Genomic DNA, 72,089 nt, shown 5'->3' on the forward strand with positions numbered 1-72,089 from the left:
TCCGGGTGATGTAATATTGGCTTCGAACGACTCTTGAGTGACAGTTGCTATACCAACGCTTGCATTACGTCAGCGGACACTTTTTTGGACGTGACAGACTTGCGCTGCATTAAATACCTCAATAACGCAATTTACCCCAGAGCATCTCCCATTATACTTCTCTACCTGAGACCAGCTTGCCTGTATTTGACCTGCCATAAACCAAGCAAAACAACCATGTGCTTGATGTTTGACTGTGTTAGGAAAGTTGACTCGCTAGTTAGTTATAGTATCCAAGTAATCAAATTTCAGGTTCGCGCTAGCATCTTGTTAGCGATTAGCAATTCCTTTGTTGTGTTTCTCTAAGAAAGTCCTTAATGTGTTGTGATATTTAGACATATCTGACGGCACCCACAATTACATTTTCACAAAACAGGGAATTATTTGCAGCAACTTTAACTGTAGAGCACAACAAAGTAATTGCTAATCGCTAACGAGATGCTAGCGGCGAAACCTGTTGAAATTTGCTACAGGATACCTGCAAGGCAGGTGTAGCTAAAACTACAGCTTAGTCTCTTAATATTGTGCCTAAAAGGACACTATGTAACCCGGACACTTTTTGGCTATCAGTCAGATAGTCTCAAGAGTTGTTCAAAAGCCATCAGCTGCTTTTTAGTCGCTTAATATTGGCTGCCAGTCTCCTGTAAGTAAGCACATAGGGTTAGCCACTAGCATCTCGTTAGCGATTAGCAATTCCCCCGTTGTGCAACAATCTTAAGCGACTAAAAAGTAGCTGATGTCTTTCGAACGACTTGAGACTCACTGACTCCTAGTCAAAAGGCGTCTGGGTTACGTATTGTCCATTTAGGCACAATATTAAGCGATTAAAAAGTAGCTGATGGCTTTCGAACGACTCTTGAGGCTCACTGACTGATAGCCAAAAGGGGTCCAGGTTACGTAATGCTATTGTTGGTATAGCAACTGTCACTCAAGAGTCGTTCGAAAGCCATTGTGACATCACCCGGACCCCTTTTTCCATGACAGAGCCTCTTCAAGCAGGGCCCTATTCCTCGTACGTCGATCAAATGTTCTATTAGCCAGTTTAAATTAACGCGATGATTGAAGACAGGCTATCTCTGTTCCTCCAAGGCTGATCCACGCTAAAACAATGTCGTTAATTTGAACCAGACTTCAGTTATCAGGGTAATTGCGCGTGCCTGTCCTACTTCAAAGGGGTAAGCGTCGATCACCAAAACCATGATTTTGTAACGGTACAATGGCTACTAAACTTAAAGAAAAGAGCTTTCTTTTTCTCTGCTGGCGAGCAGGAGAGTATAATGAACCATTACGAAGAATACAAGACCATAATCATGGCAAAATCAAGACTTTGATGCAAGGTGCAAGACTTTTGAGTCTTGGAAAACATTGGGCCTCATTCTCGAACGCAGTTAAGAAGAATTTAAGAAGGAATTTCTTCTGAATTGGATTTAGGAAAACATTTGGCATTCATGAAAGTTCTCTCATCTGGGATTTGTTCTGAACTTCAGAAGACTTTCCGAACTCGAAATAGCAGTCGTAACCCCGTGGGCCATCTTGTGTTTTTTTTAAGGAATCGCATTTAAGAAAACTCTCCGTGTTAGAAGTGTTAATGAATTTGTGAGAAATCGTTGGTGATTGCGTTCACATCAACTCTAGACATCCTCAGATCAAATTAATTATAATAATAATTACAAGAATATTTGTACCAATCTGGAATTTTCATTTGTAGTTCCACGTTGGTGGAACGAACTGCTTAGCACTACCAGAGCAGGGGCGTCCCTCTCTACCTTTAAGAAGCTTTTGAAGACCCAACTCTTCAGAGAGCACCTCCCTTCCTAACTGGCACTTCGACTAGTGCTTAACTTGCACTTACAGCAGTTACATTCCTGCACTTCGTTTTTATTTTCTATTTCTTATGTAAAGTAGTATTTATTGTTACACTAGGTCTCTATTGCTTGACGGTGCTCGCTTTCCGCTTTGAAATGACTCGTTTATGAGTTGCTTTCGTGTAGATTCGGTCGATTCCGACTGCACTACGGTTGCGTGCCCTTACAAGGAGCTGGCGGGGCGTGTATGTATGCAAATTCAGGAGCACGAGAACGCGCTTTCAATTTTAGAAAACTCTTCCGGTGGAGCACAGCTCAGAACACTTCTGCTGCGTAGGAACACATTTTCAAGCGTTCATGAATTTGTCGGATGTCTTTTTCTTACGTTGTTTTTCCGAAGCCCGTAAGAAACATTTCAGAAGAAACTTCAGAAAATGTTCGAGAATGAGGCCCATTGATATTGAGATGATCAGTCAACAGTAATGAAAGAAACAACTTTGGAGAGTGCTGCAGCATCAGATATGCTGAACAAAATTAAGGAAAGGTGGACACGAAGAGGTCAGACCTTAGCACAAGGTCAAAAACCAGCCGACTATGGGTAAACTATCAGAAGATGCTGCAGACAGCCTGGGCTCTGATCAAAGCAGATCGTACAGGATCTTGGAAGATGCACTTGCGCACAATGTTGGACTGTCTGCCAATATTTGCCGCCGCTGGCCACTACAACTACCTAAAATCAGCATATTTCTACCTCCAAGAAATGTGCCAACTCGACACCAGACACCCTGATGTACATGACAAGTTTTCCAGGGGTTTCCATGTGATCCGCCGCAGCAACCAGTACTGGGCAGGCCTTAGCTCTGACCTTGTCATCGAGCAGACATTGATGCGATCCTTGAAAAGCAGTGGAGGCTTGACCCATGGAAGTGGAATGACTGAAGAAATGCAAGCATTGTGGACCATGTCTACACCCATCACATCTGAATACAACAACGCCATGCAGGAATTCAATGACCTCACCTACACGACAAGCGAGCAGCACCGAAAATCCTCAGAAGCAAGGATGAAAAGAGATAATTCTGATCTAGAAAATATCAAGGAAAAGCTTAGCACTTGCACACCATTCTCTCCAGACCCATCTCTGAGAAAAAATGTAACTGGTGTTGTTGCCAAAGAGGTGAATGTGCATGAGTTTGAGACTGTTGGCAATGAGATCATTGAAAAGATGATTGGAAAACCTGTTTTTGGAATATCCTTCAAATGGAAAGACCGGGCAAAAACCCTTGCAGATGACTCCACCTTCAAAGTTGCCCAAGACCGAACCATTGATCCTGCTTTGCTGTTCCAACGGTTCCTGATCATGTCGAAAACTGGGCAGTTTTCACTGGAAGATGTAATGAGCTATGAGCTCTGCTCATTTCCTGCAGCCCTGTTCGAAGGCAAGGAAATCTTCCTTAAAGCCAACAAGCCCCAACTAGCGCAGACAGTCATTGAGTTCTCAAGCAAGAAATCTAACAAAACGGTCCTGGATTCCATCCCACCAACTGAGCATTATGTCCTTGATGGTGGTTCCCTGGTTCACCGCTTGGCATGGAAAAAGGGTGACAGTTACGGTGCCATTGCACAGTCATATGCAGACTTGCAGATATCCATATGCCTTTATGGTAAAGCAACAGTCGTTTTTGATGGTTATAGAGAAGGTCCATCCATCAAAGACAATACGCATCAGAGACGTGGTGAAAACACTCACCCCATTGTTAACTTCAATGCAGAGACTGAGTTTGTGGGAAGAAAGGATGATTTTCTTTCCAGATCTTGCAACAAACAAGGACTTTGTTTGTTGATCTCAGGATCAATCTTATGACCAAGGAGCTGGAGAAGAAGGGCTGCTCTGTTATCAGTGCATCAGGTGACGCAGACGTGGACATTGTCAAAGCTGCAGTCAAGGCCAAATATGCAATTACTTAAGGGGAATTTTACTTATTTTTCGCATATATATGCTTGTAACCAATTACTTTAATATATAATTGTACTTGTACTCACTTATCTATCATGCAAATATGCTAATTCGAATATTACATGGCCAAAACATGTATCAGGCACCAGTATTCCTGGTCTAGGAGGTAAACAAAGGAGTAATGGTCATTTTAAGGACCTGACGGCCGCCATTTTGAAAATGGTAAACTTTTAGTATGTTTTAAGTACATCTGATACTACTGTAAACCACTGAGAAACCTTTTGTTAGAATCTTTTTGGGGTCAAGTCATATTTGCAGCTGACTATTAACTCTTTCAGAATAAGTAGACAAAAACAAGCCCAAAGAGTATCTTAATTGATAAGAATGAATATACTTATGAGGATATATGTACTGCATGCGCTTATGTATCATTTACTATATATGTGTATATACATGTATGTGTAGATGACCATATAGAAGTAGGAGTTTGAATCTGTGTATGGGCGGATTAGTATGTATTTATGTATGTATTGTAGAGTTTTCGCTTAGTTGTGTCCACCTACAAAGATTACCGTGTGCTTTTCAAGTGCTTTCACGGTCAACCCTCGCGGTTATAGGCCACGCGACTTTTCAATACGGAACCCATGTCACAGTATTGTCTTATAGTCAAGTTACGAGAAGAGACCCCCTGGGGAAACCTGGGGCCGGTATTTCAAAATGATCCCACAGGATTAATCCTCCTAGATTGTATTAAATCCTGATCAGATCCTAAAAACTGCTATTTCAAAGCAAATCTGATACTGAAGATTCAGATTCAGATTCGGGAATCCAATCCTGCCTTTGATCCGGATAAAAAAACTGCTGTTTGAGTATTTCAAAACTTTAGTGGGAAATCTGGATCAGTTTGATCCTAAAAATCAGGATTACCCTGATCCCACCTCAGAGGTGGATTTGAGGGAGATTACATGTAAAGGTTTGAACAGCCTAAGTTTAACTGCTCCCAAAGTTCTTCGTTTGATCAGACCCTCCAGGAAGTTGCGATCGCACCAATTCACGCGAATTCAACGATTCCTCACGAATTCAGCGCGACGTTGCAATTGTAACACATCACCGCAACTTTCCCGCAAATTTGACAAATCATTGTCATCTCCCACAACTTTCTCCCTTCCGCGGCTACACCAAGGGCGGAAATTCTGCCCTGCACTAGCAGAGTTCTGAGAATGGCTACACCAGACGTGGATCCCATGTCCTCCGAGAATTCAGAAATAGATCTGGCTTCAATTTTTATAATTTTCTGCGAACGGTCATATCGCTATATTACTAATAATTAACACTAACACAGTTCATGGAAATAATATTTAGGTCACTTAAACATGTTTATCACAGTATGAAACAGTCAAAACACGTAGTCATTGTTTTTGAGGGTGTGAGGGAAAGCATAACACAAGGTTTACTATGAGCATACGTAGCTAGCATATGTTTCTAGATAACTGTCTAACAGTTGTTGCCTTCTCACGAGACGAATATTTTAATGATGTCAAAGTAAAAGTCCAATACTATACTTCTGTTTGTTTCTATAACAACAATACAAGCATACATTTGCTGGCCTAAATAAGCAGAGGGCAGAACAGCCTATTTTGCTACATTTTTGTAGTCCTGATAATCTTTTGTTTGGCATGTTGATAAAGTTATTTAGGGGGGCATTTATCAATGGTTTTGTTCTTTAATGAATGTTTGTTTATTAATTACTTTTTGTTCAACCAATAACTCAATTATAATTACAAAGAGGGAAATTCACAACTTTTTTTATCGCAACTTTCACTTGCTCCCGCAATTTCATCGCAACAAACACCTAAAAAACATCGCAACTTTTTGGAAAAGCTCCCGCGAAATCAGGAATTTTAGGCCGCAACTATCACAAAAAAGGCCCGCGAAATCCTGGGGGGACTGTTTGATACAGTAGCTACGCTTCACTGCTGTTTGATCAATGTTTATTTTCTTTGCACATTCCTTTCTTTTTCAGCAAACACTGTGAAAAACTGAAGTAAAAAAACATACAACGTATTCGTCGCCAAAACAACATAATCATCCGGCAGCACATGAGCCATTTTACCAATTAAGCACGTGATCAACATGCACGCTGCTCACGGCAATGCTCTAACCAGCGTCAGAAGTGCAACACAGAATTTACAATAGGCTATTACTTAGTGACATTACAAACTCAAAATAACACAAAATTATGAAATAATTTTTTTTTTGCGACAGCTACACTAAGTGTTAAACATAACTCTTTTCAAGTCTAATCTTTTAACTGTTTTTCCAGCAACTGAATTCTTAACTTAACTTCTTCTTGTTTAAGCAGTGTCAGTTTAATTTGTTCATTTGTGAGAATTATTTGTTGCTGAGCCCGTTCCGTTTCCACCTTTAATAAATTATTGTAGGCATCCCCTTTTCTCAGCTTGCCTTTTGCGCTTACATGGTGGTGGTGCTGGTGGATTCCCCATCTCTTCCAAGACAGGGCTCCGATTTGTGCAGGGCTCTTCAAATGCAAGCTCCACAGGGGTGAGGGTGATAATTTCAGCCGACACGTTCAATGGTTCAGTGGGGTCAATCGATTCCCCTGTACCAGCTGGCAGTATACCAAACAAGGCTTGAGAACTCTCACCTCCAATGATGTCCAAAACAGTTTCTGTGAATTCCCCACGTTTTATGGCCTTGTTTCCGTTTTTTTTTTTTTTTTTTTGTGCCTCTGAATGGTCCTTGGTAGCCTTCTGCTTTAGGTTTTTCCACCTAAGCCGAACTTGTTCCACATTCCGCCGTTGGCCACTACCAGTGGCTTTAACTTGCTTTGTTATGTCAGCCCATATTTTATTTTAAAATTTGGATGACAGAGAACTCTGTCCAGGGCCACTAAACGCTCCAACAAGGGCCTGATAATTTGCACGAACATGCTGTTGTCTCTGCTGTGATAAAATTGCTTCCTTTGTTCTTCTCCATGTTGTCTGAGAAAGCCCTATCACTGAGCTGCCATTCACTCAGTTGCGTTGGAATGCGTTGATCCAACGGATGGCAGAGGAGGAGTCTGGCGCTTGGGGTTGTGTTGATAACGGCAACGTTATAGTGAGATTGACAGGTCAACAAACCAATCACGCCGCTAGCAAGCTGTTTACCTTGTGAGTAGTAGCATGCTAACATTAAATAGGTGGCTCAGACACCTCGCAAATTTCATCAGAAGTATTTTTCAGTTACAATAACGGGAGTTTTTACATTGTACAGTGTCTATTTCTCAGTAACTTAAAAAAAATCTAAGCAAAAAAAAAGTCAAACAAACAACTTTTAGGTACAAATAGACCCAAACTTTTTACAGTCCCGTACCTCTTCAGACATCCAATCTCCAGCTACGTACCCCGCCCACACACACACACACACACTCTCTCTCTATATATATATTCTTTCATGTTTGTTAGCCCCCCCTCAAACACACACGCACCACAGGTTAATGAGAAGGGTGTGCTTGAGAGGATGCACATAACCCTGCAATGTCTGGCTGAATTTGAGAAAGTCTTAAATCGTTTTCCACAGTCTGTGGCTGTATTTTGTTTTCATGCTCGTCGGAGCTGAGAACCCACTCACATAAGTACGTTGTGGCAAAGGGCATCAAAGTCTTTTCACTGAGGTGCGTACCCCCTACGTCCCTTTGCGCAGTGTAGTCCAAGGCAGTGTTTCTCAACCGGGGTGCCGTAGAAACGTGGCTGACACTAGGCTAATACAATGAAATTGAAATAAATGAATGCATATGTAACAAAGGTAAATCTAGACTAGGTATCTCTGGGGATCTGGTACCTCAGTGGCCAATAAACACAGGCGGAAGGGGCAAGTACAATAATAAGGGAATTTTTTAACAAACTAATAGTAAAATAGTATAAAAATAGGAAACACTGCTTGCAATACCAACAGCAAAGAAAACTGACTCCAAGCCCAAAAACAATGGTGAAAGGAAAATAATCTAATCAAAGTAAATGAAAACCATCAATAAGATCACGACAAAAAATGTGAACTAAATGAGCCAGTCTTTACACAGATAACACACAACAATTTCCTGAGCTGGGCTACAACACAGCAACCGTGTACAGCAAGGTGGGCTGGAGAGGTGTATGCAATAGTAGGCTACACAGCGTATTATTTAAAGATAGAGCGAGCAGACAGAAAGAAAGAAAACACAAAAGGAAAGAATAAATGTACCCAGGTGGGAAGTGCGAGGGTCGGGGCTATGCGTCACCTGTCGCCTAGTCAAAATACAGCGACCCGGATCATACAGTAGCCTAGGCTATCCTTACTGTTATTAGATACCAAATCTCACCCATCCATGTGCAATGGCGTTGCCGGCTTGCTCTCCCGACTCTCGCAATTCCCAGACAAAAGGGGCCGCCCCGTCACCCGAGTTTCCCTTCCTTTTTAAACCCCACGTAATTGATAAACCTCCCACTCGTTCATCACATTGTTCGATTCCAAAACGCAGTTTGCAGGAAACTCAAAGATAGATGCCGCGAGGCCATATCAAGTTAAAAGTCCCTTAACGCAAGTACATGTAAATAAACACACATCTTATTATCCCCAAATAACACAAAAGCCCCACTCGGTACCCCTTACACATAATTTTGGAATCTTTCTTCTAGCTTTATCACGCAGTTGAGTAAATGGAGGCCACACAGAAAATAGACGTCTACAAATACTTGTATTTACAGCGCGCGATATCGGTTGTCATAGCGATAGAGTTGTGATATCGTTGTGTCACTGTTTATTAGCAACATGGACAGATTTTTGAAAAGAAAAGCTTCTGATACATCTGAATCTGAACCTCCAGCAAGACTAAGAAACGACAGTATGATGAGAATTACCTCATGTTCGGGTTCATCTTCACTGGCGAGCCGTCATGCCCCCTGTGCCTGTTATGTGGTATGAAGTTGTCCAACCAGGCAATGGTACCCAGCAAGTTGAAAAGACATCTGACAACCAATCACCCATCACATGCCAACCAAAGTAAGGAATATTTTGTTCACAGCCGACAGGAGCAGGTGATGTTCAAGTGTGCAAAAGTCTAAAAAAATGCGCTGGAGGCTAGCTACCTGGTAGTGGAAATAGTACCTAAGGCTAAAAAGCCTCACACTGTTGCCGAATCAGTCATAGTGCCAGCCTGTACGGCTATTGTTAACAAAATGTTAGGCCCACAAGCAGCTAAAGAGATTGCAAAGGTACCACTTTCATTTTTCACGTGACCTGCATAGGCTCAGATGAGGAAACAGAAATTATTTGTTTACCTCGTTCACTTTCGCGTGACTAGGTTTAGTAAGACGTGAATGATATTCGTTCACAAGTAATAATTACAGGTTTCGTTATTTTCACTTTACATTTACACTTACAGTTACAGTTTAGTGCAGTGTAATTGTTTGCCGTCATAATTAAATGCCAGTGTGATAATAAATGACAATTTAAAACCATACAAACTGTCATTTAATAGAGGAGGTTTTCTTAAAAAAATATGATCTGCCACACAAATGTGCAATTCAAGTAAAATGGACTTATATTATATGGAAAATTCTGTGTAAGACACACTTCATTTAAGACCACATTTACACATAGCCGGGTATTTACAGAAACGAATATTTCTGCCCCTCCGTTTTCAAAAAAGTTTCTGTTTACATGAACCCGCATAAATACGCCCTTCTATGGAGGGATGCAGTAACTCCGAAAGAGACAGTAGTGATGAGCGCGACATTCGGAAGTTCTCATGCCATTCGTCCGGGAGGACGACTTCGAGAAAGAAGTTTTCCCACCAGACAGCAGTTTGCCCTGGTCGGATCCAAAACCGTCGACGGCGACATTGGCAGGCAATGTAGCCTATGTCTTGGGAGTGAAAGCAGTAGAAAGACTGCTGACCTCCGTGCAGTTCTTCGCCTCTGCTCCTCCATAAAAAAGCAGTTGTGTTTGTAAATACAAACAGGCGTTTGCATTAACGTATAAATGAGCACTACCTTAACAGCATCCATGATCAGTAAGCAAACTAACTGTAAACATAGGACGCTCACATGATGTGATGCATTTTTAGTCGCATACTGTGACGTTTGAGAACCTAAAACTCCGTTTGACCTAGTTCACACGCAAACACAAAAACGGAGTTTTCAGAAATCTCCACTTTGGCCGGAGTTTTTAGAAATGATCGTTTTCAGTGATAAAACCTCCGTTTTCGTGTAAATGAAAGGCCAAAACGCATGAAAATATATGCGTTTTCCCATCGTGTAAACGGGGTATAAGTCTGTGAACTTTGAGTGACATTGTCCATAGGATGGGGGCATGCATTAAGTTCACAGTTCACACCAATTGAAAAAGATCAGGTTACACATGTAGGGCCTACTGCACTTCATGTTGGTGCCAAATAAGGGTGGAGCCGGTGTTGAAGTATAGCTGTCAGTCATGGCTGTCTCCTTCCCCACCCTCCCCCACAGTTTTTCACTAGGTGACTTGCATTCAGAAGAGACCCCAGGCAAATTGGATTAGGTCAAGAGAATGAGCACTAGAAAAAGGAGTGATGTTTGGTCTCATTTTGAAAACGTATCATCTTCGAAAAGCAAAATGCCAAATTTGCAAAAAGCTTTTATCCATTCAGGGAGGAAGCACCTCAAATGTGAAAAGGCACCTTACATGTGCACATCCAACTGTGCTCTTAGCAGAAGGCACCTTAAATGTGCACATCCAACTGTGCTCTTAGCACAAGTTAGAGGAGACGGTGAGGATGATACTGCGGCAGCAGGAGCTGTTTCCACCAGCAGCACCTCTTCAACTGGGCCTGAAACTGCTACGTTGACCATGTCCACAGCATCCACTATTCCAGCAGCACTTACCACCACCCAAGCAGCAGTTAGGCCACGGAGGCCACAACAACAAACCACAATGGGCAGTTTTGTTACATGGCCAATGGATCCGTTAAGACAGATGAGGCTCTGGTCAAAATGATTGCTTCTGATTTCCAGACCTTTTCTGTGGTTGAGGACAAAGGCTTCAGGGAATATCCAAAGCTTCTGGACCCATCATACAGTCTACCAGGTAAAAAAAACGCTTTTATCAAAAGTTCTACCTATGATGTATGAAAAATTAAGAACTGGGTTCATGGACAAAATCGAGTCTGCCACGGCCATATGTCTCACAACAGACTGCTGGACCCCAATAACTACCACAAGTTACATGTCTGTGACTTGTCATTTTATGGAGGATTTTTAAATGACCTCAAATCTCCTGGACTGTTTTGTCATGACAGAAAGACACACTGCTGACAATCTTGCAAAGGAGCTGACCAGGGTTAGTGAAGAATGGGGTGTAAAGGACAAAATTGTAGCCTGTGTCACAGACAATGCTGCCAACATTGTGTCAGCTGTGAGATACCTTCACTGGGACCACATACCCTGTTTTGCCCATGTTCTGAACCTTATTGTCAGAGCTGCCCTGAAGAGGGTCCAAAGCATAGTGCAAAAGGTCAAAGCCATTGTTGAGTTCTTTCACAGGAGCACAGTGCCTTCAGAGAAGCTCAAGGCTACACAGCAACAGATGGGACAGGAGCAATTACGCCTAAAGCAGGATGTGGCCACAAGGTGGAATTCAACATTCTACATGTTGAAAAGAATTATAGAGGTCAAAGATCCTGACATCTCCACCCTGGCACTTGTGAATGCGTCTCTGCCAACCTTGTCCCTAGAGCAGTGGTTCTCAAAGTGGGGGGCTCGATGTCACAGACGGAGGAAGAAAAAAAAACGACCGCCGACCTGTCACTAGTTAGTGAAAGCTCCCTCAGTGGCGAAATGCAAGGGGCTGGACTGACCCAAACAAATCAAATACTGTTTTGCTCCTGATCCACCAATCAAAACGGTCTTATCATTTGAACGTATCCATTATTTGTGTGCAAGTCGTTCACAACCACACATACAAGAACACAAAGTTGAAATTAAAACTTTATTAACTTCACACACACTGTATCAGCAAACAAACACAACATGGACAAGTTTCTGATTCGTAAAAGTCAGAAAGAGAAGCCTGTGGACTTCTTTAAACATAAACGTGATGGCCTCCAGCAACAACGAACCACCATCTCCAAGCAGTGTCTGGAGGCATCTTATGTAGTTGCTCATAGAATTGCTAAGCTTGGCAAACCCCATACAATTGCCGAAACACTGATTTTGCCGGCCGCGCAAGACGTGTAGAATAATGATAGGAGCTAAACTCAGCGCAATACCTATGTCAAATGACAATGTATCACGCCGAATATCAGAAATCAGTTTGGGTCCTATTTCAAAGAGGACTACCGTTCATTCGCCTGAGTTTCGGGATCCATTTCTCTGCTCAGCAGACGAGCTGTCAATAGACATGAAAGAGCAGCTGAAGAGTGACAGTAGATTTAAGCATCTCCCCTCTTTCGTCATTCTGGGTAGCAATGATCAGCTTTGCGACATAGCCTTGTCTGTATGGGCCTAACAATAACAATATGCTATCTATCTATGTATGGTGGTGTAGTTAAGGGCGGTGGCGGCGGACCCCTGCCCTAGAGGAATGGGAAATTGTTAAAGAAACAGTGGATGTTTGTTGTCAAACCCTTTGAGGAGGTCACAACTGAAGTGAGCGCTGAGAGGTATGTAGATTTAGTGATTAACACCTATTTTAAATCAAGATTGCAAACTCAATTTCTCCTTAATGATGGATTGTTTTGTAACTTTTTTTTCACAAACAGGTATGTATTGGCTTTTTAATAATACATTGTATTAATTATATTTAAATCATTGTTCATTTCTTTAGGTTTGTGACTGCCTCCAAAGTCATTTTTAATGGCAAGAGGCCTTCAGAGGATTGTTGCCCGCAATCAAAGGAATCCCTCCATCCATGAACCTGTTAAAGATCTCGTGGACAGCCTGATGACAGAAATGTTGAAGAGGTTCAGTAAAGTGGAGTACATTGAGAAGCTTCCTGAACAGCAAAGCAGCAGACGAGGCAGTGAAGAGAATGACATCAGCTGCAGCACATGTTAACTCCCTCCATAGGGAGGAAGAGGAGGATCCACATTCTGCTACAGCTGCCAGTACAGGGGCCATGTTTTGGGAGGACTGATGAGAGGGTTGCAAGCTTGAGGCCTTCTACTACCACACCAACTGTCTCTACTGATGCCATGATGGAGATGTGGGCTTACCTTGCAGAGCCACTTTTACCCCGCACATCAGACCCTCTGGCATGGTGGAGGAAGTGTTCCCCTGTTTACAAAAGCCTCATGAAGACAAGACTGTGCATTGTGGCCACATCTGTGCCTTCTGAGAGAATTTTTTCTAAAACGGGGCAGATCATTTCAGATCGAAGAAACAGGCTCGGCCCAGCCAAGGTCCGGGAGCTTGTTTTCTTAAATGCAAACCTGCCTTAGAGCAGGCCCTAAACTGCAGTTTTGTTGCAGAATGTTCCTTTGGTTTTTAGTGTGATTTAATTACTGTTATTGCTATCTGTGGCTGAATAGTGTGATTTAACTTAATTGTTTATTTAACCTTATTCATGTCTATCCTTTTGAGATATATTATATATATATATATATATATATATTGTTAAAGTTCTGCTTGACAAACTTTTTTAACTTACAAAAACCATACGGTTGTATACTGTTTTAAGTTTTCTATAATGTAAAGTGTGTTATTATTATTATTTGCCCTGCAAAACAGTTAATATGATTCAACACACTTAACCCCTTCACCTCTCAGCCCTATTGGCTGGAGACTATTTTGTTTTAAGAACCTTAACCCATCACCAGTCTCCCGACTGGACCAGTCCATAAGCGTCCACCTGTGTATATATAATTCCAAAGATTAAAAACAATCTATACACATAGTTTTCACGTATTTTCTAGACATAATTCCAAAGTGTGTAGTACGATATCCAGCGCTTGCATTACTGCATTCCATAATTCCCACAAATGTCTTATTGTTATGCTAAACTCTAAATAGAAAATGCTACATAAAACAAAACTTCCACATATAACATATACTCGAGGCATCTTATGCTGTTACAATTGATTGAGCTTGCCAAAGCAAAGAAGCCCTTGTTCGATGGCGAAAGTGTGAAGAAAACTTTGAAACGGTCTCCTTGTCCCGTCGCACGGTGACTCGCAGAATTGCTGAAATACACGATCATGTCGAGGGGAAGCTAAAACAATTAATCCATGACTGCAAGTACTTCTCCTTGGCATTGGATGAGAGTACCGATGTTATGGATGTTAGCCAGCTGCTGATTTTTATAAGAACTATTGACAGTTCATATGAAGTGCACGAGGAGTTGTTGAAATTGGTGTCTTTGCTTGATACCGCTAAGGGCACGGACATTTTCAACGCTGTTAATAGTGTTGCAAGTTCGTATGGTCGGCTGTAGTTACGGATGGCGCACCCGCGAAGCAGGGGAGACACACCGGTTTCGCAGGGCTACTCCAACAGAGCGGAGTAAACTGCCCTATACTGCACTGTATCATACATCAGGTGAGTAATTTAATTTTGGGATATTGTTTGACATTGCAGGACAAAAATAGGCTAATTTTAACCGTGAAATGTAATCTTCATGTATCCCTACAGGAGGCCCTCTGTGCCAAGGCACAGAACTTTAGCCACGTTATGGATTTGGTGACGTAAGTAACAAATATCATCCGAGGAGGGAACAGGTCCCTCAGTCACAGGAGATTTATAGCCTTTTTGGATGAAGTGGACGCCACGAATGAGGATTTACAAATGCACACCGAAATCAGATGGATGAGTCGAGGGAAGTGTGGAGCGTTCTTTTTGCGACGTGCTCCGAAATTCCAGTGTTTTTGGAAGACAGTGTTCGTGGTGATACAAGTGCCTACTGCAGGAAACTCAGACACCGAGTTTCTTTGCGACATGGCCTTCCTTACAGACATTACCTCACATCTCAATTGGCACACTTTCCCGCTTGTGAGGAGATCCGAAAATTTTTCCCCGAGTGCGAGAAATCACTTCACAAATATAAGGCCGACATCGAAAAATTGCAGGAGCAGTTTAAGCATAGTTTTCAAGACTTTCACGTGATGCAGCCACGGATAGCGCTCTTCGCAGATCCCCTCACTGTTGCTGTCAACGAGCAACCCTCAGAATTGCAGCTTGAACTCGGCGAGCTGCAGTCAGACCCGTTTTTTCAAGCAAGGCACAATGAGAGGGGAATTTCATTTTGGAGACTGCTACCAGAGTCCCGTTTTCCACTCCTCAGAGATTTTGCTCTCTCAATGATTAGTATGTTTGGGAGCACATACATTTGTGAGAGCAGTTTTTCAACAATGAAGCACATCAAGTCAAAAGAGAGAAACAGGCTCACAGATGACACACTTTTTCATCTAATGCGGATTGGATGCACAAAGATTGACATTGATATTCAGTCTATTGTGCGCCAGCAGGCAAGGCCACAAGTGTCTCATTAAGGTCTTATTTAAAATGGTAGCGCTCTCATATCTGATTAGTGGAAGTGCGCGGTTCTATGCAGCCCCCTGGTAGCGATGAAGAAAAATTGTGGCCCTCTCCATCATTAAGGTTGCCCATCCCTGCTCTAGAAGCTGCCTAGACCAGGTTGACGTTGAAGATTGGGACTCTTTAACCAGCAGGATAGGGTGTGCAATTGTTTTCCAAACCTAATAAATAATCGTGTTAAATAATTGTAATTTAAATGTTGATTAAAATAATCATGATTATCATTTCTTTTCCATAATCAAGCAGCCCTACAACAGACCCGCTGCACGCAAGAGGGCCTCAGCACCTGCAGTGTCATTGGAGGATAGGCTGCTGGCTATGGTCCAGTTTCATCTTGTGCCACAGGAAGAGGATGAAATGTTCCATTTTGCCCTCAGTCTGGTGGCCTTGCTCAACAAATTAAGTGGCTGGGGTAAGTTAATGGCAAAGATTGCCCTGTTAGAAGGTCTCCAGGGTGTCGATGACCTGGACCAAGGGCACCGGCAGGCGCAGATGCAGGGCCCTGGTCTAATGAGGCCATGGGACCAAACATCCCAGCCATCCCACCAGAGCCAACCATTGTATGCACCACCCTTGCATGCATAGGTACAGATGAGTGTGTGTGTGAAGTAGTAGAATGCAAGAAGAAATGGAAATATTTCAGAGACAAACCAATAAAGGAAAGGAGATAACCAAAGAAAGTGGAGCGAAGGGTTGCATAAAGAGTAGGTGGAAGTACATGGGAATCCTCTCTTTCATGGAACCTCGTGTGCCTTCCAGCCCTGTATGCAATGAGCTAAGTCACCTGATTACAAGTTTTTACACACTATATGTCAAACAGGAGCTGTTCCTTGAAACCATGGGGACGAGAAGAGGAGATACTGGGACCCCCGACCCTGAACCAGCACACCCCTCAAGCAGTCCAAGAGGTCACCGCAGGGACTGAAGTGCAGGCAATCCCCGCCCACGCACCCAAGAGACCCCATCCCCATACATGAAAGGCCTCAACCGCCACTGCTGCAGCGAACAAAAGGATGGCCACTGTCCCACCCCAGTTAACTGAATACCAGCAGTGCATCCTTGGTGCCTTAAACAGGCCTAACAATGAGGATGAACAGTTCCGTATGAGCCTCTTGCCAGCATTCCAGAGGCTGGACAATATTTTCAAAGTCCACATGGGCTTTCAGAAACTCCTGCATGAAGCAGAATCTGGTGACTGATAAGCCTTGTGTCAGCGTTCCAAAAACTAGCTGGATAGATCTGTCATCTTCAGGTCTAACAAGCGAGCACGTTGGATGAATTGGAGGAGGCACTGAACTGCTGTGACTCATGGCGGTTTCATGTTGAGGGTCTTCCAAGCCCAGTCACCATGGACACAAAACATGCATTTGTTAGGAATGCAACACTTTACCATGTGATCTTGCAACGGCAAAGCTGCCTAAATCAGTTAATCGATGGTCTGTCCTACTATGAAGTAAGTTTCAAAAGTAAAGTAATTGATTACTGGTGTACAGCATGGTTGATGTTTGTGCCAGCCAGTTCTACAACAGAAATATATACTATCAGCATGGTTCCTTTTTTACAGTTTCCTTCTCCTGCATCAATATTTTTTGCATACCATCATCTCCTGAGTATTATCCGCAGTTTAATAATTGAGTTGGTAAAATGCCTGTAGCCCTGCGATTTAATACTCTGGTGCGACCTATACACGGGAAGGCATTTTTTTTGCCTGGTACGTGCACAGCAACACTGCCAGCTAAAGCGTGACTGTCGAGTCAAACTGTGTTTTAAACTTCACTTGGGGATTTGAAGAAAAAATACACGGGGGGAAAAACTGACAAAAAAGTGGTGATGACAATGTCACTTTAAATCGGGAGCGAGCAAACTAACCAGCTGAAAACCATTAAATTAAGTTCCAATCAACGCAACAGAGCAACGTCGTACACGCGAAGCAGACATGGGGATAACAGGTGCCTAATCAAGTTAAGCAGGTACGAGAGAGTTGTTAGAAACGGCACAGCGAACGCTTGGAAAAACTCTGTATGGAGTGTTGTACAAACCTGGAACATTACGAAGTCTGGAGAGGCAGCCAGTAAGAGAAGGAACTTTCCAATCGTTTTCAAATCGTACCTCAATCAAAGTCTGCTGCTACTCCTGCGTCGTTGTTTGGGCTAAAAATAGTTCGTTTCTGCAGCGACCGTCTGCTACTGATTCCGTTTGTGAGTGGGCATGCTATTGTTGTTTGTAAATGCCAAATTACTTTTGTTTATACTGAGCATTGTGAGTGTTTCACGAATTTGCATTTCGAGCTGGTTACATTTAAGCTGCTAAACTTTTAACTACATTCCAAAGTATTTTTTTCTACGATCATTTATAATTTAACTAATCATTGAATTCAGCATTTTGCACATGTTGGTGTACTGTTGTGTGTTTGCTGAATACTTATGTGTGTTCTATGTCTCTGTTTAGCCATGAGGTAAAAAACCTTTAAAGACAATGGCAAATGGTGCTAAACTGAAAATAAAAATAAAAGTGGAAAAGTAGCTACTGCCTGGGTCATTCAGCAATTTGAGTGGAATCCAGTTACCCAAAACCTCCATGTAGATGATTATGTCCCTTTTTCAAGTTGGGGAATAGTACAACAAACAAAACAACTCCAATGACTTGACAGTGACTGAGTCTCTCGTCATGCTACTGAGCATGGACCTTTTTGTGGGGTGTAAAACTTACAAGGTCTCAAACTATCCTAGCTAGAGGGGTGTAAAACGTCTCATAAACTATCCTAGCTATCTACAGGTTAGGGAACCATTTTAACAGTCGGTAGTTGCTAGAGTGTGTAATATGGGTTCAGGTAGAAATCCTATGGGTGCTTTTAAAACTTTATATTAGCACAAGTTCATATTTTCTTCGTATTAACATGAGTTCATATTACACACGCTAGCAGCTACCAACTGTTAAGATGGTTCCCCACGATAGATGGCTAGGATAGTTAAAAAATCTACGATGGACAGGAACCCTTTGGGTGTCTGCATCTTTATATTAGCACAAGTTCATATTCTCTTCGTATTAACATATCGTAACTTTTTAACTATCCTCGCTATCTTTATCTTGAGGAACCATGGGCAGATTACGTTTTTCGCCATAGCTTAAGTCATCTGTAAAACCTGCCTGCTAACATCTTAGTAACTGCCTGGTCTCTTAGATAACGTCAACCCTCAGGCTAAATTCACCCAGATTTAATTTGATATTGATAATTTGTTGTTGTTTGACTGGTTTGATTTATTAACAGATTACCACATAGGTGAGTGATATTTAGCAAACTTAGCAGTTAGCCGGACATAGAAATGGAAATGGTGAAGACAAGCAGTGGCTACTGTGGCAGCGAAGATGAGCAGGAGCTGATGAGAAGGCAGTTGAACTGGGCCGAGCAAGTCGACCTCGCTTAACACCTGGAGTGGTAGATTGAAGAAAGACAGGATATGGTGGATGGGTTGTTCTAGTAGGCTACAAAAACCGAATATAGCTTTAGTTCAGATCTACCACTGGTAGCGGGATTGAAGAAAACAAGAGAAGTTCAGTTTTATTCTTCATGTGGTTCTCCAGACTAGAGTATTGGAGAGTGTGAATGTTGTCTCTAAAATACTCAAACACAGACATACAGAAGGCACTGAAATTACTGGAGAACACCATACAGATCTTGTCTGAGTACCAGGGTGCTTTGGGCCAGGCAAAGACAACAACGCAGACGAATGGGGAGCTCAGAACACCTTCGAAAATGTTAGAGTAAGAAGAATGAAACGTCATTTTGACGAGCTTTGTGAAGATGAGCGCTTAACATTTTCAATGCCAATCTGGACATAATAATCAACCAGTTCTCCCAGAAATTCACTAGTGAGAGCAACCTTTCACATGTTTGAGGCCCTACACCCTATGACCCCTCAACTCGCAGGCGATGATGAGCTATATGACAAGGCAAAGGGTCTGTCTGACCACTACAACATTGAACATAGCAATAACATTTCCCGCACAACTCCCATCATTCAGGGTCTGTTTTAGAGAAGAGATTGCTCAGTCTCCCAACTTGGCATCTGGAGTCATACGGAGCAAGAGTTTAAGGAGTTTGTTTGTAGTTTGAATGCGCACCATTCATCGATCTCTGTCAAATACATCTTAAAAGCAGAGAAGATTGAGTTCCTTGATACGGAAGTCTTTATTATGAGGGGGGATGGGGAAGGGAGGTTAGGAACCAGAGACGACTTTAAATCTACTGACAAACATGCACTCCCGTACAGGTCCAGTTACCATCCAAACCAATTTATTAGGTATCATAGGATCTGCACATTACAGGAGGATGTGGACTCGGCAACAAAAACCTTGTTTGGAGCCCTCAGACCAAGAGGATTCGGTAGAACGTTCCTCAGATCGATCAAGGCTTAGGTAAAACATAGCTTTAGGCTGGGAGGGGGAACAAAAATGAGGAAAACATAATTCCATTTGTTTCTACCTTCTCCCCGACCTCTCTTACCCTGAACTCGTAGTTAAGACTAACTTTAAGGAACTTCAGGAAATGGTGGGGCCCATGGCCAATTTCAAAATAATAGCAGCTTTTAAACTAAATAAAAATCTGAAGGATTACTTAGTTAATGCATCTCTAGGTAACGAGAACAAAGACAAGTTAAATCAACTTTACAAAAAGGTTACATTTATTAGGAATATACATACAGGGTGCCCCTGTCTGGCAATCGTTGGGGTTGACATCATCCAACCTGGTATATTCAATAGAATGTAAGATTTGTGGCAAACTGTATATTGGTGAAACCAAGAACAGTTTGCTACAGAGATTAAAACAACACATGTCTTACTAATAAAACTATTCAATTTGCCACATTATACACTCACCTTAGAGAACATGGCGGAGACCACTTCTCTATTTGGGGCTCGGAAAAGCAGTCGTAAATAGGCCAGATTGGAGTGCGCCCATGTTCTTAAGGGCTGAATTTGTGAAAAATCGTTGGTGATTGTAGAATTACTGTGAACGCAGACATCCTCGGATTTAAATAATTATAATAATAAATACGAGAATATTTGGATCATTAACAATTACGTTTCACTTCATGATTTTACGAGTCATGGGGCCTCATTTATAAAACGTACTTACGCACAGATTTGATCATAGAGTGTTCGTGCGATCAAATCCACGTCTAAGTACAGATTTATAAAAACCGCCTTAGACGTAGAAAAGGACGTATCTCTACGTCTGGTTCTAGTTCGTGTAAGTACATTTCCTTGTGGCAATACTGGAGTACTGCAGGAATTCGGAACTCTCCGAGCGCCGACACGCAGTTTCACCACCGTCACCATTAGGGCTAATGGTGAAAGGCCAAATTAATGTTTCGCTCAATAAAATAAATTAAACAATTAGAATAATTCACACATGAATGAAATTCATGTCTAATAGGTATTCATTTTATTTCCACACGTGTAAAACATTCAGCTCAATTTATAGCCTATAAAAAGCCTGATAGTTATTTGTTTTCAGAAGGAGATTTGGCTGCATTGGCGTTATTAGAAGACATTGCCAACCGGGCAATAAGGAGAGAGCGGGTGTTTCGAGATTGCGCCGACTTTTTGGCAGAGGAAGACGAATGGTTGATTAGCAGGTACCGCTTGCCAAGAATGCCTCTGTAGACGAGGGCCCATTTGGGCACAAAGCTCTAACAGAGACGCACCAGCTGCAACCAGGCCATACCTGTACAGGTTCAGGTTTTGTCTGTTGTTGGGTTCTTGGCTACAGGCACCTTCCAAAGAGAGATTGGGGACCGGTCCGGTATATCTTCAGCAGAATTTTGCCCGATGTTCTTCGCGGTCTGATCCGTCTATGTCCGCAATATATAATATCATTCCCATACAGTGCCCAGGAACAGGGAGATGTAAAAGAGGGTTTCCAGACGTGATAGGTGCGATAGACTGCACTCATGTTGCCATACGGGCTCCACATTTGAACCAGTACATTTATGTTAACAGGAAAAACATCCACACAATAAATGTACAGGTCATTTGTGATGCCAATATGGTCATCCTGAACGCTGTTGCTCGCTGGCCAGGGTCGACACACGACTCCTTCATCGTGCGTAATTGCAGCGTTGGGAACCGACTGGAGGATGACGGCTGGCTTCTAGGTAAATTAGGTTCTTGCTTTTTAGAGCGTACATAAGGTAGCCTAACCTAATCATTTCTACGCCAACAGGTGACCGAGGTTATCCTCTGAAGCCATGGCTTCTCACCCCGATTGCGCTCACTGAGACCGACGAGGAAGCCCACTTTAACACAGCCCATGCCCGTGAGCGGTCGGTAGTAGAGCGCAGCATAGGCATGCTGAAGGGAAGGTGGAGATGTTTGGATGCATCGGGAGGGAGGCTACTCTATGACCCCAAAAAGATGTGCCAGGTGATCCTAGCCTGCTGTGTTTTACACAACATCTGTGTAAGCCGTGGCATAGAGCTACCAGAAGAGGAAATGCGCATGGACCCTGACGACCACCCTCCCATCCCCGCTGGCGTGAACATGCACATCACTGCGCTGAGAAGAAGGCGGGACCTGATTCACCGATTATACCAAGAATAAATGCACAGTTAGTTAGTTTGCTCAAAGAGCCTGCAATAGCAGAGTTTGGTTAATTTCATCCAGAGCTTGCCGCACTTTACGAAGTTCCCCAACAACCTCACTTACAGACTCATTCAAGTCCCGTTGTGTTTGTAGGACGGCCTCAGATAAGACCCTGGCATGATGGACCGAAGAGGAAGCTGGTGATGGCCGGCGAGGCCCTGATGCTGCTGCCGCAGATGCGGCTTCGGCTGCTGCAGGTGCGGCTGCTGGTGCCTGTCTTATCCCATGTCCAGCTCTTCTCCTTATGGGTTGTTCCTCTGCACCAATAAATGTTTAGAATTACAACAGTGTTTGAAGTTTCATTATTCAATAAGCAAAAACTTAATTTCACATACCTTCTGAACCTGCAGACAAAAGGTCCGTGTCGCCCTCCACGTACACACCTTGCACCGCTTCCTCTCCAATAATGGCGCAAATTTTCTTGTCCACTGGACTGAGAGTGGATGTGACTCCACCACCCCCGGTCTCCCTCAACATTTCCATATGCCTTGCAAGGCGCTTTTTTGAATGCAATTTCAAATCTGCCCATTTTTTTTAACCTCAGGCAGGGTCCTCTGATTCCCCCCAACCTCGTTAACAGCTTCGGTTACACCTTGCCAGGCTACATATTTAGATTTGGGCAGTATGCTGCCAGACAGGCTTCCAAAAAGTGTATCCACCTCCCTCAGTAATACAGCGGTTTCGGCCTCGGTATAGGTTTTTTTTTCGTGTATCTTTTCTACTTGCCATCATCACAGGGTTTGTGCCTTGAGAATGCGCTCAATTTGTATGCTAATTTATATACACTTAATTATTAACACTTACGACCTTTTCAGAAAACGTCTGAGATCAAATGTAGGATGGTTTCTACGCAACATTTTAGAAATGAGGCCCATGATTCTACGAGGCATTGTGAAATACATAATAGCACCACACGAACACTGCACATGGCAGTTGAAGAAGCTTGTGGTTCGGTCTTTGGTCCAAGGTTTTTTGTTTTGCAGAGATTCAGGAACTCGGGAAAGTGTTATAGGTTATTAGCAAGAAATAGGTTTTATTGCAAACAGAACAATAAACTTGCATACCACGGTATGCGAGAGAAATCTTTCAAAATAGTCGCAGAGACTCACGTCTCTTATACAATACAATTAACATGTAAACAATGCAATTAGATATGGGAGGGGAAAGGTGTGTCTGGTATGTATCAGTTTTGAGAGGATGACTGCTAATTAACCTAGTTAGGCGCTGACCCTAATTTAATCACATTGAATAAATGAAAATATGTCTGTCCCACACATGGCTCAGCAATCAACTAGCTGGCTGCATACAAAAGGTCAGGAGGCAAGCTTAATTGCTCTGGCTGGTTTCAAACAAATGGCAGGAACCAGACCTAATGGGTCTGGCTTTAAGACACCCAGGGATTAAGAGACAGGTTTGATGTCACCGTAAGCTAGGATTTCGGGTCGCACGTGGTTGCTTCACACATTTCCTCAATGTTTCTTGAGGACAGCAACCCTTGGCTCTGCAAAGCATTGGCCATGAATTGCAAGTTCTCATGTTTTTTGCAGAGACATGTGTTACGGTCAGAGGAAGAGGGGGTTACCACCCAAAAGGGTCTGAGACGGCAAAAGGAGGTGTATGACATGTGGCCAATGTGCTCTGAGAGAAACCTCCTATGCAAGTTCTTCATTGTATCGGTAGGCAACCTCTTCTGCATCTTTTTCTTCAGCCGTGTGACTGTTTGTTTGCGGCCAGTTGTCATTCGACTAACATCATCTCGAAGAAAAAACGATGTGACGTTCTTCCTGATCTCATTTCGACTGACACACATCCTCCCACGGTAGGTAAGATCCACAGAATACTTTGCTCTCTTCTTAGAGTAGCCAAAAGCAGGCTGGGCATGCTTTTGGAGCTTGTACTTCTTCAGAATGTTTCCACTGACCACTTTTGCTATCAACTACTTCGTTTGTTTTAGCATTTTCATATTTTCTTTTAATGTCATCAATTAGGGATGTATGGAAAAGAAGAGCTTTTGATGGGTGAATTCACTTTTTGATGTCCCAACAAAGAATTGACTTTTGCAAGTGGTGACATTTTTGCATTTAATGACCACATGGTCGACCTTCAGTTAGCAACATGATTCAGTCAGCAAGGTGATTGTGTACTGTTTTACAAATATATTTAGAATGTCTGAAAGGTTTTTATATTAATTGATATTTCACTATGACAGAGTGGACATGTTAAGCTTGACAACATCCGACTACACACATAATACACTGCTCAAAAAAAATTAAAGGAACACTTTTATCAGGGTATGGCATGAATTCAATTGCACTTTTTTGATAATTATCTGGTCAGTTAAGTAGCAGAGTGGGTTGTTAATAAGTTTCAGCTGCATTGGTGTTGATGGAATTAACAACAGGTGCACTAGAGGGGCAACAATGAGATGACCCCCAAAACAGGACTGGTTTTGCATGTGGAGGCCATTTCAAGTTTCTCCCTCTTGATCGCTTTGACTGGTTTTCCATTAGTGTTGGCTTTAGCTAGAGTCATTATCTCCACTGGGAGCATGAGGTGATTTCTTAACCCTACAAAAGTTGCACAGATTGTCCAACTACTCCAGGATGGCACATCCACGCGTGCCGTTGCAAGGAGATTTGATGTGTCTCCCAGCACAATCTCCAGAACATGGAAGAGATTCCAGGAGACAGGCAGTTACTCTAGGAGAGCTGGACAGGGCCGTAGAAGGTCCACAACCCATCAGCAGGACCGATATCTGCTGCTTTGTGCAAGGAGGAACAGGTTGAGCACTGCCCGAGCCCTACAGAATGACCTACAGCAGGCCACTGGTGTGAATGTCTCTGCCCAAACAGTCAGAAACAGACTTCATGAGGGTGGCCTCAGGGCACGACATCCTCAGTGTGCTCACTGCCCAGCACCGTGGAGCTCGATTGGCATTTGCTTTAGAACACCAGAATTGGCATGTCCGCCACTGGTGCCCTGTGCTTTTCACAGATGAAAGCAGGTTCACCCTGAGCACGTGTGATAGACGTGAAAGGGTCTGGAGAAGCCAAGGAGAACGCTATGCTGCCTGCAACATTGTTCAGCATGACCGGTTTGCTGGTGGGTCAGTGATGGTCTGGGGAGGCATATCCATGGAGGGACGCACAGACCTCTACAGGCTAGAGAACGGCAGTCTGACTGCCATTAGGTATCGGGATGAAATCTTTGGACCCATGGTCAGACCCTACGCTGGTGCCTGGGTTCTTCCTGATGCACGACAATGCCCGGCCCCATGTGGCAAGGGTATGCAGGCAGTACCTGGAGGATGAAGAAATGTATATGTGGCAGAGTGGGCTACGCCTCCACAGTCCATCCCCCCAGGTGTAATAAGAAACACTGATTACTGGGCGGGCTTGTATTTTGATATATAGCCCAGCTCAGGTCACGGGGAGACACGTCCTCCTAACCTTGTTTTGCTTCCGGGTGCCCATCAGTTTGTATGGTGGCGTGGGATTGCAAATTGCACTACTTGGACTAATGCTGTTACCGAAGGTAAGCAACTTTGGCGTTAAGCCACTTCGTCCATTGCGGCACCTTCTTATTGTTTCTAAAAAGGCTCGTTCACTTTTCTGTTTAGCACGAGTGGTTCATTGTCGCGACAAAGCCGGTGTAGCGGTTGCTCTGACGCCGGGTGCTCGGTGGGAATCAGCTGGAGGTAGGCTGGTTCAGTTACTACTACCGCTCTGTATTTTAATATGCAGGTTTAGTTACCAGCACCGCTCTGTATTTTAATATGCAGGTTTAGTTACCAGCACGCTCTGTATTTTTAAATGCGCATTAGTTAGGAATAACAATGCTATCCTCCTCTCTATCATAGCTCCGTCCACGACTCGCTGCCCCTGAGTGTGCAGTCATTGCAGCTCGGCACGTTGAGCTGAGGGTCATCAACTACCCCCCCCCCCCGTGAAGGGCTGCTGTTCTGTTTTACTGTCAAATGCATGTTTATAATTGACCGGCATGCTCATGTTTGGTGTGTATCTCTCTGTGATTTCCTGCATGCATGGGGCTAGGCTGGGTATGCTACCTTCCATCTCCGCTTGCTCTGCCTGATATCGTTTTGTTGGTTTCTTTTGATTTGATGCATGGGGCTGTGCAGTGGGCTGCTGCTTTTCCCTCTCTGCTTGGCCTGCATGTTTTGTTGTTTTGTGCTGCTGCTATGTTAACTATGGTGGTGGTAATTCTGAGTGATTGTTAACTAGCCTAACCGTGTCTTTGCTGAAGTGTGTGCGTGTGCCTCTGTGTGTGGGTGTGTGCATGTAGCTAAGGTAACCCAGGGTACTGTGACAAAGCCCGCTACTCCCCGCTGACCGTCGGAGGTCCACCCCGTCCTAAGTCCCTCCGCCAAAGCTAAGTAGCCTCAGTAGGATAGCCACACTATTAAATCCTCTCCTTGCATCTTTACTGTCAAGTGTTTTGCTAACCCCAGTGCCTCTATCTCTCTCCCTGGACAGGTGCAGTGGGTTTCACTTGAGCGACAGGCTGACCCCCAGGTGGTGGAGCCCCCCCCCCCTCACTTTTCCTTGCTGTGTGCATAACGGTTGCCCTATTTTGGAGTGCAGTGCTTACTGATTTTATGCACGTGTGGTGTGTGTCTTCTGGGCCTCTCCTGTCCCCCCTCTTGGAAAGTCCTGCTCGCTGCGGTAAGCCACTGCCCTGCTCCACCTTTGAATCCTGACCACTGGCCCATCTCCGTAAGGCTTTGGCCATCTCACCTGCTCATATTCGGGTCATAGCCCACTGGCTAACATTGTACGTGTCTACTGTGTATGTGTGTATACTGGAAATAACTCTGTTTGGTTGTTGTGTGAGAGGCAACAGCCTGTACTAGAATTGCCCTGTACTCCTTTTACTACTGTTTGTATACTTGTTAATAAACTGTATTTATGGAACCCATGTCTCTGGCCTAAGAGTGGTACGAACTTGTGTTTGCCTTGTTAGAACTAAAGGAACACTGAGTCTATATCTGTCCTAGGGTGACTACCTAGGTGGCGTAGTCGACAATTAAAACTATCCTAGCAAATTACCTCGCCACTGTCACATATACAATTTAATGGCCCTCACGATCACCTGACCTAAACTCCTCAGACTTTACAGGAGCTCACTGATGCCCTTAGACAGATCTGGGAGGACATCCCACAAGACACCATCCGTTGTCTCATTAGGAGCATGCCGTGACGTTGTCAAGCATGCATACAAGCCCTGTTGTCTGTAATGGAGGCCTTAAAAACAGCTAGAGCAGCAGCTCAATCCTCGGCTCTCGTCCTGCTTGACTTATCAGCTGCGTTTGATACAGTCAACCACCGCATCCTTCTGTCCATACTGTCAAGTATGGGCATTTCTGGCAATGCGCACTCCTGGTTTGAATCCTACCTCACTGGGCGCTCGTTCAACGTGTCATGGCAAGGTCAGCTGTCTGTACCTCACCGCCTCACCACTGGGGTGCCCCAAGGCTCGGTGATGGGACCACTTCTCTTTGCCATTTACACCACCTCGTTGGGCCCTATCATCCGCTCGCATGGTTTTTCCTACCACTGTTATGCCGATGATACTCAACTGTTTCTGTCTTTCCCTCCTGAGGACACCACGGTCTCGACGCGGATTTCGGACTGTCTCGCTGATATATCCACATGGATGAAAAATCACCACCTTCAGCTGAACCTGGCCAAAACGGAACTGATGGTCTTCCCAGCCAAACAGGTCATCCACCACAACATCAAGATCAATACTGACTCTTTATCTCTTGCTCCATCCAAAACAGCAAGAAACCTCGGGGTCATTATTGATGACCAACTGACCTTCACGGCCCACATCGCCTCTGTCTCCAGGTCGTGCCGCTTTGCGCTATACAACATCCGCAAAATCAGGCCGTACCTAACCCAGTATGCCACCCAGCTGCTGGTGCAAACCTTGGTGAGCTCCCGCCTTGACTACTGCAACGCCCTCCTAACGGGCCTGCCGGCTTGCGTGGTGAAACCACTACAGATGATCCAGAACGCGGCGGCGCGTCTGGTGTTCAACCAACCGAAAAGGGCACACGTCACCCCGCTACTCATCGAGCTCCACTGGCTGCCAGTAGCTGCTCGCATTAAGTTCAAGTCACTTATGCTTGCCTACAGAGTGCTTACTGGTTCTGCTCCCACCTACCTAAATGCTCTTGTAAGGGCAAATGTTACACCCAGGACGCTGCGCTCGTCTAGTGAGCGTCGTTTGGCACTGCCGTCCGTGCAAGCACGGCAATCCAGACTATTTTCATTTATAGTTCCACGTTGGTGGAACGAACTGCCTAGTACTACCAGAGCAGGGGCGTCCCTCTCTACCTTCAAGAAGCTTTTGAAGACCCAACTCTTCAGAGAGCACCTCCCCTCCTAACTGGCACCTGACTAGCGCTTAACTTGCACTTCAGCAGTTACATTCCTGCACTTCTTTTTCCTCTTTTCTAGGTTGTTGTTTTTCTAATTCTCATGTAAAGTAGTATTTATTGTTACACCATGCTTTTTTATTGCTCTTAGCTTGACTGTTCTCTCCCTTGTACGTCGCTTTGGACAAAAGCGTCTGCTAAATGACTAAATGTAAATGTAAATGTGGGGGCCACACAAGATATTGAGAAGCATTTTGAGATGCAGAAATTGAATTTTGGCAAAATGGACTAGCCTGCCACATAATTTTTTCACTTTGATTTTTGGGGTGTTTATAAAATTGAGCCCTCTGTAGGCTGAAAACTTTTATTTCAATCAAAGATGTGGCATCCTTTCGTTCCTAAGACATTAAACTGTCCATATCAGTATAGATATCCAACATATTTTTTTTTTTCACATTGAGATCTGACGTGTTTTCAAAGTGTTCCTTTAATTTTTTTGAGCAGTGTATGATGAAAATTACGAAATATAAGTGTAAATACTTAAGTACTTGCAACAAGCCACTGTTTCAGCCTCCATTGAAGAAAGATAAAATGATGGTAGTGATGTCACTGAAGACATAACGGGGTTTCTTAAAGGGGCAGTTACCCCATAATGACAGGGTGGACAGCAATTTCAGGGACACACGCAAAATGTTCAATATTATTATGAAAATAGAATATACATGATCAAAATGACTCATTTTATCAAATAACTTGTGGACAATAACACTTTTTTTTTGTATTTAGTCTCATTTAACCACTTATTACACACACTGTAGTTAGCAGAGCAAAAAAAACAGCATAAAATGAAGGAAACACATTTCAAGAGACTTATCATTGTACTGATATGTGTGTAAATGTTTGGCCATTTATAATAAGACCTCAGAGTTTCATTTGTGATGTACTTCTGTCTTTCCCTTTTATAACAACATGTAAATCACCATACAATTAGTGCACAGACAATCTAAACAACAATGCACACACAACATACACATTTCAGTCTTGGAGAATACCTGGATAATACAAACATACAAAGTTCGTGATGTAAGCGGGATCTGCACAAATAAAATCACAACATAAAAAACATTAGTTCAGTATGAAAGCACTGCTAGCTAGCTGGAGGAATGTGAGGAATGGAATGAGTAGCCTAATTAGCATTCCGATACGGATACATTTAGCATCTACAATTGTTTTCTATTGGTACACAACAGTACACTATACAAAGATATTTACAATAAAAGCCAATATAATCAATACATTCAACCGCTGTCAATTTAAACAATACATTTGAAGCATGGAAAGTTCCTAGCCAACTTTACAGCTAATCACAGTATGTACACTGTAAATGTGTTATATGCCTGTTTTTTTATCAACATTAGGAAAACTTGAGCTGGAAAGTTTGGAGATACAAAACGTAAGTTATTATTTATTAATCGCTGGGCAAAGTTCAGCCAACTTTTTTGAAACAAGACCACGCATGCTCAGTCGGATTCCACCGCTAGAGGCGAGGCAATGTTTATATAGTCATATAGTATACTGATATACAGTCATTGCCATACAAATGTATGTATTTGTTGAAGCTTCTTCTGATTCCGACAATGTCCTCTGGAGTGACAAAGTATGTTCTGTCCACAAGGTTAGTTTTTCCAAGCCTCTGTGACCAGTCCGTGGCTTTCAATAGAATGGCACTATTAGAGAGCCCTTTGGAAATACACTCATGAATGAATTCGACCAAATCCTCATTGATGCGATTGATAATATTTTCTTCCATATTGGTGAGGTCATGGCCACTGTGTTCGCACATTTCCCTGACAATACAACCTCAAAAACTGGTTGAGCTTATGAACTGAAATGACACATATGCTGGGTAAGAATTTGCCCGTGTTTTCATTGGATCTCCTGTTGACGATCCGGTTGCATGGTGGGATCGCTCACACCTCCACTGAATGACATTTGGTCTTTTTTTTATATAAAGGAATCTTCCTTTCCCCATCTCATTCATCCTATCAAGGTGATCCCTCATCAAAACATCCTCAGGAATATTTTCTTCAAGATTCTCAAAAGATCGCTTGATTCTAGGGTCCCTTTCCTTCTTTAAGCCATCTTCAATTGACTTCAGCCAGTGCTTCTCCATTGCCTGAACAGGGAAAAAAAGTATGAAAACATAAGCCTATGACTCCGTTATACACACATACTAAACAATTTTATCTTGTGATGACCTGAACTATAGGTTACATGGTCAGTGTTAAGAAGTCTGGAGCACAACGTTATTCCACCATGTGTAACGAACGTGGAAATGTAGGATCCAAATGCTCGACACGGAGACAGAGATGCAGAATAACAAGCTTTACTGAACGGGTTCGCTACACGGTAAGACAGTCCAAATACAAACAAACAATTCCAATCAGGGATGGGCTGCGGGGGTCGTCGTATATCCAGTCCTGGGTCGTCGTCACACAGGTAGTTGTTTGTAGAGGCAGAGGTACCGGCAAGGAGGAGGCAATCACGGAGTCGAGTAAACAGTCCAGGGTCGTTATCCAGGTGGGAGGTTGTGGAGGCAAAGGTACCGGCAAGGAGAAGGCAAACACGGAGTCGATTATATAGGCAAGGGTCGTTATCACTAGAACTTTGGAAATCATGGGAAACGCTGGAACTCTTGAGACACGGGGGAAACAAATACGAACTGGCAACGAGACAACAGGAACACACAGACTATATACACAAGGTGATGAGGAACAGGTGTCAACAATCATGACGGGACAGGTGACGATAATCAAGACGGGCAGACAATCAACAAGGCAGAGCACACACAAGGGCAGGGCGTGAGATATCTGAAACGAGAGGAGAGATGAGTAAACAAACACACAACACTGAGTAAAATAAGATAATCAAGGAAACATAACTTATTTTATGAGCCGGGACTTAACACAATGCCTAGATTCTCTCTCTATAAACCAACTGGATGCCTGTGAGTTAACCTGTATACCAATGACTAGGCAGCCTGGCATTCAACACTACTCAAGATGTCTCAGAGTTATCAATATTACAAAGCAGCCTGGAATACAACCAGTCTCAATGGCTAGGTGCTGTATAGTGAACTACAGACAACTGGATGCCTGTGGGGTAACTTGAGTTACTAAGCAGCCTGGCAGTCAATCTCTTAATCTACGTCTAAATGCCTTACAGGTAGCCTACCTCCTCGGTTCCCAAACTGGGGTACGTGAAGTGGTTCAGGGGGTACGCGGGGAGAAAATTTCCGCGATAACGGAAAACGGACAGAATTTGCGGAATGTACCCTTTGAAACAGAATTGCAACTTTCAGTGAATTCGCTCATCTTCCCAATCGCCTGCAAATAATGTTTTTTTTTTTTTAAGTCTTTTGTTCTGTTGATGGCTGGCAAACAGCAACCTTAGAAGGTTTGGGTCACTTGTGGCACATATTATTCACTCATTTTAAGCCATCAATCTACCTCAGGGTGAACAAAATGAGCCAAAACGGAATTCACCTAAAAGGTGAAAAGGAAAACTTTTTTTTTCGTAGCTGGAGATTGAATGTCTGAAGGGGTACGGGACTGTAAAAAGTTTGGGAACCACTGGCCTACCTAAAATCAACTGGATGCCTGTGAGTTAGCCAGTCTACCAATAACTAAAGCAAACACTATTAGCTATTTCATTGCCAGACATTGTGTCTCAACTGTACCCCGCTGCTAGATTATGCAATGACCTTGAATGACATGAATGGCATGGAATATGTAGATTTATAGTGCACAGAATAACGTTTGCAACGATGTAAATTGCGTTTGTTGATCATGTATGGTTAATAACATTTTAATTGTACAAGGGACATGATAAAATCAAGATCTTCCCTTGGTGAAAAAACTTACGCCGATATCTTCGTACGAGAGATGGGTTAGGTGCCCAAATTTCCTGGGATCAAAGAGGACGTTAGTAGGCGTGTCCAAACTAAAAATCACGTCTCAGGTTTATAAGGAGGGTACATTACATGGTTTTGTTTTGTGAGTTATGTACTCAATATTGTATTGATGTTTATTTAAATATTTGGTTGTGAGTCCGTCTCCTGTTGAGTTTGCACCCCTGCACTTAAGTCTGCAGAGCTGAAAGGTGGACCACAAAAAGTTGTTCAGTGTTTCTCTGCTAATCTGCAGGCCCGTTTGTGTGGGTCCCATCCTCTCCTTGTCAGGCTTTTCTCGGGGACTGAAACTGGATCTGGGGAATCAGCGTTTAGCCCAGTGTGCTAATGAGGACCCAATGGCAGAGTAGCGTTCTTTGGTTTCTTTATTGCTTTTAAACAGGGTCTCTTCCAAACAGCGGTTTCTCAAAACATGGAAGAGATTCCCAAAAACACAGGAGATATTCCAAAGGACAGAGGATGCGGCAAAACAGGTTACAGTCCAAAACACAGGAGATATTCCAAAATGGATTAAACTCAAAAAACACCTACGGTGTATTATAATGCAAAAAGGCAGTGATTCAAGAAGCTACTAACCGCATAGCTATTCTAAGGAACTAAGTCCTAGCAGCGAGAGGCGAAGCTATATTAGCAACCAGTGGCGGTGCGTCAATACAGGGCGCAAGGGCGCCGCCCCTCCTATAAATTTTGAGATGAAAACAAAGTAAAAAAAACATTATATACCAAACAATTAAAATAGGAAATGTACTGTGTTAACGCGTTAAATGTGTGTGGGAGCCCGTAAGCCCCTGTCAACAATTACTTAAATGTGACCAAATATAATATATTGGCATTCGTTATCACTGAGATAAGCCCCTCCTCCCTGGAGGGGCGCCGGCCAAATGGAAGTCAATGGGAGCTCTCATACTTTTTTGAAACATTTGAGCAAGGACAGCTTCTCATTGGCGGATGAAAGTTCGATCCTGGGGCGCAAAATTTTGCGCCCTGACCAATGACATCGTTTCTTATTTCAACGCGACTGGACTATTCGTCGAATCAGAGGCCTTTATCATTCCCTCACATCCCACGTATCTACGAGAGCAACATAGCTAGCAGAGACTTTGATTCTGTGAGTATGCCGACTGAAAACTTTCGAATCGACGATCAGATGTCGATAAGAAGAGACTGAAAGACATGGGACCCGAACGTCCGGATTTAAAAATGCAGCAGCAGAGCATCGACCGCGGGAGGACGTACACCCGTAGCTTCTCCTCAAGCCTGTATGCTAACCGGAGCTGGTTAGCTGGTTGTTCAGTGAGTGATGCGGTTTTTTTGTTTTCCCTGCCTGTTGTTACAAAGTCCTGGGACTGAAACAATCTGGACTGCAATGGGGATGAGGGATCTAAAGCACTTCAACGATAAATGTAAGAAGCACGAATCTTGCCGCAGCCATCTAACTAACAGCCTGAAGCTAAGCCTCTTTGGAAGACTGAGTATTGCAGAGCAGTTGGACGAAGGGTACCGAATTGGCATTCGAAAACATGTAGTATCATCCAGTGTTTCTGAATCTATTCTGCTCTAAACCTCTAGTATAATCCAGTATTTCTGAATCTATTCTGCTCTAAACTACTGGTATCATTCAGTCTTTCTCACTCTATTCTGCTCTAAACCTCTACACCCTGTGTTTAAAAAAAAAAATCTCTACTACCCAATATAAAAAAAAAAACCTCTACTACCCAATATTTAAACCTCTGGAACCCAAACCAATGTTTCTTAAACCATTCTGCTCTAAACCTCTCATGCCCAATTTTACAGTTTGTTGAGAGTTGTTAGTGGACAGTGTTGAGCACTGTGTTTTCATGAAATAAATCTTTGTTTTTTAATATATTCTACTCAAAACCTCTCTTGTGTTTTTGTTTTCTCATTGTGGAGTGCTATTTAAACCGCACTGCCCAACTGCGCCCATAGTCTATATATATGTCTATGATTGCGCGCCCCCCCCCCCCCCCAAAAAAATAAATCACCAGCCGCCACTGTTAGCAACGCAACACAAAAGCGACTTGATAGCCGCAGGAGATACACCTCAAAACTCGCGCTAGACAAAGAGAGGAAACTCTAACGACCCGATGAGGGCCAGAGAAACTAGCTAGGTATTTAAACCTGGCTAATTGAGACTAAGTGGCAACCATACAAACAGTGTGTAATTGCAAACAGGTGAGTGACACAATGGGTAACATGTGGATGACACAAATCACAACAAATGCACATGTGTGCGAAAACAAGTCCGTTATCTTGTCCCTTGGCCACCAGATGCCGCCAATTTTGTGTGAAGATATTAGGGGTGTAAGAAAATATTTCTACACTTGAGTATCGTGATATTATGTTTTTTGATGCTGTATTGATTCTCAAAAAGGCTCTGTATCAATTTTTAATTAACAGGTTACTTGCAAAGATTTGTGGCAGACAGTGGTTCGTTTTGTGTTGTGTTTAAACCCCTGACCTTTAGATAGCGCTGTTGCAATTTATCGTCAACCATTTATCTCACAGATCTGATTGAGTAAAAAAAAAAAAACTTTAGTTTATGCATATTTTATGCAAATGGTGGTGTTATTTATACTATGACAGTTTTCCTAAAATCAGATTTTAAAAATCACTATATCTCACCTTGCTTGCAGTATTGCAATATATCGAATCAATCAATATATTGAATCATATCCCCCGTATTACAATGCGTATCACCAGATTCTTGCCATTCCACAGCCCAAGAAGATGCAGTTAGGGTTGCACCAGATGTTTGGGCGACCAGATTCACATTTGTTCATGTCCCAGCACTCAGTACATTTTCTGCCTACATTCTAGAATAAATGAAAATGAGTTTTAGATGCTCTGGATTTCCTTGCCATAGATAAGGAATAGGCACATTTTTTGTGGAGACGGGTATTATGAGGTCTAATTTGTTTTGCCTTGACCACCACTGGTTTGTTGAACAGAACAGCATCTCACATGTTGTATGGGCAGTAGCTTAATGATTTATGTTTGGGTTTCGTCCAATTGGACAACCATGTCTTAAGAGCTGAACCCCTCAACACAGGAGGGGACTGATCGGGTGGCTAATGTGGAAAGTTCGAATCAGCTCAGGTTCTCCTGTCCATCCCTGACCAAGACTGGACATGAGCACTTGGCTTGGTCCCCGGGCGCCATAAAGGCTGCCCACTGCTCCTGGCTGCCATTGAGGAAGGACAGCTCTGGATGGGTTAAAGGCAGAGGACAAATTTCACCAGCGACCTCTTCGGTGTGTGTCCTGAGTCGCCGCCCAATGCACGTGTGTGTTGTGTGTCATGCTGTTAGGAGTTGGCAATATACCGGTATGATAGTGAATACCGATATTGTGCTGCGCCATGATCTAGATTTTGCTATACCGTGGATACCGCGATATATTCATAATTCATAAATACTTTTATGTCAGATCAGCAAGACTAAATAGGTTCTACACATACGTGATTTTCTATGGATAGAAAGGGATTGCACAATCTGAGATGAGGCGCTGCTTGTCGCTGCCTCACCTGGCGTGACTCCTCTCTGTTTGAACAGGACATGCGCAAATTCAGCGATTTTGATTATAAATTAATATTTATTTTCTTCTATCATTATTTTTTATTATTATCACCCCTACGTGTAACAACAATAAACGGCTTTGACTTTAAAGTCTATGAGGCGTGAAGGAATTTCTCCATTTTCCTGTGCCTGTGATTGGTTCATTATCATGCCAATCACACCACAGCCAGTCACTCCAGCCCTGAGTAGGACCACACCCTAATCAGTGTGAGTTTCAATGCCGCCTCTTAATCCTCCATCAGGTCATGAGTACTCTCTTGATATTCTTATATAATTAAAACAGTGGAGGAGGGTTCCAAGAGGGTACTCTAGAACCTTTTATAATTAAAAGTGGAGGAGGGTTCCAAGAGGGTACTCTAGAACCTTTTATTATTAAAACAGTGGAGGAGGGTTCCAAGAGGGTACTCTAGAACCTTTTATTATTAACGCAGTGGAGGAGGACAAATGTGCAGATGGTTGACATGAATGAAGACATTTGTGCTTACTGACGTGTGTGTGTGTGTGTGTGTGTCAGGCATAAAAAGGGACCAGGGGTGAAAAAGGTGAGAAGGATATTACCCCTCTAGGGGGGTCCGGGGTCATACTCCCCCGTAAGAAACATTTTAATATTCCATATTTTAAAGCATCAATCTGATGCATTTTGAGATGTTTTTTTGCCAACCTGGGGAGAGCTGGAGAAACTTAACTTCTGCCATGAGTCAAAAATTATTATGGCCTCCTTACTAAGTATTATGCAAGCCATTTCATGCCAGCCTGTCACTGGGTCTAACATTTACAGTATATGAGGCACAATGTGGTAAGGGCACCACAAATGGCTTAATGCATAACCCTCACAAGAGATGGTGGACATGCTGTAACTTAACTTGTCTACTCTTCCATCATGATTGACAGCCAATACAATGTTATGTAATTCAGATTTTAATACATTTTATTGGCAAAGATAACAATTTACATTACAGTTCGTAATACTCTCAGAACCAGATCATTTTTTTCTTCTTTGCCTGAACCACCAGTGTCTCCATGGCCCGCTTTTGCTGTTTTGCCACATGTCTCAGCCTCGCCCTTTTCTCTTCTTCAGCATTCTGCTTCTTGGCCTGCTGAGCACTGCTGCTGCTGCTTTTCTTTCTGATTCATCTTCTGCTGGCGTTTGTATGTGGCTGCTGCAGAGTTGATGTTCTTGCATAGTGTTCTGTCCACCTCCCCAAACTTCACATCGTCCCTTCTGAAGAGCTGCATGGCTGTCTTCCCCCTGGACTGCAGGGTGTACTTGACCGTCTGGATTGCATTAAATGTTGGTACATTCATGTTGCCACTCCTTTGGTCAATTACATCATTCGTCAAACTAAAAGACGACTCAACTCTTGGTCCGTGAAAGATGGAGAGGCAACATTTAACCATTGCACTCAGGGAGGGGTACTTATCTGGCTGGTCAAAGACATGACCCCACCACTCCACAATGCTCTCTCCCTCCTTGAAACTGGGGCTGGTCAGGTCAACATTGAACCGCACAAGTTCTCTCTGGATGTCCTGGTCTGCTGGCAAGAGGTGCCTCAGCATACCACTCAGCCTGCCAAGAAATGGATGAGTTGCCTGTGAGTGGCCTCTCAGAAGAGGGTCCAGAGCAGACAGGGCTGTCAAGAGTCGGGGAGCTTCTTCTGGAGGTACTGCAGTGGTGATGTAGGCTTTCCTGACGTCTGCTAGGAATGGCACCAACAGCTGACACAAAACACCAAAAACTGACAATTATTTTAAGTCTCAAAAACAATTGAGAAAAAGGGTCATGCAGGTGATGCAGGGTACTTACAGCATGATTGGGATTCTGGCTCCTGAACGTGTCAGCCTCCTGTCCCACATGGACCTCCTTGGAGGGCAGCAGCATATGATCCTCCAGGACCATCTCCCTCAGAGCCCTGGGAGACAGCTGTGTAAGGTAAGTCATTAATAGGAGTAATAACTTAAGTGCCTTTCAAAAGACCCCAGGTTGCTTAACACAAATGAAACACTCAACTGATAGCACAGACAACAGAAAAGTAAAAATAGAGATAAAATCAATATACTAATGTAGGCAGAGTGGGTGTAAGGAAGAGTTAATTACCTCAGTAATGTGTTCGGCCTTCATGAAGCAAGCCAGGAAGGCCAGGAACCGCTCAAGCTGCCGATCATGGAGTTTGAACCAATGTCTGGCTACCCTGTGTATGTAAAACAAATTATTTTTATAACTTTTTTATTTTTTAATATTTTTTATAATTATTTCATAACAAGTATGTGCTAACTATTATAAGGGATTGGAACATCAAGTCTCATCACCTTTCCTGTTGAGTTCCTCCTGAACCACCTTGATACTGGCTCTTGCCGCCTGGTTGACGTGGTACTTTGTGTACATCAGTTCCAAAGGCTCCCTATACAGCTCCTTATCTGCAGTGGAGAGGTAGCCATAATAGAGGACTTTGTACGCAGGCATCATGGCATGGGTTGCCATGCTGACATCGTATGCAGACAGCCAGCGATGAGGAACATAGCCCCTCTGTGGGCTGGAGGCGGGGAGATTTAGAATCATAGCTATCTCCTTGAGGTACATCACCTGACAAAAGACAGAAAAAGATGTTCAAAGAAACACATAGACATTCTACACATTCCATAGTTTTACCACAGTACAATACAGTAGGGTCAGCAGTCGTGGTCTAGACTAGAGCTGACAAATAAATAAAGCGCTGTATTGTCAAATGTGCTTGGCATTTTGTTTACCTGGTCTGGACTCCACTGATGGTCAACCTGGAGATCACTGAACAGCTTCTCCAAGTAGCTGTCAAAGGGCTCTGAGAACTTCTTTGCCGCATTGTGCATATGATGACAGGAGTCCCCATCAACATCGAGCAGGTTGGGACAGTGTTGGTGCATCCTGGTCTCGAAGCCAGTCTTGCTGCCCCTCATCACAGCACACGAGTCCATCAGCATATGTCAGCCTATTGGGAATGTATGGGTGAATGTTATGTTTCTGGGTTGCGGTGACTAATGTGCGCTGACATTTATTGATTGCTGTGGCATTTATGTCTTTGCGAATTCTTTGACTATGGTGTGCACCGTGTGAGTGGCATGGACTACTGTTCCCCACACAAACTTCCTATTAGGCTCACAGATTACTGCACTATTTTCACCTGGACTAATTACCTGGACAAGTACCTACCGACCTATCTGCGGAAGCAAGGGGCAAGGAGGAGGGCTATAAGAAGAGGGAGCTGGAAACACACTGGGGGCCCGGCGGGGACCACGAGGTGGGTGACGAACGAGTCAACGCACAAACGAGTCAACGCACGAACGAACCAACGCACCAACCAAACAAGCTGCAACGGATAGAAGCAGACGAGAGCACGCCATCGTACCGGAGAACTCCGGTGGTTGGGTGATCAATGTTCATAATCCCTGAGCTAAAGAACGTAAGATTTCTTATCTTTAAATTCTCCATAAATACTGTGTACGTGGCTTGCGGAGTGTTGATCCCTTGCCCTGGTTATCTGAGGTCTGCTGTTTACCGTTTCCGGAACCGAAGAAACTACACTGATGAACCATTGGAACCACGAGAAGCCAACGTTGTAGACAACTCAACGTTCACAATATCCGGCGCAAAGGAAAGTCAACTTTCCATCCTAATTCTATTAAATTGAATATTGTAACGACAAAGTTCTGATTACTTGTTTTACTGTGTGGAGGTCGCGACTGACTGGGGGATCCCTGGGGCGTCGACCACGACGTCACATCAAGCTTTACAGTCCACACGGAACAGAGCACGGCCGGATCGACTACAAATAGACCCCAGCTGTCTGACAGCTCGTGACTGGACTATTGTGTGGAGATTGCTTGGATTTTAAGATGCTTTTAACACTTAAATTATATTCAACGTTTTAATTCCAAATAAAGCTATTTTTATATTGACACACTGGTGGTGCTTCTGTGTCCTGGGCATTCCATAAGTTTAAGGAAGGGGCCATACGGCTGACACATACTCATAACGTTATTCCACGGGATGTTGTTTTTCTCAAAGAACTCACAGAGCACCTTCTCTAAAGAAGCAGCATTCACCTTCACGATCTCCAAGGACCCCAAATGCTCCACTATCACCTTCCTCAAGTCTGCATGATAGTAGCAAACAAGCATGGTGAGGACCTTCAACATAAAAAGGTTTATTAGCCATGCAACATTTTACAGGGCATACACAGAAGCAAAAACAGAAGGACTTTGATGGCAATAGTTTAATATGAGACCAACCTTTTTGTTGTTGTTGGATGTACTCTCGTCTAAATTTAACAAAAAGGGAAATCTCTTCATGTTGGAAAAGGTCCTCTCAGAGTAGGTCCGCCCTACACAAAGTCGGATAATATTTGTTACATCACATGCATAATCTAATTGGTACAATATAAATCATACAACAGGAAATTCTGGCAACATAGCAGTATATAAGGAAAAATGTGTATGTGTGCAGTTCACTAAAATGGAAATTAAAACACTGAAATAGTAGGTAAGAAAGAAAATGTAAATACCTAGACCATGGATCATCTTGTATGAAGCTGCTGTCCGTGACAGCTTAATTCCCTGCAAAGCTGGTTTTCCAAGGAAAGGATCTGGGCAAGCTCAACAATTACAGGAGCCTTAGAAAACGGGATGGAATGCTCCGCCAAGGTTCCAAGGACCATTGCCTAGAACACAAATTATGTAATTAATGTAAAGCTAGTGTATTCCATGTTTAGGTGATGATGCTGCCAGTGACCGGAGCTGATTGTGAATAATAATAATAAATATAGCTGCAAGCAGCGATGCGGATTCCTCCAAAGATTGCGAAACCAGGGGGAAATGTATATTCTTCACAATTTTGGAAAGAAGAGTGGAAGAAGGAAAGAAGAGTGAAGAAGGGAAAGAAAGAAGTGTCTTGCTGAAAGACGCTTTGACAGGGAATTGATCTAACAACCTTCTGGTTACTAAACGACTTCTGTACCACTGTCACCAAGGTTTACATCTCAAAGATTTGCTTAGATATTACTTCACTTCCTGTTTGGCGGCTTTTCTGCTGAATTTGAGTGGCTGTACCGGACAAACGGTTGTGAGGATCAAAAACGTATGAATGTTTTTTGTGAGGCTTGGTCTGAAGATCATCTCTCTGTAGGAGGAGTAAGCTTTCAAAGGTTTTTTGATAAAACCGGGAATAACAGAAAATCTTTACAACCGAAAATTGGCGCCATTGAACGTTGAATTCGTCTTGATCCAAGGAATCCAATGGTACCTCATTTTTTTAAATCGGTTAAACGGTTCAAAAGTTACAGTGTTAACAAAAGTCCAACTTTGACCCGTTGGTGGCGCTAGTGTGGTCCAGTGGGAGACATGAAACTTGGTGTGAGTGAAGAAGGGACTGTCCTTAATGAGTGTGCCAAATTTCAGAAAAAGTTACCATATGGGATTTGAGAATAATTGTAGGAAGAGTAGGCTTTCAAAGCAGTTTGATGAAACCGGTAATAGCGTAAAATCTATATACAACCGAAAATTGGCGCCATTGAACGTTGAATTCGTCTTGATCCAAGGAATCCAATGGTACCTCATTTTTGAAAATCGGTCAAACGGTTCAAAAGTTGTGTGTGTTAACAAAAGTCCAACTTGACGGAGGAATCCTAATAATGTATTTTATTTGTAGTGCACTTTACATTGAATAAACAATCTCAAAGTGCTAGTGTACTCTGTCTATGCTGCCTGTACTGACTAACAAGCCTACACCACCTACCTCTGCATTTGCTATGCGGTTTATAACTGGTACATGGATCTTTCCCTGGCACTGCTGCCTGATTGTTTCTGGCCCCTGGCTTGCTTGACTCTGGCTTGCTGGACTCTGGCTAGCTGATGCTGGAAGGAAGGTGCTGGCAAGACTATGAGTGGAAGCTATCATCTGCACCTTCTTCTTGTGAACTTCCGTCTGGCAGTGAGCCTGCAGAACATGGCTGCCTTTGTTAGCATAATTTATATCTTTGATGCAGAGAATGCTTCTGGCGAATCCCTGCCTGTTGATTTTGAGGCACACACACAGACGATTGGTGGGTAGTAGCATAATTTAATTAGGATGAGGTCACACAGTGAATATATACTCTACTGCTGTTAGTGTTGTCTTTGTTTACAACACACATGGGCGCACACGCACACACACACACAGGAATTTTGTGGGTGTGGTTGTGGGGTAAATGTTGTTGTATCACACACAGAATGAGGTCATGTTGTGAACTTGATTGCTTTTAAGGTCGTTTATGCGACAGAGGAACAACCCGATCAGAAAGTCGAGAATGACCTTTGAACGTTGGGCGCAACCACGTCAGACGTGTACAGGCCAAGTTGGTGTGATGAGAGGGGGTGTGACAACTGGTAACTGATTTAGAGTGCTGTGTAATATAATAGTATTGTATGTGGGTAAACCCGTCTGTAGTTATATAGGGAAACGTAGGGATTGAATAATGAGTTGGAATATGTATTTTATCGTTAATTGATTTGCGATGTGTAATGGTTCAGGCTGGGGTAAACAAATACCGGCGCAGAACTAGTGTTCGGGATCGACGGGTTAGGGGAACAACTTCCAACCCCTCCAGAGGATCTATGTGCATTGTTTAGTTTGGAGTGCTACACCTGGTTATGTAACTCAGGATAATTGAGTTTACTTTAACCTTGTTGAAGCTGAGTTGTTATTGAGTTCTATGGTTTTGGAGTTTTAGTTCGTTTTTCTTTTCTCCATTCTGGCGTGTTTGCCTGCTGCAACCGGCATTAAAACCTTTGCCATTTACCAACAACCATCTGAGACACTGCCTCCATTTCTGTTTACCTTGCCGCGAGGCTGGCCATCCTACAGCATAGGACCATAAACATAATGTCTGAATATTCTCTGATGGAATTGATAAATATATCATCATTCTTCCCCCGGTTCTCACATTAGCGCGCGCCACAGAGGGTTGACTACCCCTCCTCTCTCCCACACTCAAGTCCACAGCGCCCCTCTCTGCCAATAAAGACACCTTACTGAGTCGGCCCAATCTTGTTTACCTTTTCATTCATATTAAAGGTACGGTCCGCAGTTCTGGTAAAAGCTTGTTGATATTTGAGCTCAACAGCCAATCAGATGACACCCCTCCCCGATGTGCTCCTAAAGCAACGTGTTGATTGGCTGGAATAGTGTATGGCTCAGTTCGAGTCACTTTGTTTGTTTCCCATTTACAGAGTCAGGACTGTGTTGGAACACCTGAGGTTTTTTGAGTGCATACACACAACGAAGAGCTACTGCTCACAGGAAGTCCCGCCCCAGAAATTGTAACGTTTTCAGGTACAGACAAAATAGGAACCCAAAAGCACAACAGACACAGAATGTAGTTTTGCGTTCTTTTACTTTGTTATACCACAACAGAGTCAAACCCTGGACATCAGCCCAGTGTTTCACTAATACAACAGGGAAGCAGGCAGAGTCAAAACCGGGAGATCCGTCCGTTCAGCAAACCATCCGACAAGGAGCAGGCAGAGTAATCCGTAAACGATGGACAGGCAGGCAGGGTCAAAACCGGGAGATCCGTCCGTACAGCAAACCATCCGACAAGGAGCAGGCAGGGTAATCCGTAATCGGTGGACAGGCAGGCAGGGTCAAAACCGGGAGATCAGATAATACAGCAGACAAGTCAGACGAGGGGCAGGCAGAGAAAACGGAATCCGAGGTACAGTCCAAGGTCTAAACTAGTGATGGGCAAATGAAGCTTTGGTGAAGCATTGAACCATTAGGCACATTGTTTCAAAAATATCGGTTCATTACTTGAAGCTTCAGTAACAGTGACCTCTCCTGGTGAAGTGCCAAGGCTGCAACTAAATTAGCCCAGCTAGACAGTGGCAGGAGGCTTTAAGACAATGACAATCTAGTGTGCAGTGTCACAAATCCCCCCCCAGATGTGTGTGTGTGTGTGTTTATACACACATGCACCCATATACAAACATTGTGATATTATATATTTTTTTTACAAATAAAGATTAATTCTTTTTTGTATATTGTGTTATTGGGGAAAGGATGTGCTTGTACTTGGGGATTCGGATGTGCTGGGAAATTATGGCACAAGTTGGGTGTCGGATAGGGAACAGTCAAATATTTTGATTTAAAAACATAATTTTTTCAACACATTTTGGACTTAGCCTGTTCCGTTTTTTGCTGACAACTTCACCACATTTGGAAAACACTCGTTCGGAAGGAACTGATGAGGCCGGCGTACATAAAAATTGTTGCGCCAGTATAAAAAGATGAGGGTACACATTTTTATGGTTCCTCCAGTACACCAGTGGCTCCTCTGATCTTTCCAATGGTGGATCATTCATGTACCGCTGAACCTCCACTGTAGCATCCACTGTGGCATTTCTGGCCATCCTTGCTTCAGAAGCATCTCTGTCGAGGGTTTCCCAAAGGTTAATTTCTGAAAAACAAACATGACAGTAATCAGTACTAGAAGGTTTCATTTTCTGTATCCCTTTTTACTTTTCACAACATTACCTGTAGTTGATGGGATTTCAAAATGTGCTGGAGCTGGTTGAGATGATGAGGAGGTGGAGGGTGCTTCCTCATGATTGACAGGTGGTGTGATAAATAATTGTGAACACTGACAAGTGAGTCGTTTTATTGCTGCTTGTGCATTTGACTGATTGTAAAAATCTATGGCTTTGAATCTCGGATGATCTTTGATCCCGAGACTCTCTTCTCCTCGGAAAGTTCCACCGTTGCCTGGTAGAAGGGAGCAAGCAATTTGAGGCATGCCGTGATGGTGTCATAATCCTCAGAAGACAGAGGTCTCACATCAGTTCTGAGGGTTGCAAGAGCTGCCCCCACTGCCTGTCTCTCTTCAAAAAGGCGCTGAAGCATATGGTGTGTGCTGTTTCAGCGGGTGTCCACTTCCTGTATCAGCTTATGTACAGGACGCTGCATCTGCTCCTGCACTTCTGTTAGCTTCTCCTTAGCTGTGGTTAAAATATGTGACCACCTTCCTTGACCTGGATCTTATGTCTGCAAGGACAGGAGTTGCATCGAGGCTCTTTTTCACCACTAAGTTCAGAGCATGAGCAAAGCAGATGACATGGCGAAGATTTAAATTTCGCACAGAGGCTGCACTTATCATAGGCCTATAGTTGGTTAGATAGATAGACAGATAGATAGATAGATTATTTTTAGGACTAGCCTGCTGATACAGTCTACTTTTTCTATAGCCTAAACATTTAACAGCCAGCGCACCTTATCATTAGCGATCAGAATAAAGTGTTCCCACATGTCAGAACGACCTCTCTTCCTAGATGCTTCCATAATGGTAAATCAATACTAACGTAATGACTGTCACAGTATGAGAACCAAACGCAATGTTGTGCGCTGAAGTTTTTATGCTTTGAAGGCGCCTTAATTCAGACTCGAAACGAGGCGGTGCCAGTTGCAGTGGCGGCACCTGACTGGTTCGTGTGTGGCACTGTGAACCACTCAGCTGGTTCATTCAGAGAAAGAAGCAGTTGCTGTTTCGCACGTAATATGTCACGTGATTTTTCCGTACCAAAGCAAGCTTCGAAGCAGTGGTTTTATGGTTGGTGTAGTTTAAGGTATGAAGCACGTTCCGGCGCTTCAGTGTCAGACTGCCATCACTAGTCTAAACACAGGGTAATCAGGCTTATGGTTAACATACAAATCGCGGGAAAGCTTGGCAAAACACACAAGACAATCTGGCAAAGAACAGATGATAGTGGGCAGGTATAAATACACAGAACCTAATGCGGAGATGAGCTGCAGGTGCAGAGATGGGCGGAGATTAACAGGTGAGAGAGATGAGGAGATTGCAGAGCATGTGGGCGTAGCCGGATCTGAAATGACAGGAGATGATGATAATACATGAACACAACCCAGATGAAAACAAACTAGAATTCAGGGGAATTCGTGACAGAAATGCTAAGCCCCTTGGGAAAACAGAGTGGTCCTGTCTCCCATGCCCTTGGCTGTGATATCAGATTTATATAATGCTGCCTATATCAGTCATGGAAACCACACAATGTGACATCAGGTTCTGCTGGACACAGAGAGAGCTAAGGGGTTGGGTTTACTGTTTTTTAAGGCAGAATGTTAGTGTCAGTGAGTTTATTTTTTTTCCAGACTAAAAAGTGGCGGATATGCCCAGAGACAAACACAGATATCTGCACATGCATACAACATAACTATGAGAAATACAGCGCTCATAAACACGCACACGCATGCATAAACCATAACATGCTCCTCCTTGCAGAACCACATTTAGAGTGATATCTGATGTGATGTTGAGGTTTTGCTGTCTAAATGGCAATAAAATGGCACAAAAGGCCACAAAACTGACATCACCACACACACACATACACACACACAGGAGGCGTGCCAGACCTGGCAAAGTGCCACAGGAACTTCTCTAAATTCAAATCAGTCAGAATGTCCTTCTAAGACTTTAAGAACACCACATTAATAGAAAATGATAAATGTCAGCCTTCTATTTTCCTCACAGTTACCTCTGGCGTCATAATGATCTCTTGGGTTAGCGTTCTCCACTCTGGTCTGGGCTCTAAGCTCATTTGGGGGGGCCCTTTTTGTGCGAGCGTCTCTGTAATTAGATTAGGCCGATAGCATGGCGCTCATCTCCGCCCACCTGTGGGAGCAGCTCTGAGATGGGAAACCAGCGTGACATCTTGCCGCTAATTTTCCCGCCCGTTTGATCGTCTATCTGTGTTCGGTTAACGCTAAAAACTTGAAATAGAATTGAAATAGAGCGCGCTAGAAATGCAGGGAGAGAGGAGATGGAAGCATAGGGCATTGAAATGTGGAAAATGGGATTTTTTGGGAGATAAAGACGAGGCTCAGGTACAGCTGTGGGCACACTAGACACAACACGCAACATGCAACGCAACACAACGTACAACACACAGCACTGCACATCAGATCAGCCTCGGAACCCTGCAGACTCTAAAGGCAAACTGTGAGGATATCTCTCTCTCTCTCTACCTCTCTTTTCCTCTCTCTCTCCCTCTCTTTTCCTCCCTCTCTATCCCCCCTTCTTTCTGTCTCTATCCCTGTCTTCTTTCTCCCTCCCTGACAGCTATCTGTTCTCTCTCTACCCTGTTCTCTTCTGTGTCCCGCTCTCTATCCCCAGTCTTGTCTTTCTCTCTTCTCTTTACCTCCCCCTCTCTTTCTTTTGTGCCTGTTTCCGCCAGTCTGTCTGTCTCTTGCTCTTTACCTCTCCCCTCTCCTCCCACATCCGTCTCTCTCGCCCCAATCCTGCGCTCCCTATTAACCCCTCCTCTCTCTGTCTGTCTCTTTTTATTGGGGATTCATGTGTGGCACATCACTGGTGTTTCCCAGAAAGCTCATCGATTGATTGATTCTGCGGTGTGTGTGTGTGTGTGTGTTTGTGTGTGTGTGTGTGTGTGTATACGTGTTTGTGTCATGTTGGCTTGATCTTGAAGCTGAGGGGTTTGTTGGTGTCTGGCTTTATTTTATGTCACTGAGATTGTTGTGCAGAAGGTGTGCAGTCGGATTGGGAGAAATATGGTCTGTGTGCGTGCGTGGGCCATTAATGATCTGATTTGACAGATTGATTACAACTGAATGATTGTGTCAATAATTTATTGTTTTATTAGGTCATTTTTTGTACACATCACACAACAATCATGCAATCACAACACAGCCATAACTCCGTGTTCTATGGTATCTATAGTGTGTGTGTGTGTGTGTGTGTGTGTGTGTGCGTGCGTTTGTGCATGCGTGTGTGTGTGAGTGCGTGCATGTATGTGTGTGCGTGCGTGTGTGTTCTCTTATATCCATCTTTCTCTCTTCATCATAAACCCCACCCTGAGGCGTCCTGTCTGTGCTCCCTGTCTGTCATCTCTGTCTGTGCTCCCTGCATATGGCATATGTGACGCTCGAACAGTTTGGATCCAGGAAATAGATTCTTATAAATCTCCTGGAGGGATAGAGGATGGTAGAAAGAGGAGGAGGAAGAATGTGGGGGGGGGGGGGGGTCAGACTGTCCTTACTGTTCATCTAATTTATCACCACTTTCCCCAGACATTTTTTTCTGTTTTTTCTTTTCTTTCGGAAGCATCATTATTTTCGCAGTCAGCGAAACCAGCTGAAGGTTGTGTAGCTATGAGATGGGCCCAGAGGGAACCAGCTGCATGGTTCTTCCAAAGCCCCAGTTCCTTCCTTCCCCGCTCTTCCCCGCCTACTGAACTCTTTTAAGGAGTGGGGAAAGATCAGTACTGCCATCAACACCTCTCATTCATGTTCCTACATAGGGCACTGACCAATCTCTTTTTTTATTCCCTCTCTCCTTCTACCTCCCCCTTTTTCTCTTGCTGTCCTTCCCCTCCCTCTCTCTCTTCCCCTTTCTCACTCTATCTCTCCCCCCCTCCTCTCTCTCTCTCTTTCTCTCGCTGTCCTGCCCCTCCCTCTCTTTCCCTTCCTTCCTCTCTCTCTCTTCCCCTCACGCCTCTCTCTCCCTCCCTCCTCCCCCCCCCCCCCCCCTCTATTTCTCTCTCTAGGTTGAATGTAATCTTCGGCAGGTTTGATGAAGTGCAGCGATCGGGGAACATGATGCTGTCCTCTGACTCAGGTGAGTGAAGTCAACCCTGTGTGTGTGTGTGTGTATGTGTGTGTGTGTGTGTGTGGGTGTGATGTGAGGTGGGTGAGGTCAACACTGTGTGTGTAATGAGATGTGTGTGTGTGTGTGTGTGTGTGTGTGTGTGTGATGTGAGGTGAGTGAAGTCAACCCTGTGTGTGTGTGTGTGTGTGTGTGTGTGTGTGTGTGATGTGAGTGAAGTCAAACCTGTGTGTGTGTGTGATGTGAGGTGAGTGAAGTTAACCCTCTGCTCCCGGAAATCACACACCCCGGTCACCATGGCCCTGAACTAGGTTACTTGGGTTAAGGTGGGTACGGTTTGTGCATTTTGATTTGTTTGTTTCATTGTGTGGGCACATGTTTTGGGGGTTGCCATAGAGCCCTGTGTAAAGAAATATATATATATATATACACTGTATATATTGTTATAAAAAAGCCACCATCTCCTGTCCTGTGTTTTCATTCTTTGAGAGTCTTTGCTCTTTTTTCTGTCCAGTGGATAAACAGTGTGGTTGAGATAAGATGTCTGTATTAATATGTTTTCTGTTTTGAGGCAGAGCTGCTCTCTCTCTCTCACACACACACACACACACACACTTTCTCTCTCTCCTTTTCTTCATTTTCATTGGCTGCATCTGTTCCTGGCTCCATGCGATTAAAGTCAGGAAAAACACATAAATAAACACATAAACATTGATAAAGCATTGCTCAATATTTCCAATGATGACACAGAAGGATTGCATTTTAAATGTGCTTTATTTGAGCATGATCATGAAGCATATAATTTATCATTTGACAACATGAGCAGTTGAGCAGTGTGTTCCCTTCAATGGGGAAAGAGCAGGAAGCCACTGAAGGTGCTGTGGTTATCAGAATTATCATAGAGCCTGTAGCCTTTAGGGAGTTGCATGTTAACTACATCTCCCACCTCCAGCTGCAGAGTCACACCACTGGAGAGAGAGGAGGGCTGTGAATCAGTTTCATACTCATATAACTTCATGACCTGCATTCCATTCTTAACCATCCTGATATACATATAGCGTGAGGAAAGTTTATCCATCACAGTGAATCTGAAGTAGTAGACTCCCCTGACTGGAGCTGTGAAGAAGCCGTTCATGTGGCTGTAGGCCTGTCCAACATTGGTGATGGTTTTAGTGAAGACCAAGTTCAGATCAGCAGACCCAGACTCTATGTACCCTGAGTCAGTCAGAGCTGCTGAGAATGCCACCTTGGGTTTCTCTGTGATCTCTTTCTCCAGATTCACTACTTCAGTCTCAGTTGCTGCCAGTCTGGTCTTCACTGCTATCAGCTCTGAATCTTGTGCTGCATGTTCCATCTTGAGTTTCTCCACCTCAGTCTGACCAGCAGACAGTTCCATCTTCAGGTTCATCACTTCAGTCTTCATAGTGGTCAGGTCTGTGTGTTGTGCTGCAGTGTCTTTCTTACCATGCTCCATGTCAGTCTCAGTAGCTACCAGTCTCTCAGTAACTGACCTCAGATCAGCTGTATGTGCTGCAGCTTCCTTCTTCAGATTCACCACTTCAGTTTCACTTGCAGTCAGTCTGGTCTTCACAGCTGTCATCTCTTTCTCTTGTGCTAAAGTCACCCTTTCCAGAGACTCCACTTTAGTCTCACTGGCCACCAGTCTCTGTTTCACAGCTGTCATCTCTGTGTCTTGAGCATCATTTTCAGCCTCTATTTTGTTCAGCAGATCATTGGTGTTCTGTAGTTTATCCTGAGTGAAGCTCAGAGTCATTCTCAGCTCCACTAACATGATTGCTTGCTTTTCCGATATGTCTCTAAGTTCCCTGAGCTCAGCAGAGATGTCCAGCTTGGTAGAGACTGCAGCAGCAGCAGCAACACCAGTGCTCTGGCTCTCTGTGTGAACTTCAGTCTGGGTGCTCCGAGTCTGAGACCCACACATGGAGAGCAGCAGCACCAGCAGTGTGATGACAGCCCTCATCTTTAACATCACTCTCTCTCTGATACACAGTAGTTTTGACGTAGCAATAGTACTATTTGCAATAGTAGCAGTAGTAGTTGTAGAAGGTCTCACTCCTGAGACACCCTCTTTTATATGCCTCAGTTACTCATTATGTAAGAAATGTCATGACTGTTTGAGGTTAAATGAGACCAGGGACACTGATAAGATTTAGAAATGGTTGATTTTCCAGGACATATCTGTGGTATGGGAAAATACCAGCCTGTCACCCATAATGTAGGACAGGTGGGGCTTCATATTCTGTTGCAATGGCTGCAATGTCATACCAGAGAGGAGGGACATCTCTAGAAATATGTAGATTTAAAAGGGAAATGTTTTGAATTGGAGGTCGTAATAGTAGTAGTAGTAGTTGCAGTAGTACTTTATGAGACACCCTCTCTTATATATATGTTATTTAGTGATTATTTATGGAGGTTTCATCACTTTTGGGGTGAACTGAGTCCAGGGACACTGATATGGTGTTTTTTTCCAAGACATATCGGGTTTTTCAGTTATCAGTGGTGTGGGAAAGTGCAAACCTGTCACCCATCATGTAGGGCAGAGGCTTCATGTCTTTATTTCACCCCTTTGTCTTAGACTTTAAGAATCATACGTATTCCTTCTGTGAATGCTAGTGAGGATCTAGTTCTCACCAAAGACAAATAGTCACAAATAATTACAAAAACTGTAGAGGAGGAAAAATAAATAAGCAATGTAGATCTTTGGGTGATTTTATGGAATTATATACATATTATATATAAATATTGATGATGGAAGGTCTAGAGAAACTGACTACATTTAGTCGATATAGATAGTTTGATTTAGATTTAGTCTAATCTAACTCTTCTGATTCTGAGTCTAATTTTTTTATCAATACCAATTGATTATCATTTCCTTACTCCAGCCACTCTCCCTCTGCTGTTTCTGCCATCATCAGAAGGTGAATTAGTGTTACATCCAGAAGAGTTACATTTGTAATTGTGTGAAGAGAATGGAGTGTATACATTTGAACAACATTAACTTCACCAGTACCAGGAGGTGTGTCTGCCTGCTGGTCCCTTAGCCCATCCAAACCTATAGGCGGCATGGAGTGGGGTGGAGAAGAGAAAGGGGATGCTGGGTTTCAAAGCATCAAAACTGCCAGATCCACTGATTATAGTGTAGCTGTAATATGTGTGAGGTCGTTATCGGACAAAAAACGTGATTACTTTCAGCATGGGATATATTCATGGCCACTAATCAAACAAAAAAGACCTTGAGACTTTAATCGTTTAATCGGGGATGCTAAATGATGTGGTGAAGGTTCCAGTATTCAGCCGGACGTAAACATGTGTGTGAGAAAGAGAGAGAGAGAGAGAGGGGAGGGAGGGGGGGGACAGACAGCACCTGTTTTGCATGTTGTGATTGCCACTTCTCTTAGTTAGCCAGGACATAAATACCTGGCTAGTCTCTGTGGACCTTATCAACTGATGGAGAGAATATTGGTTAACAGGTTAACATACTTTATGGAAAGCAAGGGTCTGTTTGCAGGATACCAAAGTGGGTTTAGGAAGGGGAGGTCTACGCAGGATGCCATGATTAGGCTTGAGACTGACATTAGAAAAGCCTTAGCAATGAAAGAGATTCTAGTGGCTGTCTTTTTTGACATCAAGAAGGCCTATGACATGTTGTGGAAGGAGGGCATCATGATACAGCTTAAAAAGCTTGGGGTGGGAGGGAGGCTTTTTAACTGGATACTGAGCTTCCTATTTGGGCGTACAATCCAGGTGAGGGCAGACATGTCTACGGTGACTGAGGTGCAGAATGGCACGCCCCAGGGCAGTGTAATCAGCCCTGTGTTGTTCAACATCATGGTAAATTAGGTGTTTAGGAGGGTAAGCCCAGACATAGAGGTCTCACTATATGCAGATGATGGGGCATTGTGGAGGAGGGGAAGAAACATTAATTGTATAGTCAGCAAGATCCAACAAGCGATTGAGGCAGTTGTAGGATGGGCTGGTGACTGGGGATTTAGATTCTCAGTAGCAAAAACTTACTGTGAATTCTTCACAAATAGGACAGTTGCTGATAATGTTAAACTGAACATGTATGGGGAACCACTTGAGCGAGTTGAGGTTGCCAGGTATCTAGGGCTTTGGTTTGACAGAAGGCTCACATGGAAAGCACATATTGACAAATTGGAGAAAAAGTGCAAAAGAGTATTAAATGTTATGCGATGTCTGACAGGGATGGAATGGGGGGCAAGCCGATCCTCCTTAATGACACTATATTATGCCCTCCTGCGTTCAGCAATAGATTATGGTAGCTTTGTCTATGGATCTGCGTCTGATTCTCGACTCATGAAGCTGGAGAGAAAACAGTCACGAGCGCTGAGGCTTTGTTGTAGAGCACTTCAATCCTCCCCAATAGTGAGTTTACATGTGGAGCTGGGGGAAATGCCTTTAGAAATCGGAAGGAAAAAGCTGTCCCTAGCCAGTCAGTCAGGTCAAACCTGGAAGGCCACAATCAAGGGAATCCTGCAAAAAGAGTGATAGAGCCATAATGGGAGTACGAGGCCAAAAAAGGCAAGGGGTTTGGGTGGAGGGTGAGGGAATGGGTACAGGAAGCGGGGTTGAAAGAGGGAATGGTTAGCCCGACAGTAGCCATGTCACCAGTGCCACCATGGTTGTTCCCCCTGCCTATAGTGGACATGAGCATATTGGAGTATGCCCAGGAAGAACAGACCATATTGGGTGTACATATGCAAGACCTGTCCAGATATATACAGATGGATCAAAGGACCCGGAATCTGGGAAAACTGCAGCTGCCATGGTTGTGAAGGGGATGGGTGTCTGTGCCTCCTGGACAGATGTACACCACGGAGCTAATTGCCATCATTAAAGCACTAGAGTGGGTTGAGGAGACTGGGCAAGAGGAGGGGCTAATGTGCTCTGACTCTGCAGCAGTGTTGGGCAGTATACAGTCATTTAGATCCTGTAGAATGGATTTACTAAATTAAGTGTACCTATGCCTATACAAGCTGGAGCAGAGAGGGGCCTCTGTGTCTTTCCTGTGGATCCCAGCCCATGTGGGGATATGGGGCAATGAGAAGGCGGATGGCCTAGCCAAAAAGGCACTAGAAAATCCAGAGCCACAGGTTATTAGTTTTTATAAGGAGGGCTCTGACAAAGCAGTGGCAGATCCAGTGGAATACAAGTCCTAAAGGCAGGTGTAGCATAACGGGTTAAATCTGACGTCACTTTACCACCTGTTTACTTCTCCCCGTCCCTCTCAATCTAATTAAGTGACACTTTGCGAGTCTGCTCAGCCCCTATAAATGAACTACGAGATGCCATCTGGGCATGAGTCGTATGTCCTGGTACCTGTTGCGTTGAAGTCCACCAGTTCGTCGTGTGATTAAGCCTGTTTTGTTTGGGTCGTCATTTCCAGCCCTTACTCCATCTCCTATTAACTCCGAAACTGATTACACGTTCGTTGTGTGCTACAAACAGATGTTTGGGTCCTTGATCTGCACGAACAGTTCCTGTGTTTTAGCTGGCTACTCACCAATACTTTTATACCTTGTATTTAGCTAGCGGACACATAGTAGCTGCTGCTTGTGTCATCCTGCGTCTCGTGCCCTTGGATGCCTGGTAGGCTACCTTGCTGCCTCTGTTTTTAATATTTATTACTAGCGTTGTGTGGCGGTAATATTCTTCAATCTCTCCCATAGGAATTGGCCTGGGTGGGTTGACGCCGCTGCTGTTTTGCTTATAGTGATTGTATCATTTGATGTTCGTCTTCCTTCACGTCTCGTCCTCCTTCCAGGCAGCTGCTGTTTGAAAGAGCTGCTCCAGCGTGTGTGTGTTTATGTGTGTGTGTTAATGGTTGTTTTGTATTTCTTTTCCGTTTATTTGTAGCCATCTTTAGGTGGCTACTTTTGTTGTGGTTCTGTTTGTTTTGTGTTCAATGTTCTGTTGGCTGTACTGGCTGCCCAAGGCTAGGTAGTCCATCCTTCCCCACCCTAGTGGTGGTAGCATCTCCCGTGTGTGTGTGATTTCGAGCTCATTTTGGTGTGTGTGTGTGGATTCACCTTTTTGTGTGCATTTGGTGTGAGCAGTGCAAGGTTGCTGTGTCCTCCTGGAGATAATACCCCACTTCGTAATACTCCTGCCTGACTGGTAAGCCTCAGTCCTGTTTTTGTGTTCTGTTCATTTAGTTGTTGTGTTGTCCCTTGTCTGTCCTACTGTTCCCTATTCGTGTGTTTTTGTATTTTACATGGTTGTAATTAAATAAAACATATTTATTATTTATGGACACACGTCTCTTCGCTTCCTCAGTTTCACGAACCTGTGTGCCCCTAGTGGGCTAGTTTCATCCCACCTCAACTATTTTCCTGGGCCGCGTAGTCGTGCTCTGTTAGTCCTAGCTCCACTCTCCATATTGTTATGCCACACAGGCATATGTATGCAATACACAGAGAGGTTGGGAGAGAAGCCAGAGTTGGAGGTTGCAGGAGGGATGAAGTAGTAGTCGCCAGGCTCAGGATTGGCCATACCCTGTTGAACAGCACCCAGTGCAGGGTAGGTAGGACAGAGACAGGGGATTGCATGTGGTGTCCAGGCCAAGATGAGACGGTGGAACATGTATGGCTTGTCTGTCCCACATACCAGAGTCACAGGGAGCACTGGAAAGAACAACTACAAAGCGCTGGATGCTCAGACTTCAATCTAGCTGCGGTTCTGGGGGATGGAATAAGGCCAGGGGAATTGATCAGGTTCCTCAAAAGAGCAGGACTATACGAGTGAATATGAATATCCCTTTTATTATTATTATTATTTTCTTTTCTTTATTTATGTGTTTCTGAGACGCCCAAACCTGCACTGTCTATATAGTGATCTGTAGGTGGCGGCATGCGCCTGTAGGTGTAACCCACCATTAATCGAAAGAAGAAGAAGAATAAGTGGACCTTATCGGGTCGTTCCGGAGAATACGAGTCCTAACGATACGAGGAGTGCTCTCAAGCACTTTGTGGCCTCTAGCTATAGCTAGTCACATGTTTCAGGTTAGTGTCTCGTGGCGGTTCTCAAGCCACTTTTGTTGGGCGTGGCTTCTTAAAGCCTGCCTCGTGTAGCTTTTGTTCAGGTCCGCCTGAAAAATCTACACTTTTTCTATCTCTTTAGTTTATGGCCTTTTGCCCTGAACCTTATCTTCTGTGTTTTTGGATTCACCACTGTCTGGGAGTATCTTTTGTGTTTTGGAACTTTGTAAATAAATAAAGAAATCAAGTTTTGGAACTGCATCCTGCAATTGGGTCCTCACTAGCACACTGGGCTAAGCGCTGGTTCACAAATCCAGCGACTCGGGTTCAATCCCCGACAGAAGCCTGACACCGAGGGAGAGATAGACAGACAGACAAACAGAGGGAGAGAGTTATCCAGTCTTTAGTACTGAACTGCACAAATACGCTACAGAACTGTGTGTGTGGTATCATGGGTGTTTTCATTTTTGTGTCACTGGTACACCATGAGTATCCATGCTAGTGCAGTCATGCTATGTGTCTTATGTGGGTTAGCATCACTGAAACTGCCGAAAGGACTCATGATACAGAAATGTAAAACTCTGACTACAATCATGTATGTGTGGTAGTCACATGCCTTTGTGTCTTACGTGCTGACCTTTCTGGCTTTGTATGTGGGCTTAAAACTTTTGTGTACGTAAGCAGAAGCTCGAAAGAAAGACTATGTGTTCTTCTTTCCTACATCTGGAACATGTACACGCAAATGTTTGCAAAAAGCATAGTAAGATGACCTCGGACTTGGGAACCCACCATGTGGTTATCTTTGCTGACATAGTGCTTTAGCGTCAGAGAACGGCAACTTCAACCTATATAAACCTGGTGTGATGTGTTCAACTTTGCTTGTCTTGTCTGCCAAGACATGAGTGAGCCGATATTGAATAAAGAGATACTTATACACAACTCTGGAGTCCGAGGTGGGTTTTCACCTTACAACTCGTTTGGACAGTACTGGCTGCTCTGACTGGGAGCCTGCTTGCTTGTCTAGAGATTCTTCATTTAAATGAGTGAGAAAGAAGAAGCTTCAAAAGCTGCCCTGTTTTAAAGCATGTGTAGATGGATAGATAGATAGATGGATACTTTATTAATCCCGAGGGAAATTTAGGTCATCCAGTAGCTTATACACATATACACTTATACACCTCACCGACATACATACACATAGGGAGAACATATTCACAGAGTGTTTCCAGATACAGGAAGGGTCTGACCCTATTGTACAGAGTGCAATGATTTTGACAGTGTCGGTGTCCAGGAGGAAAGTGAAAAGTGATCTTGTGCTGCTGGTGTGGATAGTGCAAAAAAATATAATGTTCTTGTGCTTGTGAGGATGGGTAGTGCAAGATAGTGATATTGTGCTTGTGTGTGTGTGTTTGGAAAGCGCAAAGTGATAGTGCAGAATCTGTTTACTGCACATTCATATTTCTATTCTTTGTTTAAAGAAGAGGTATAATAATATTGCTTTACATGGAGTGAAAAAAAACCATAAAGAATCCATTCTAAGTATATTTTGTAAACATTTGGGAGAGTGTAGTTCACGAAAGCGCGCTCGAGCTGGGATAACACTTTTACATCGTGCCACTTGTGGAGGGAGCGGGGCATTTGATCAGAGGGGTGTTTGTTTTGTTCACATTTCACTTATGTAATAACTATGCATTTTGGGTTGGGTTATATTCTGTTGGGTTAAATGGAGTTCGTTTGATTATATGGATATATGTTATGGAATGTATAGTTCATGAATGAAATGGTTTTGATAATAGTATGCACAATGTGCTGTGCTTCCCCATATTCATGGGTCAGCCCTATTATACCAATGAATGGTAATAGCTAGGCCTTCTTAAGAGGCTAGCTCAGTGCCCTTTGGTGGTTGAGGTAGAAGGACAGCTTTCCTGCTGTGAGGAGTTGTTCTTGAGGTAACACTGTTACGCTACATTTTGATATTGAATATTGTTTTTGTTTGGTTATGATTGTTGCGTTTGCTAAATTCGTGCAAACCTGGTAAGCGAATATATCTTTTGCATTTAAAACTAAACCACTGCTCCGGCAATTCTTTTCTACCACCATCTCCAAGTCCACATCCCAACTCGTGGGCTGGCCGTGGCGGTCACTCACACCTCCCACACATCTCTGAGGTAGTACAACGTACGGGCCACCTTTTTCACCACATCCATTGGCTCTTTCAATCAAGTTGTCTGACCTTCAATGTGTGGGCGTAAGATGTCACTCAATCTGTAAAGGCTCCCTCTCGATAACCTGAAGTTCTCCCTCCAGTTCTCGGGCAATATGATTTGGTGTACAAAATTGTCCCACCAGCTAACTGTTCAGCCAGGTCTTACACAGAATCGCCGCTCCATGTAGGGTTTAAACCGTCTTCTTTGCCTTTTCCCCTCATTGTTTACAGCGCTCGCCTTCTGCGTAGGAATAACGAGTATCTATTCATTAAAATGACTTGTACCTTAAGTATACTAACTAAACTAAGTACATTAGAGACAGAGCAGCATATTCCTTTCACTTTCCATGTTTGTTTTGACATTATAGCATCTCGAGCGAAAGCTAACCCCAGTGCCACGGCAACCGAACGTCATCATATCTGAAAGCCTCCATCTACCCCCATCCCCACAATAACGCGAACCCAAACTTTTGCACAGATGCTAATGTAGCAGTTGTGGTGGTGTCCCTGGAGATGGCAAATTCTAGCGCAGTTGCTAGTCCAGCGATGTGTTGGATGGTGTGGACATGGCTAACGCTAACATTAAGCGTCGGGAGAAAAAGACCCCTCTCAATACAAGGCCTGTGTTTTGTCCGAGGCTGGACTGGTACAAGTATCAGCCACGAGTGCGCAGGGAAGAGCAGCAGACCCCGAAGCCTGGGGGCATGAGAATGTAACCCCAGCAGAGAGAGACCAGCTGGAGGAGGAGAGGAGGGAGAGGCTGCACGGCTGGTTTAGCTGGAGGGAGGCCGTGAGTACGAAAGCTTATACTGTAAACAATATCAGTGAGCTTGAGAAGCTTGTGGAGGAAGAGACTCTGGGGACAGTGCCAGACAAAGAACGAGAGGCAGATGAGGGAGAAAATGAGGCAGAGATGAGAGTCGAAGAGAGCAGTGATCCGGCAGGGGAAGCCCCTTCTTGGATGATGGGTCATTACCATCTGTTATGTAAGTATCATGTCATCAGCACTCTCCCTTCATCAGACATCAAGCTCCCCTCACCTTCATTCATTCAATTCCTTCACAATTGTCTTTCTTCATACACATTAGGGATGGGCTTGGTATACTCCTGTCCTAACCTATCACTTTTTAACAGCTCACTATGCAGATGACCTGGCGACTTCCCTGGTGAAATTGTTCCAAGAGTTCAGCAAAGAGGAGTGCGGTGAGTTCAACATTTCCAGATGGCTTAACATCCTAAAGGAGTGGACGCCTGCAGGTTTATGTTGTAAGGCTTGCTAATTTGAATCATCCTTTCATCTCTATCCACAGACCAAAACCAGCCATCTCTTGACAATGGGACACTTCAGCTGACCGAGGGGGACGGGAGGAGCCAATGCACTTGCAGTCAAGGGATCTCCTGTGGCAAGAACAAGGAGAGGATGGGTGCAAAATACAAAGTGCACTCTCACAAAATGTTGCAAGGTAGAACCTTAGAATGTCAAGAGAGGAGAAAAGTGGAGGAGGGGAGAGAGGTGACAATCATGTTTACATTTTTGTTCTCTGTGAATTAGATAGGATCACAAGCATCTCGAAGGTAAGCATTTATCACAGACGGGCGTGGCAGACAATATAATCAATGCCATTCTCCCTTTCAATGATAGTTTGTCACTAAAGACTCCGGGTGTGATATGCCTTTGGTCTTGCCTGATAGGTGACTTTGAAGCCCCACAACGGAGGAATTGGCATAGAGCGCTCCCCTTAAGGTAGTTAACGTTTACACCGCTGTCGCAGATGTTACTTGCCGCTTAGAGCTTGAAAAGGGACCAATTCAGTATGTTTTTGTCACGGCCCGAAAAGTTACAGGTCGGCGTACTCCCCCAGGCTCACAAAACACAGGAAGCTTGGCAACAATCAACTTTTTGTTATAAATAATTCCCAGCTCATATTCAGGCAATCACAGTACCCACCGCTATAGGTCTACTGGCACTAACAGAGCCCCATGGATGGGGAGGAGACAGACCCAGACAGCAGGTAAATAAGTTACTACAAAAATAGATCTCTCAGGTAATAAATAGTAAACGCAGGTGAGTAAATATAAGGCATACACAAGCCCACACCAAATTCATCACACACACAGCAATACACTCATTTAAATGACAGTAAAACAGTTTGCACTCCAGTGTCTAAAACCACACCACTCAGGTTACACGGTGTAACTTGCTGCAGCAAAATAAATCTGTCGTCACCAAGTCAGGGGGCGGGTTAAAGCCTCTGATTGGTGAATGAACAGTATTACACACCAGGCAGGCTCAACCAGTCGATCAAGCTCTCCGATACCGAATTTTGGCGGGTATGGATGCCAAGCGCCAGATTTAGTTTAATGAACGTTATTGAGCATTATTTAAATAAATCAAGATACCACAATGTCCTAGAAGACATACCCTCAGCTGCTGCGTGAGGCTGCATCCTTAATGAAGAGGCCCTCACAGGGTTCTTGCACCATTTCAAAAGTAAAATGCAATGCTTTTTAAGACCTCAACAAATATAATTTAAGACCCAAAAAGGTCACAATTTCTTTGGAATACTCAATTCAGGGGTGCAAACTCATCAGGGATGAAAAAGGTGACAACGATGCGAACCCCCTAGGAGGGTCCGGGGAATATATTTTACATATAAGAACATTTTGCACATTTTAAAGTTCAATGCATCAATCTGGTGCACTTTGACAACAAAATGATGAGGCTAGATCTATGAAGAACTTTGTGCTGTTGTAAACAATGTTGTGCTCTGGTAACAGTTTAATCATAAACATTCCTGTGTTGAATGTTGCACGGGCACAGGCCAACCCAACCTGCCTCTAGTTGAGCCACAGTAATGGCATCCACCTCCTAAAATTCTCTCATTCTGAAAACACTGAAGTAGGAGAGTGGTAAATTTGTTCAGTTGCAGTCAAGCGCCCGGCAGTAGAAAACGGGTCAGTGTTTCAGATTACATAGGGACGTGTGGTCAGGGGAGGCAGAGCCTCATAAAAAGTAAAAAACTAAATAAATATTAATATGTATCTACTGATCTGTGCTTTAAATAAAATGTTTGTATGATTCCGATACATTTTATAATCAAAATCTCTGAATTTGACCATGTCCTGTTCAAACAGAGGCGACTTGCGAGGTGAGGCAGCAACGAGCTGCGCCTCATCTCAGATTGTGCAATCCCTCACACACTGGATTGAGCACATGCCTTTTGCTTTCTCATTGTTTGTCATCACTGAAATATTTGTAGACACTGTTATTATATGTCGTTTGTATCCATAGAATAGGTAATGTAATGTATTTCACGTATGTGAAGAAGCTATTTAGTCTTGCTGATCTGTCATAAAACCACAGTGAAAAAGCACATAGGGGAGGCAAACCTAACCTCTGCCTCAATGAAGGGGGCGTGCGAGAGCCTGGAAAATGGTCTTCCAATCCAGTGAAGTGATAAATACATAATGGGAGACCAATGCCAAAGCTAAAAGGTTTGCTTCAAACGACAGGACAGAAGATAACTTTAGCGGATAAACTCCGGACCAAACTCGCCTGACGGCCATGTCTTTTATGTACATTTTTCGGCGTTTTCACGCTTAGATTTGTCAAAAGTTACCGAGAAATAGACACTGTACTATACGATAACACCGTTATTGTAACCAGCAAAAATGGTTGATGTGATTTGCGAGGCGTCTGTCAGCCAACTGTCTGACTTTAGCACGTTAGCCTACGTTAGATAGCATAACGTTATTGGAGCGTACCAACGTTACACGTTACCGTAAATGCCATCTTAAAAAGGCCGCTCAAAACCAACGCTTTCACCCGAAAGACATGTCTTGTAATACACCTGTCAATTACGGCATTGAGGCAGCTACCTTCCATTTCGAACAGACCAGAAGACTCGAAATAAAAAGCATGTCATGGTGACATGGGTTGGCCAAACAAACAAGCTTGAAAGAAATATTCATGACAGCTTGCGTTTTGCAGATCGAACCTCACATCGACCACCGCGTAATGGCGACACGCAGCCTGACGTCAGCGTCTGTAGCCGACATACCGTAAACAGCTACTAAATTGCGGAGACTCATTTCACACAATACTAAATTAATCAACTATTAGATGTTTTACGAAGCGCCACTGTGCTTTCTCATCGTCATTAAGCGCACCGGCAAAAAAATGAATACCTACAGCAACTTTACGTGAAATTTAAGACAATTTAAGACCTTAATTACCCGAATTTTAATTTAAGACATTTTAAGACTTTTTAAGGACCCGCGGGAACCCTGCCTCAACTCGTCTACTACTAGTAATAATAGTAGTACTACTACAAGTAGTAGTCGTAGCGCTGTCGTTACCCCATCACGTCTAGACCTGGTGCTAACGTTACACCTACCATTTTAGGTTATAGTTATATGATCTTTATCAAGTTATGAGGCATTCACACCCAAACAGCTGCGCGACGAAGGGATTTCACGTTCTGCTAGCATTAGCTAAATACAATTTGTGTCAGGACAATGATAAAGTTGGAAGCTACGTGCAGCTAGCTAGCTAGTATTTTCATCTATGACTAGCTAGCCTGTGTGTGTGTGTATGTAGCCTATGAATGTCATATCTGTTTGTGGATAATGTCTCACACAACTAAAGCAAGCCATGTGTGCTGTGTAAAGATGCAAAGCGTACAAAACAGATTAGCAGATAATGGGTAATATAGTAAATGTATTTTCATTTTGGATTATTTAATGTAGCTAAAGCTCAAACCTTGAATGTGTTCTTCTTACTTTTCAACAGCAGAGGTAGCTAGATTGTTTGCTTCCTACAACAGAGGGTCCAACACCACCAGAGGGTCCAACACCAGATCCATCGGACGAACACTGCCAGCGTCAAACATCCAACGGACAAGTTTCACCCACACTTTCTGTGTTCTTAGTGACCACAATGCTACCAAAATACCAAGCATACAGGAAGACCTCAGGGCTGGGGGAAAAGAGAATGTCCTTCACAGGTCTGTGTACCATTTACACCAGAGGAGGCTCTTCCATTGAGGAAACGGAGGAAGGACCTCCCCAAAGATTTTGAGAATTTATTTTGTTAATTGAACTGACTCAACTCCTTTAAAAATGAAGTTTGATATCAGTATTTAATACTATGCACATCACAATTTGTTTCACTGAGTTAAAATAACATTAGCACCCCCTATCTTAACCAGAAATTATTGCACGGAGCGCCGTCCTCCCTTTTGCCCCTATTGAGATCAATCAAATCAAATCAAATCAAACTTTATTTGTACGGCGCATTTCATACAAGGAAGTAACACAATGCGCCTCACAGTAGGAAAGAAAAGGGGGGGGGGTTTACAAACACTTGTAAAAAAAAAAAAAACACACAGATTTTCAAGAGATAAATGAATAAAATAAAATAAACGTACTAACCGCACTGGCACCGTAAAGGACTACTCAGCACGGTCATCGTCAAACTAAGCTGCTATTTAACATTAATATATTTAATTAATGTTAAATAAATACATTTTACAAGTTACAAAACACTTATAAAAAGACACAGATTTTGGGTTTGGTCTCTGATACTGGCGGCTCGTGGGGCTCATTCACTTACATTGCCCAAGGGAGGAAAGACCTCCCTAGCGTCTGAGTCTGCGCCAACATCGCTTAACCAATAAACAACGGATTTGGCGTTGGAGGGAGGGGATTAGACATTAAGATCCAAAGAAGTTACCTGGCTCGACCATTCTGCTCTAGGATATCGATAAAACTTCACCCTTGGATTGTTTTAGAAATATTGCAAATAAAGAGATGTGCAATGGAGAACGAAGACATTGTACATGTTTTATTGAAGAAACCGTTTTCTACATTTAGCTACAGAGAGAAGGTTGGTATGAAAACAACAGGGAGACCACTTCCAAAAATTCAAATCACTAAACCCAGTGGTAAAACTGCTGCCGTTAATGCTAACTGGTATGCGAAATACTCATGGCTCACTGGTACCATTACTAACAATCGGCTATACTGCTGGCCCTGTTTGCTAATGGGTAAATCACACACATGGTCTGTAAATGGATTTGCCGACATTAAAAATTTGGACAGGGCAACAAAACGGCATGATAAATGCCAAGACCACGTTTGCGCAGCAATTCGGTTGTCCTTGCTAGGCACCATGCCAATTGAACAGGTCGTGGATGAGGGTGTGCGGTTGCAAATCGCGCAGCACAATGCTAAAGTGCGCCAAAATAGGGAGGTTTTGAAGAGACTTATTGATGCAACTGCCTATCTAGGCATGCAAGAATTGTCTTTCAGAGGGCATGATGAGGGGGTAGATTCGGACAATAGGGGTAATTACAGGGAGCTGGCAGGGGTGATGGCACGGTATGACCACGTGCTGGCAGAACATATGCAAGGTTCATCATTTTTCACAGGCATGTCCAAAACGATACAGAATGATTTGATTTCCGCAATATCCAGCACTATTCATAAAGACATAACAAATGATTTGGATAAGGCGCCCTTCTTCTCGTGGCAATTGGATGAAACAACAGACATAATCTGCCATTGTCAGCTCTCTGTGATAATGCGATTCGTGGATGATCAGGGCAGAATACAGGAACGTTTCATGGGCTTTTTCGACGTATCCGAAGGGAGGGATGCACAGTCCTTATTCCAATTTGTGCAGGCACAGTTGTCCTCTTTCAATTTCGTTGACAAACTTGTAGCGCAAACGTATGACGGTGCGGCCGTCATGGCCTCGGACCTTAATGGCTTGCAGGCTAAAGTAAGAGAAGTGGCACCCAGTGCAACATTTGTCCACTGTTATGCCCATCGCCTAAATCTGGTCTTGAGTCAGGGTGTCAGGTCCATCCCCCTGGCAAAATACTTCTTTGTTCACCTGGGTGGGTTCACGTCGTTCTTCTCCAAATCCAGCAAGAGAGTGGCATTGCTCAAGGATCATGGTTGCGCTAGAATGCCCAGGAGCGCTCCAACACGCTGGAACTTCACCTCCAGGGTCGTGAACACAGTTGCCTCAAATTATGACAAACTGGTGGAGGTTTTTGACCACGTCGTTGACCATCCATCAATGGATTACGAGACCATACGTTTAGCTGATGGGTTGAGGGGAAAATTGGAGGACTTTGAATTCGTGTTTTTACTCTTCACTTTCGAGCAATTATTTTCACACACTGACGTCGTGTTTGACATCTTGCAACACAAATCCATGGATGTCTCCTATTGCAGACTGCGCATAGAGAGCCTCGTACGGATCGTAGAGGATCTAAAATTGGAGAGCACATTTGTCCAAATTTACCAAAGGGCCGTCGCTGTAGACGACCCAGAGTTATTTCACCGGAGAAAAAGGAAGCAGGGCCAGTCCGATCTGCGTCAAGCTTATAGGCGGCTGTACGATTCCATTCACGACAGTATCATCACCCAAATCACGCAGCGCTTTCAACATTTAGAACGCTTGAAATTCATGGAGCTTTTAAATGTGGACAAATTTGAGTCTTTCAAGTCAGATTTCCCCACGCAGTCACTTTTAAATTTGCTCGAGACATACGGCCAATTTTTTGATCAGGACAAGTTGAAAATATAACTGCTGCATTTCTATCGTAATCCAGACATAAATTCTTCACGAAAGCTCTGCGAGGCCATTGGCTTCATGAAATCCAGTGGTCTTGATGGGGCAATGCCACAGCTGTACAAATTAATGTGTCTGATTGCAACCATTGGTGCTACTTCTGCAGGGGTTGAGCGAAGTTTTTCGTGCTTGAAACGAATCAAAAGTTACACACGGAACACAATGGGGCAGGAGAGATTGAAACATTTGGCCATGATTTCTATTGAAAAGAAAATTCTGAAGTCTCTTCAAAAAAATCCTGCCTGGTATGATCAAGTCACAGACATTTTTGCAACTCAAACAGCGAGGAGAATCGACTTGATCTTCAAGTGAATTACATTTTAATTGGCTAACATTCTGCAGCTATTGAAAGCATCAGCATTTCTGAAACATTCACAAACATCCATCTTGAATATTTGTTAAATAATGTTCTTGTTCATGTTGATATATTTTGTTTAAATCGTTCATAGGCCTATTGTTAGTCTAACTGTTCTTGTTCAGCTGACATTCTGAATGGAAATTGTTAATGAATGTTTCAGAACGCGATGTGTTTCGTATCTATTCTAATTAGCCTACGTTGTCACTTGGGCATTGGCCTCATATTAGGCTACTTAGTGAATGATTCAGAGCATGATGCATTTTAAATGGCATCATCTTTGGTCTTGTGTCTTAATTTTTCTTAAAACAATTGCAGCTGAAAAAAAAATTGTCAAATAATAACCAATAGCTTTAGTAATTGAGGGGGAAATAGGCCCAATGATAGGCCCAGAATTTTGTATTTAGTTTTTCAAATCAAGAGTAGGCCTGATTTGACTAATTGGCTTTGCATCCTTTCCTTCTGGCCTTGTCTAGTCTAAAGACATGCTGTCCACCAGCTTTCAAAGTACAACGGTGCCACACTGGTGGCTTTGTATCAATTTTATCCCTGCCTGCTATTTTGTACTGTAGTTCACAAAAACACCCTGAAACAACTTGTATCTCACATACTTATGCCACCAACAGAATAAGCAGGCCAATGGCAACCAAGTGCGCAGTCCTTCCTCCCTCACTTTAAAAACCACCAGCCGCCACTGATTTACACTGTATTCAAATGTAAAGCCCAGTAAGTATGTGCAGGGCAAAGGATCCTACATTGCAAATGCATGTGTAGGTCTTTTTTTAAACTGTATTGCTCAGTCCTCAATGTTTTGAAATATAGGAATGAAGCAGACACACAGGTTATTTCTTCAACTCTAATCGACAACTTCCCAAAGCTGAAGGAGGCAGGAGGCTTTGAACTGATGAGAATCTGTGGCACAACAAGGTCCAGAGAGCTCTCTGTAATTCCATCTCCAAGTGAGGGTTACAGTATTCGCCATTTAAAAGCCCCAGAGACTATGGTAGGAAGAGCCACCATATATGTTTGACCACTTCAATGCAGTCTGGACCTTGTCCCTGTAAGTTCATATTTTATGTTCATATTTACATTCAAATGTATGTCTTCATAACACTACACTAAAAAATGGCGGGTCAAAGGCTATATAGGATCACAGGCATCATTGTACGGGAGGCTAGGGTGACGGGAGGTCATACTGTTTTTACCGCTTTTATGTATAATAAACAGGAACACACTTCAGTCTGGACATTGGTTCTGTACCCCGCGTCATAAACTGGATCCCCCGCACCCAGAAGCGACTACTATGGTAGGACTGGATGGTCGCTACAAGGCCTATCTTTTTATCTCTTCTTCCATAGTTTGCATCAGGCTGCTATTAGGATGTTACGCTGTAGCATGGTTCTTATGTCCTCAGTTTTTGAATCACCAGTGATGAAGAAAGTGTTTTGTCCGTCTCTTCCTAAACGGAGTGACTAAGTTCAGTTGAGTTCTGGATATTAATAAGTATTTATCAATCTGTAGATTGGGAGAGAAAACCAGACCTCTGACTTCTTCTTTTCGTTTCACTGAAGCGTGATGGTTATATGGCAGTTTCCCATTTCTTTACACAGTCCTTTGCGTTTTTGTTGAATACTGCAAGGTCTTTTGGGCTGCAAGGGTTAGGTAGTAGAGGGCAGACAAGGCAGTGCTCCATTGTATGGTCTGCTTGTCCACATTCACAGGTGGTTGGGCCAGTCTTGTAGCCCCATCTGACCAGAGCATCTTTGGATCGTCCCGTTCTTGTTCTAAGGCGGTTGAGTGTTTTCCATTGAGCCCATGATGCTTCTTGGCCAGGGGGTAGGTTTTCAGTGGGGGGTATTCCCATGTCAGTTGGAGGTGGGTCATTCTCAAGTTTTTCCATCCAGAGTTGTATTCTGGTTTCTTCCCGAGACTTTGTTAGGGGCTGGACCTGGCTGAGAAAACTTCTTCTCGACTTTAGCCGTTGGGCCGGGGGGTGACATCCATGGAGGAGGTGGCGTTCATCGCTAGTAGCTTTTGTTTTCTCGACTCGGCTGGCAACTTTCCGTCTAATATCAGCAGGTGCAATGCCAGCGAGGAGGTGCAGGTTGCTTGTGTTGGTGGGTTTCAAGCAGCCAGTGATCAAACGGCAGGTGTTGTGTTCAAGGCTGGGTCAAGTTTCTGGGCATGGGTTGACCTCTCCCAAACAGGGCACGCATATTCTGCAGAGGAATAGCACAGGGCCAGAGCAGTAGATTTTAATGTGTGTGCTGTGGCTCCCCATTTGGAGTTGGTCAGTTTCCGTAGGATGTTGTTTCGGGAACCGACTTTGGCTTTTGTGTTTTTGATGTGTTCCTTAAAAAGGAGAGTACGATCCAGGGTTACTCCAAGGTAGACAGGGTGGGTACAGTGCTCAAGTAGTGTTCCAGACCATTTGATGTTAAGTGGTCGGTTGGCTTCACAGTTCCTGAGGTGGAAGGAGCAGACTTGGGTCTTTGCAGGGTTGGCATGTAGGTGGTTGCGCTCGTAATAGAGGAGTAGCTCATCTAGGGCTGTGGTGAGGTTTGACCTCTGACAATAAATAACAACACAACACCAGGCTTAGGTCTCAATCATGTCTCTCTCCGCTCTGAAGGCAGGAGGACCATCTTTTATAGGGCACAAGAATGTAAACATACATAGTGACAGTCAAGCAGTCATGACGTTACAACAGTCTCAGAGAAAGAGATTCACAGCTCCCCAACACATGACAACTCTCAGACTAGAGAGTTCATAGTTGGAGCTCTCCTTTTAGTCATGACAAGGGACGTTTACCCATTACTTTCTCCAGACCTCGAACATGTAAGCACACAGGAAATCCCAATTTCTTCCACACCAGTCCACCTTACTTGGAACTCGCACTCCTCTTGATTTTAGATGACCATGAATCAGCTTGTACCCCGTGTTGGGATGAATTCTATGGACATCAGATCACAAATCAAGGAATACAGATCTGAAACAGGGGTTCAAATACTTATTTTCTGCATCAAATACAAATAAAGTCATAAATGTTATAAAATTCGGTTTTCTGGATTTGTGTGTTTGTAATGTGTAACATATATCAGTCATTCAAGTTATTAACCTTTATTTACCGCTAGTGATTACACCAACACAAGTGTAATTCAATCGCTATTAATGTTGAACTTCAACAACGTGACAACATTAAAAGTCAGGCAATCGACATGGTTCCTCAAGAATAAAACAAAGGTCCAGGTCATTTTCTGTTCAAGTCAGATGACAAGTTTTAACCAACCAGAGACCGGAGTAAAGTACCCACTTCCGGTTTCAATACGGATCCTATAGGAAATACGTTGTGTGCCGACAGATGTTACCTGTGTGTGAAGAACCGAACGTTCTAAAAAAAATTGAGCGCTTCTTAATCAGACCTGTGACTGCGAGTGTGAGGAGAAATGAGGATCAGCAAACAGTCTCCGTCACCATCTCAGGTTCCAAAGATCAAATTCACACCAAGCGACCATCGAAAAATGGAAGCTAGATTGGCTTGGGGTTGAGGAAGACGACGACAACGAGAAAAAGACCCACATTTTTTGCAAGGCATGTCGAACTTGTGGACAACAGGCTGCCATAGTCCTTGTCAATCCAGCACAGGTGAATTCTTCTGCTGACTTCATCAAGGGGAGCGAAAACAAAGAAATACGTGGCCTTTCGTTACCAGGCGGCCAACTAACACGCCAACGCCTACGGCGAGTGATAACTAGTAATAACTATTTTGAAATAATTTAGTTTGCTTTAGCTAGTTTAACTTTAGTTAGCTAGCTCTGATAGTGCATTAGCTACAAACAAATCTAAGAAAACACTTTGAATCTGTAGACTACTGCCTAATAAAAATTGCCCCGTTAAAAATATGTAAATGTCCTACCTGTTCAGTTAGCCTTGCAATATGAACTTATATAACAGGGAGACTCGCAGTTTTAAGAACTGTGCTATTTTATTGAACTCCACCTACTGGTTACACAGGTTACATACGGGAGGTTCCTACCTCGTATTCTAGCCAATACTACACTACCCTGTCAGACTGTGTGTTTAAACATTGGCATTCCAGCTAGGTGTGGACTGTGCACATACAGCTCACATCACGGTAGGAAATTTGCCCTGCAGCCCCACAAACGTCTTGGTGAATTTGCATTGTGGATGGATTCAATTGTATCCTTCTTAAGTCTAATTAAGAACATTTTAAGTCTAGTTTTAGTCACATTTAATAGTCCATCTCATAGCCACATTAAAATAACGCTTTTTGGATAGTTGACCCTGTCCTCTCTGAATCAGGTGGTTGTTTTTGAGTTCTTGTTGTGTCTGGGAAGTAGGTGAATTAGACCACATTTACACATAGCCGGGTATTTACAGAAACGAATATTTCTGCCCCTCCGTTTTCAAAAATAACGTCGTACACACAACATCGTTTTCAAAAAAGTTTCTGTTTACATGAGCCCGCATAAATACGCCCTTCTAATGGAGGGATGCAGTAAATCCGAAAGAGACCGTAGTGATGATCGCGACATTCGGAAGTTCTCATGCCATTCGTCCGGGAGGACGACTTCTTTCTCGAAGTTTTCCCACCAGACAGCAGTTCGCCCTGGTCGGATCCAAAACCGTCGGTGGTGACGTTGGCAGGCAATGTAGCCTACGTCTTGGGAGTGAAAGCAGTAGAAAGACTGCTGACCTCCGTGCAGTTCTTCGCCTCTGCTCCTCCATATAGAAAAGCAGTTGTGTTTGTAAATACAAACAGGCGTTTGCATTAACGTATAAATGAGCACTACCTTAACAGCATCCATGATCAGTAAGCAAACTAACTGTAAACAATAGGACGCTCACATGATGTGATGCATTTTTAGTCGCATACTGTGACGTTTGAGAACCTAAAACTCCGTTTGACCTAGTTCACACGCAAACACAAAAACGGAGTTTTCAGAAATCTCCACTTTGGCCGGAGTTTTTAGAAATGATCGTTTTCCGTGATAAAACCTCCGTTTTCGTGTAAATGAAAGGCCAAAACGCATGAAAATATATGCGTTTTCCCATCGTGTAAACGGGGTATTAGTCTCTAAGATATATACAGATCTCCTAGTATATGCCCACAGCATAACTCCAATCAATTACATGAAAATAATAATAACAATACTTAATTAACAGTATTATCATTACAATATAAGAGAATATCAAGTCTAGATTTTGAAGGTTCAAATGATGTGATGGCACAATACAACTACTATACCTACCTGGCCTTAGAGCTAAATCAACCACATATCCTCCATATGAATTGCTGTGCAATCTGATAACCAACAGATTTAACTAGATGGCTAGTTTTGACTATGGTAAGTCGTGCCAATGATAATAACAATTGCCCAAATAGACAAAGATATGTAAACTAATAACATTCATTTATTTGTTTCTTGATTAATGTCATGTGTGGCCTGTCCTATAGTCCACTCCTATACTGAGTTGACTAGCTAGCTATCGATAGCTCATCTTTCTAAAAGGTTTGGGCGATCAATTACCAAGGCTAACGGGAGGCTTCAATCGATAATTATTAGCTAGCTATTCAAGTTGACATCCTATACACTCGACTGCCCCATTGAAATTGACTTAACGTTGGCTAATATATGCTGATAACTGATAACATTAGCTAGTTATCATTGACAGTTACTAGCTAACTTACCGTGGCATAAACTGCAGGGTGGTGTGCTTTCAGGAGCTTCTTGTGTGTTGTGTTTGGTTTCTCTCCCGTTATTGCGGTGCATTGAATTGTATTTTCTGTCAAGTTATAATTAAAGTGTGTCCAGATATCTAGTCTTCTTTTTCTTCCAGTACTGAGTGCTCCAACTTGAGCCATCAAAGAACGTTTGTTAGGGCGTCACTTGCATGTCTGGCCATCTCAGGGAGCGGAGGATGGATACAGGACCGGGCAACATTCAACCAATGATATTAAGGATGCACTAAGCATGCATGTTTCGAAAAATTTATTCATTCAATTTTGAAGACGCCCAAACCTGCCCTGTCTATATAGTGATCTGTAGGTGGCGGCATGCGCCTGTAGGTGTAACCCGCCATTAATCGAAAGAAGAAGAAGAACATTCAATTTTGAATGTCTGTGAGTCCACCACTAACATTGGTGTCTCGTCAACGATAGTAAAAATAGATTTAGTCACAGTTTTTATTTTCAAAGATCCGTTTTCGTAAAGTCAACGTCATGACTTAGTCATGGGAAAAAAGGTCGTT

The sequence above is a fragment of the Clupea harengus genome, chromosome 2 (assembly GCF_900700415.2).
Source record: "Clupea harengus chromosome 2, Ch_v2.0.2, whole genome shotgun sequence".
In the NCBI taxonomy this organism is placed as follows: Eukaryota; Metazoa; Chordata; class Actinopteri; order Clupeiformes; family Clupeidae; genus Clupea; species Clupea harengus.